Source organism: Alligator mississippiensis, chromosome 4, assembly GCF_030867095.1.
Source record: "Alligator mississippiensis isolate rAllMis1 chromosome 4, rAllMis1, whole genome shotgun sequence".
Taxonomy (NCBI): Eukaryota; Metazoa; Chordata; order Crocodylia; family Alligatoridae; genus Alligator; species Alligator mississippiensis.
In genome coordinates, this window is record NC_081827.1 from 4,102,271 (window position 1) to 4,173,466 (window position 71,196).

General features: G+C 50.2%; 1 protein-coding gene and 1 non-coding gene across 4 annotated transcripts; one reads left to right on the plus strand and one right to left on the minus strand.

Annotated features, from left to right (window-relative positions):
* Positions 1-371: 371 nt before the first annotated feature.
* LOC102567599 (uncharacterized) lies at positions 372-38,147 on the minus strand. 3 transcript variants are annotated; one of them, XM_059725694.1, is made up of 9 exons: positions 37,738-38,147; positions 34,119-34,208; positions 25,127-25,471; positions 23,957-24,100; positions 23,302-23,334; positions 18,556-20,269; positions 15,727-15,813; positions 7,491-7,658; positions 372-5,885 (listed from the first exon to the last, which is right to left on the minus strand). In XM_059725694.1, the coding sequence occupies exons 1-9, from the start codon at positions 37,742-37,744 to the stop codon at positions 5,546-5,548; spliced, it is 2,928 nt and encodes a 975-aa protein (XP_059581677.1). In that variant the 5' UTR covers positions 37,745-38,147; the 3' UTR covers positions 372-5,545. The 3 variants fall into 3 exon arrangements, with proteins under 3 accessions (XP_059581677.1, XP_059581678.1, XP_059581679.1); XM_059725695.1 differs by lacking the exon at positions 37,738-38,147 and adding an exon at positions 33,168-33,323 and having other exon boundaries at positions 34,119-34,206; XM_059725696.1 differs by lacking the exons at positions 34,119-34,208; positions 37,738-38,147 and adding an exon at positions 32,988-33,137.
* Positions 38,148-66,025: 27,878 nt separating this feature from the next.
* Positions 66,026-68,531, plus strand: LOC109284620 (uncharacterized). Its single transcript, XR_009461456.1, has 3 exons — positions 66,026-66,221; positions 67,225-67,262; positions 67,771-68,531. It is a non-coding gene; the product is annotated as an uncharacterized LOC109284620 (transcript).
* The last annotated feature ends 2,665 nt before the right edge of the window (positions 68,532-71,196 follow it).

The following is a 71,196-nucleotide window of genomic DNA, read 5'->3' on the forward strand; positions in this document are numbered from 1 at the left end:
TGCATGAAGAGTTCTGGTCTTCATTTTACCAATCCTGAGTAGGTGAGCTGCTTTATTCGCTGGCACAAACGTCTGAGCAGGGTGCTCTGCACTGCCACAGTGCCGAGCTCGAGCCCTGGCCTGGCTGTCCTGTCCCACCAGCCGACGTGGCCACTGTTAGCGTGGCTGAGCACGGTGATACCAAGTAGACAGACAGGAGGATGTGAAGTGGTGGGAAGGGAATGACACCGATTCAATGAAAAGCATCAGCTTGTTCATGTCTGGAGCCAGTCACTGCTGATGTGCAAGTTGCTGCCATGCAGGTGTAAATGGCACAAGCAAGTTCATAAGTGAAATTAGAGACTGTTGCAATGAGGTACACACACCCAGTGTCTGGTGAAAAGAACATTCACCTTTATTGGAACTGGACATAGTCCACAGACAAATACAAGTTAGCTTAACTCACCCCTAAATGGCAAGGAGAGAATGTTTTGCATTACTCCAACTCTATGAATTTGCCCTGATGACAGCCACTGGCAACCAGTCATCACTATCTCTATTACTGAAATGGCAGGTGGGGGCCAGCCAAGGCCATGCAGGCCCGGTCTTGGTGCATGGAGTCTGATCCACACTTGCTCTGCGTATCCGGTGCATGGGGCCAAAAGGTTGAGTGCCACTGCTCTAATCAAGTTTAACATTGTTTTAGACTAACTAAGGTGCAGAGTGAGTGCCAGGTAAGTCTTGTAGTGATAGCTATAAATCCCTGTTGTAGAAATGGCAAAATTGGCTACGGTCAGTGATGGCTGAATGCATGACAAATCCCCGATGAAGAATCAGTATGATGCTATTAGTCAGTGATGTAGCCAAGTAATTTTTGTTTATAACATTGCCTATATAATAATAATACTTATTATAATGCTTATACTAATGAAATACTTATGTTGTTCACTTACTGACTCTCCCATTTAAAGCACAAAAACACTATTATGTTTGGGACCAATTTTCTATTTAACCTCCATCCCCTACCCTTCCACAGTCTCCCTTTTTAAAGGGAATAAATCCTCCCAGAGATTGTTTCTCAAATGCACATGAGGCCCCAACACAAATGGGATTGTCAGTATTTTAACAAGAATATATATGACTGATATTAGTTCATATGACTGAATTTAGCTTCTAAAATATCTGTCAGCAAATATCATTATTGAATGAAGCCTTCTACTGGCGTCTGTGCAGTATTCAATGCTCTAGCTTGAAGGAGGAACATTGCAGGAGGCTATAAATGTACAGGGTTATGATGGAAGTGCCAGCAAGGCTATATATGTTCACTGCCATAAATGCTCTAATATACCGCAGCGCTTCACGCAAGCTTGACTTTGCCTACTGCGTGCCCAGTGTTGCTTTTCAAAGAGCATTAAGAATGAAGGCAAAAAATACTAACACAAAATAGCCATACCCCTGGGCTGAGACCAGATGCTGCTCTTGGTCTCCCTGCTGTGCATGGGGGCTGTAATGCCCTATAACAGCATTTGAGCCACTCTGTGCTTCTCAGTTAAAATGACTAGCGTCCAAATTCCTGCAGAAACAGACAAACACGTTTTACTTATTTATTCTCTCTCCTCCTTTTACTCTCCCCTATATCCAACACTCTCATTTCAGAGCCAGGACTTCAACACGCAAATGCTCAAGGCCAATTTTCCCAGGCCCTCAAACAGCTTAGACACTCCCTTGCCAGCCCCATGAGCACTCTGAATGACAGTTTCCCACTTCAGGCATACATGATGGCTAAAAAGCCTGCATCTGCTGCTTTATAGTGGCCTACCACACTTGCTTTTTTTCTCTAGACAGACAATATGCAAAACTGATGGCCACCTATAATTTTATCAGGGGTGCTCAGCAGGATCTGGGGGAACATCTGTTCACCAGAGCGCCCCAAGGGATGACACGGTCGAATGGTCACAAACTCCACCGCGACCGTTTCAGGCTGGACATAAGGAAGAACTTCTTTACTGTCTGAGCCCTCAAGGTCTGGAACAGCCTGCCACCGGAGGCGGTTCAAGCACCCACTTTGAATGCCTTCAAGATACATTTGGATGCTTATCTTGCTGGGATCCTATGATCCCTGCTGACTTCCTGCCCCGGGGGCAGGGGGCTGGACTTGATGACCCTCCAGGGTCCCTTCCAGCCCAAATGTCTATGAAATCTATGAAAACCTAGGGCAAATCAAGCATCCACATGCAAATCCCTGTTTCAGTTCCCTTCCTATCCCTGAGCAGTCTTAGGGTCTGTGACCTTTCAGGGTACCTGAACACTTCTATCGGTCTCTGCTTCTTCTCCAAACGTGCAGTCTCTTTTCTGACCCCGGTGGCCAAGCTCTCCTTGTCAGTTTTGACTGGTCCTACAGTCAAGAGGTTCCCTCTTCCTCCTAGAAGTTTAGCTCTCCCTGGTAGTCAGTCATGCACGTTCAGGCACTACCCGCCTGGTCTTCAGCACACGGAGTATGAGACGAGAATACGGCAAGGATAATCACGAGCAGTTAAATACGCTGTGTTCAGAGTCTCCTAAACTATATCATAATTGGGATTGCAATCAGAACGTACATAATTCCCTGGATTTTCCAAACTATGGGATAATCAGATAGAAAGTTTGACACAGTTTCTCACTGTTTAAAGATATGGGCAACAGTTGCCTACAAAACCCATTCTCCCATTTTCCCTGCTACAGAAGTGCTCCTGGATCGGACCTGTGGCTGGGTGGCCGGGACAGCAGCCCCAGGCAGTGACTTCCAGGAGGGGCACTGCTGCTCTGCTACACCTCCGACCCCTGGCTTGCTCTCCTCATTGCCAGGGGTAGCCCTCCACATAGCAGAACCAGCACAGAGGCAGAAACATCAGCCAGATGCTCCTGACCTTGCAAGCTCAGGTAGGCCAAAGTGGGGAAAAACTCCTGCTCAGGCCTTTGCTTGCTGGTTATCTGGCTGGGAATGTAGCCCTTGAATTCTGCTACTCGACTGGTGGTTAGAAATTTTCCACTAACGCAGGTGGTAAGCGGTACATCTACAGAGGTTGTCTTAAGTGATATGAATGCATGGTCCCACTAGGGGGAATGCCATACTGGATCTGGTATTGGCAACGGGGGATGACATGATAGGGGACCTCCAGATCGGTAGCCATCTCGGGGACAGTGATCACCTAATAATAGAATTCACCATAAGACGTCGAGTGGGTAAGGTAACTAGTAGGGTGAAAGTGCTAGACTTTAGGAAAGCTGATCTCATTGCACTCAGGCGATTAGTCAAGGACGCACTGCAGAGTAGGAGTTTTGAAGGGATGGGAGCCCAAGAAGGGTGGCTGTGCCTAAAGGAAACGATCCTTTGGGCACAAAGCAAGACGATCCCCGAGCGAGGCAAAAGAGGGAAAGGGGCCAGGAGGCTTCCATGGCTGACCAGAGAAATCCAGGGCAGCCTAAGGGCCAAAAGGGGAGCACATAAAAAGTGGAAACAGGGTGAGATCACTAAAGATGAATATACCTCCTCTGCTCGTGCTTGTAGGGAGGGAGGCAGTTAGACGGGCCAAAGCTACCATGGAGCTGAGGATGGCATCCCAAGTAAAGGACAACAAGAAATTGTTTTTTAGATATATTGGGAGTAAAAGGAAGGCCCAGGGAGGAATAGGACCGCTGCTAAATGGGCAGAAGCAATTGGTGACAGATAGGGGGGACAAGGCTGAACTCCTCAACGAGGTCTTTGCCTCAGTGTTCCTAAGCGAGGGGCACGACAAGTCTCTCACTGGGGTTGCAGAGAGGCAGCAGCAAGGCGCCAGACTGCCATGCGTAGACCCTGAGGTGGTGCAGAGTCACTTGGAAGAACTGGATGCCTTTAAGTCGGCAGGCCCGGATGGGCTCCATCCGAGGGTGCTGAAGGCACTGGCCGACGTCATTGCAGAGCCACTGGCGGGAATATTCGAACGCTCGTGGCGCACGGGCCAAGTCCCGGAGGACTGGAAAAGGGCTAACGTGGTCCCCATTTTCAAAAAGGGGAGGAAGGAGGACCCGGGCAACTATAGGCCGGTCAGTCTCACCTCCATCCTTGGTAAAGTATTTGAAAAAATTATCAAGGCTCACATTTGTGAGAGCCCGGCAGGACAAATTATGCTGAGGGGAAACCAGCACGGGTTTGTGGCTGGCAGATCGTGCCTGACCAACCTAGTCTCTTTTTATGACCAGGTTACGAAACGCCTGGACACAGGAGGAGGGGTGGATGTCGTATACCTGGACTTCAGGAAGGCCTTCGATACGGTATCCCACCCCATACTGGTGAACAAGTTAAGAGGCTGTGATGTGGATGACTGCACAGTCCGGTGGGTGGCGAATTGGCTAGAGGGTCGCACCCAGAGAGTCGTGGTAGATGGGTCGGTCTCGACCTGGAAGGGTGTAGGCAGTGGGGTCCCGCAGGGTTCGGTCCTTGGACCGATACTCTTTAATGTCTTCATCAGCGACTTGGATGAGGGAGTGAAATGTACTCTGTCCAAGTTTGCAGATGACACAAAACTGTGGGGAGAAGTGGACACGCCGGAGGGCAGGGAACAGCTGCAGGCAGACCTGGATAGGCTGGACAAGTGGGCAGAAAACAACAGGATGCAGTTCAACAAGGAGAAATGCAAAGTGCTGCACCTAGGGAGGAAAAATGTCCAGCACACCTACAGCCTAGGGAATGACCTGCTGGGTGGCACGGAGGTGGAAAGGGATCTCGGAGTCCTAGTGGACTCCAAGATGAACATGAGCCGGCAGTGTGACGAAGCCATCAGAAAAGCCAATGGCACTTTATCGTGCATCAGCAGATGCATGATGAATAGGTCCAGGGAGGTGATACTTCCCCTCTATCGGGCGCTGCTCAGACCGCAGTTGGAGTACTGCGTGCAATTCTGGGCGCCGCAATTCAAGAGGGATGCGGATAACCTGGAGAGGGTACAGAGAAGGGCCACTCGTACAGTCAGGGGCCTGCAGACCAAGCCCTATGAGGAGAGACTAGAGAAACTGGACCTTTTCAGCCTCCGCAAGAGAAGGTTGAGAGGCGACCTTGTGGCTGCCTATAAGTTCATCACGGGGGCACAGAAGGGAATTGGTGAGGTTTTATTCACCAAGGTGCCCCCAGGGGTTACAAGAAACAATGGTCACAAGCTAGCAGAGAGCAGATTTAGACTGGACATTAGGAAGAACTTCTTCACAGTTCGAGTGGCCAAGGTCTGGAACGGGCTCCCAAGGGAGGTGGTGCTCTCCCCTACCCTGGGGGTCTTCAAGAGGAGGTTAGACGAGTATCTAGCTGGGGTCATCTAGACCCAGCACTCTTTCCTGCCTATGCAGGGGGTCAGACTCGATGATCTATTGAGGTCCCTTCTGACCCTAACATCTATGAATCTATGAATCTATGCATCTAGGCTTCTCACTGGGTGCAAAGATTTCAAGTATGAAATGCACATCTTCTAAGGGCTGAAATAATTCAAAGCGCATTCTAGCACTAAAACTGCAGCACTTTTCTGCTTTGGAAGAATTTGCCTTTTTAGCCTACCTTCTAAGTAAACTTGAGTTTACAGTCTTTCCCAGGCTCTTGTGCTTGGAACTGGTCTTCAACCTTTCTCAACAACTTTTTTAGCTTTATTACTTTTCCTCTCACAGGCTCCCTCAGATTCCCGTCATCATAAAGATCTTTCTTGGCAGTCTGAATAGTTTTTAGGAGCCACTTTTTGTCAAATGCGTGCTGTTCGCTGAATACCTCCTCCACCATTTCTATCACTTCATCAAGCAGCTCTTTGCTTTCTGTCATCTTCAATACAACCTGCAAGTCAGGGCGGTGCCTTTTCACTTCCTCAATGTTTTGGATTCCTGCATTTCCAAACTTATTTGCACACAAGCTGGAAAGACAGAGATAAAACACAGGTAAAGCTTGTTGGAGAGGTTCATTTCGGAGGCAGAAAACACCACTTTATACCAAATGGGCAGCATTTTCAGTCTGTGCTACAGAAGAGACCCCCAGAATCCACTATACATTTCTCAGACTGTCTTCTCATGCTATTTTAGGATTTTATGTTGCCTCCAAAACCTGGAAAAAATCTGGAAGCTAGGCTCAAAATACTTATTAAGGAATGCACCAAAGGCTGGCAGGATTCATGTTAAAGCTTTCCAGCCAATGCAACTTAATTTCTTTGTTGAAAGGACTTATCTCCTTACTTTTACAAGTCATTTTATTGAGGAGGAAAAAAGGAATTAATAGCCATCTTTCAGCACCGGCTCTCTGGGACATAATGTATCATATCAGATTAAAGCTAAAATTTCCAGGAAGTTGCTACTTAAAATATTGGTTGTTACGATCCACAGTTTGCTGTGCAGGTGTTGACCATCCTAGTGATGTTTTTATGCAGTAATCACCACCACGGCAGAGTTTTGTTGTCAATATTATCAATCAAACTATATCAGTATTGTTATCAAACAAATCCCCTACTTCTTTGGTACGGTGTTGAGTAAACCATGGGGAAATGAAACTCAGTCTTTTCAAAATATAGGGGATGTTCTGTAGTATAAAAATAAGAAGAATATTGTTTGCTAAGAAGTAGAGCTGTGCGAAATTTCGACGAGTGTTACGTTTCGAAGCAGTTTTGCCGCATTTCGAGCTTGAAGCAGCGAACTCAAAATGAAACAAAAGGCTTCAAAGCTAAATGAGGGCACTTGAAATTTTCGAAAGTTTCAAAATGTTTTGCGTGTCGAAGCCGGGCTTGCAGCTAAACAGAAACTAAGGAGAGGGAGGAAGGACTGCTCTGATAATGAGATCTAGCTCCCGGTTCAATTCCCTGGCTCTCTGATCACTTCCCCCAGCTCTTCCCAGGGGTGCAGCCCCCAATCTGCATGCGAGGTTTCAGGCAGGCTGCTCCTGCCAGCTGGGGCCAGCGGCAGCTGCTTGACACAGCCCACACCAAGTGCCGGGAAGGCTGCCGTGCTGCCGCTGGCCCCAGCCTGCAGCGTCGCCCTGCTGAAACCTGGCACGTCGAACCAGGGGCCTGCATCCCCCAGAAAGAGCTGGGGGACTGGTCAGAGAGCTGGGGAATCGAACCGGGAGCTCTGGCTGACACGTGGATCTGCCCCAGCTCCGGAACAGCGTGCGGCACCCTGCCAAGCTGTGCTGCACCTGTGCGATGGTGCAGCTGCTGTGCAGGTGCCAGGTGGAGGTGGGGGGGTGATTCCCATTGCCCCCCCACTGCCCCCTGCTGCATGGGGGGAGCTCTGCCACAAGCCCTCAGAGGCCTGAATTGCCGCTGCCAGAGCCAGTGAGTGCGGGGCTTTTTTTATTTATTTATTTGTTCATTTGTTTATTTTTAAAGCTCCACACACCAGCTGCAGAGCATGTGATTTACTACTTCTTGTTCAGCCTCTTTTATTGAGTTGTTTCTGGCCCCATCAGTTATACAATACTATTTCTACAAGCCTAATTATTTTTATGCAAAGTCTCAGTTTGACCAACTTACTTTAACAACTGGAGAGAGCAGTTCTTCCATAAGCTTTGAGCCAGATTTTCTACACCTTCATCTTTGATGCTGTTACCGTACAAGTGAAGTATCTTCAAGCTCCTGTTCGTCTCCAGTGCCGTCCACAGGTGCTTAGCTCCGTTGGAACCCAATTTATTGACAAGTACCCTAAAGCAGAGAGAGAGTTTGTAAGTCACTTGGAATATTGTGGCCCGTCAAAATAACATGTTTTTAGCCTCGCGGTTCAAACAGTCTCAACACTATTTGCTTTATAATGACCTGCATCTTACTGTACCAGGCATGCTAGCAAGAAGTAGAGTAAATTTTGCCTAGTGGTCTCCAACCTAGTTATTCATAACTAGGTCACGTTTTATACCTGGGCATTTTTTAAAATTGGGCTAGACACCTGACTGCAATGGTTCAGACAGGGATGATTCTGCCTTGGGGAGGGGGTTGGACTAGACTAGATGAGCTCCTGAGGTCACTTCCAACCTCCCTATTCGATGATCTTTTGGGCTGAGGCCTTCCAGGCCTGGCTCTGCCCAAGACTTGGCAGAAATAATACAATAAAAACAATTTGATTTTGCTAATATCATTCTCCTGCCTTTAACCGTTTGGTCACTGCGGTGGGCAAGATCAGAACATTTTAATTTAATAACAAGTTCATTCGTGGGTCAGAGAGATTTTGTTCCAGCGTTCTGGTCAAAATCAGGCGTTGATCTGGTTGCATTAAGAGTTAATAAATCTTAAAACTTGAGTATTTTTAATCCTATTGTTGGATGAAAGACCAATGTACAGGTTCAGCAACCAAGATCTTTACTGAGTGACACACACAGATAAAGTGGGGAAAAGCAATGCTTCTTCTAAAACCATTCATACTCACACACATACACACAGGCCAATCCACAGGTGCTCAGGTTCAGTCACGATGGCCACTCACGATGCCTCTGGACATGATGATCTTATGGGAGGGACGTCAGTAATTTTCTTCCGGGTTGATGTGGATGGCATAGGACGTCGTCGGGGCTACAACATCCTGAGACAGGGGAGACAAGGTGTCTGCCTGCTTCTTATCTTCTTGTAGATGGTTTGTTTATTCTTCTCGAGGCTGCTTTCTCAGTAGATGGGGTATGCTCCATACCATTGTAGCCCGGGTGTACATGGGTTTGTACTTCCCTCTCCAATTGCGGGAATTACTGGCAGGGCAGTGTGCTGCGGAGAGACACAACAGCCCAGCGGCCACCTCCATCCCCTATAGAGTCGGGTCCAGTTAATCAAGTATTTATATATACATGTGTACAAATTTACAAAACAATAAACCCTTATTATATATATATTTTATATATATATATATATATATATATATATACACACACACACACACACACACACACACACACACACACACACATATATATGTGTGTGTATGTATATAAATGTGTATGTGTGTATATGTGTGCACGTGTATATGTGTGTGTGTGTGTGCGCACAAACGTGCACGCACACACACACACACACACACACACACACAGTTATTTAAAATACAGATGAACAACAGAACAAACCAGAATACTGATTGGACAACCTTATAACACTATTCATATACAAACTATTACTTCAAATTATTCACATAAACTATAAGGCACTGTCCACAAATACAGTCAGCAGTCCTTAGACTACCTGGGTGCCCTCCAGGGCAGAGGCCCCACTCCCAAGGTAGCACTACAGGAAAGGAGATGGGGCAAAGAAAAAGGAGAGGAAGACCCCCAAAACTCCTGAGCTCCCCCGCTATCACCCAGGAGCGGCCCACGTGGTGCCCCTTTGCTACCTCTCCAGGGTAACTTACTACTCCGTGGTCCCGGAGGATTGCCTCTTGTTCTCCAGGTCGAGCTCTGGTTTTCCTGCTGCCTGACTCTGCTGCCACCATCCTGGCTTAGGGCCACATGCACCGCTGGGTGTAGTGGGCACTTCGCCTTGTGCTCAGGGTTGGAGGCCTGGACAGCCTTGTGCAGCACCGGGGCTCGGTCTGTTCCCAGACCCTCTGGGCTGTGTCGTCTGCACTGAGCTGCTGCCCCGTGTCAGCAGCCGTAGACCCGAGCCAGCCCAAGCGGCTCCCAGGGTCTCTCACCCTCCGTGCAGCACCTCCTGCACCGAGCTCCCAGCCTCATTCTGGGGGCTGAGGACCCGAGTCGCCCCAGGGGCTCCAAAGATCCTGCTCCATGCACCAGCCTGTGCACCGTGTCTCTGGCCGCATGTCCGAGCCACCTCACACAGCTCCCAGGGTCTGTGCGCCGTGCTGCATGACAAGAGCCTAGCTGCTGGAGCCATCTGCCGTTCCCCGCTAAGGGAAGCCTTTGGGGGCTCTTCCTGGGCTACTGCTTCACCCCGCTGCGCAGCTCTCCTCAGCTCGGCTAAGCCCCGCTCTTCTCTGTCCCAGACACATCTGCCCCCACCCGGGCTGGGCGCGCCGCTCCTTTTACACGCTCCAGGCTCCGCCCCCAAAGTCTTCCCGACCTGATAGTTTGCGGTCTTCAATCAGGTCCAGCAGAGCTCTTCTCCCCCTCCCCTCAGGAAAGGGGCGTGACTTTATTTCCCTTGCTGCCTCCTGATTGGTGGATGGATGGGCTCCACCAATCAAAACAGCAGGATCTCAAGCCTGGGACTCAACGCGAGCTCTGAAAGGTGAGCCTGCTTCACCATATTCATTCACTCGCTCATGCATTCATCTAAAATGACTTTTCCACAATATTCTCAGCCTTCTCAACCCTATCATTTAGGGTATCACATATTTAGCATGTGATGTCACTCTTTAGTTGCTGTAATTTTTATATGCAATATAAAATAATTATTATTAAGGTTACTAATATGAATGTGATATACAAAATGATTACTGAATATAACATTAATTTGAATATCTCATTGCCTGATAGTGCCCACCTGAACAGGGCTTTCCCACCAGTTGTGATATCTTATTTTCTTTGCCTTGGTTATGTGTTTGGAGTTGGCTTGCACTATGATGTAGGTTTGTATAGCTTTTCCCTGCATGGCATTTATGGCATGCACTAATTTCGGATGTTGTGTCATGTGACAGAGAACCTCTGCTGAGATTTCTAAGTGCATTGGGTGTAAATCTACTTTTTCCAAATAATTCATAATTGATGGTAAAGCTCTGGTTTACTCTCCCTTTTTTATAATTAGTGTCATATAAAACATTATACAAATAAACATTGACAGCTACATCGGTTACGTTAAGATAACACTATTGGTTAATATAGAACTACAAGCACCATTTTTTAAATAAGCATATCTATATCCTACACCTATTATCAGTGACTTCTTATAAAGATTATTATACAACAGATAGTTACATACTATAAAATCACGATCAAAACACAAATCATTGGGTTGTAACATATATTCTTCACATAACTGACCTTAACTTTGCTTCCTAGGGTATAAATCAGAAACACCTTTTGTTTAAGTGTGGCTGGTAGGGCTGACACTTCTACCTCAATGTGCAGTGTATTGGGATTGAACGGAAGTTGAGAAGTTGATTATAAGGGTGAAGCCATTCTTCTGGACTACAAAGCAGCTGCTGCAATTCAACGGGAACCTGCCCATTTACATCCCATCTATACCCTGCATTATAATCCCCTTAATTCCAGCTAAGTACCACATTTGAGCTTAAATATGCATGAGGGCTATAGATGCATTGCCTTGCATAGTTAGAAGAGCCTTAGCCAAATCATTCTCAATTTTTCCCTGAACTCTTAATAGGTGAAACACTTAACTTAGCCAACATTTCAAAATTTTCTTTTGTAGGCTGATCTAACTAACACAAGAGTTTGCCCAGAGTAGAATTGCAGGGGATGTCAATACTAAGATGTCCCATTTTATTTTCCAACTTGAGGGTGTTAAGCGAACACATCTAGAATACAAGGCTTTGGAAATGAACCTAAATTATTTTGAAATAATAGACCCTGGTTCAGGCCTGAACACACTTAGAGTGATTTTTGGTAGCATTCATTTTTATGATTAATTTTAATAACAGTTAGCGGTTCTTTTAATTCTGTTATCTTTGTGCCTTTGCTCGAGCTTAAAATCCTAAAACAAATCATAAATGTTGGCACTCATGACAACAAACAAAAGCAAGCAAGCCATGCAAAATGAAGCAAAAAACCCCCCAAAACAAAAAAAAAAGCAAAAGCAAGCCATGCAAATTATGATTAAGAGTCCTTCTGATTCTTCTGACAGGCTCTATTGCTTTCTGGATACTCCTGCAGCGTCAGTGCCTGTTCCTGTAGAATAATAATCAAACTCCACCTGCCCAATTAAGGCAGTGTAAATATTCACTAGAAGCTAAAATAAAATTATAACTCATAATAAATAGTTTAAATCAGGGAGTGATCGTACAAATGCTTAGGGTGTGTAAGTCCCTGATTTGGGATTTGGTCTATTCTGAAAACAAAGGGAAAAACCTAAAATCGAACAATAAACTTCAGAGCTTTGAATGCAGTAACAACCGTTGTAGCTCCTGGTACAGCAAAACACTCTGAAACTCCAGCACCTATAGCAGGAGGAGTAAAATAATTTTTAGTATTAACTTTGGCTAATGTCGGGGTATTTTTGCTTATTTCCTTGGCACAGAGGTGCTGGTATAATTTGAAATTTATATTCATGAGAACAATAAAATGGTTTTATCCAAACATCTTTAAAAAAATTACAGTCTCCCACAAAAAAAATGTAGAAAAAGTTTAAGTAAAATTTTGAGGGAGAAACTGTCCCTCTAAAAGAAAAAACTCATTTTTGAAATAATAATTTGGTTAAATTACAACAAGGGTATTGGCACCCCTTGATCACACATGTAACAAAAAAAAATTGTAAGGAACCCAATTCCAATTGCCAAAATAGTGCAAGACCATTAAAAACAATAAAATAAATGTGGGATGATCCTTGCCATTTAATATGTACATAAAAAAAACACACCCCAAGAACTGCAATGATGTATGCATTGCCACTGTAATATTTTACTGCAAGGAATTTTGTTGGGCAGGTTTGTGTGCATTTGTTTTTCTTTTGCAGAAGCTGTAGTGTAAAATTCAATCTGGGAATACAGGTGACTGATAGATCGCAGATGTCACTACCATCATAGACTCCTAGAAGTCGGGTTGGAAGGGACCTTGTATATCTTCAAGTCCGACCCCCTCCCCGGGCAGGAAGAAAACTGGGCTCAAGTGACCCCAGCCAGGTAGGCATGGAGCCGCTTCTTAAAGCCCCCCAGGGTAGGAGCCAGCACCACTTCCCTTGGAAGCCGGTTCCAGATCCTAGCCGCCCTGACTGTGAAGTAGTTCCTACGGATGTCTAATCTGAACCTACTCTCCAACATCTTGTGGCCGTTATTCCTTGTTATCCCGGGGGGCGCTGGGGGAATCAAGGTCAACCCCAAACCCTTCTGGTCCCCCCTAGTGAGTTTATAGACGGTCACCAGGTCCCCCCTCAACCTTCTTTTGTGGAGGCTGAACAGGTTCAGGTCCTGTAGCCTCTCGTTGTAGGGTCTGCCCTGTTGTCCCCGGATCAAGAGGGTGGCCTCCTCTGGACCCTCTCTATGTTGTCCACATCCCTCTTGAAGTGGGGTGCCCAGAACTGGACACAGTACTCCAGCTGTGGTCTGACCAGTGACGCGTGGAGGGGGAGGATCACCTCCTTGGCCCTACTTGAGACGCACCTGTGGATGCACGACAGGGTCCGGTTAGCCCTGCCAACCGTGACCTCGCATTGTCGGCCCATGTTCATCTTGGAGTCAGTAATGACTCCAAGATCCCTTTCTGCCTCCATGCTCTCAAGAAGGGAGTTTCCCATCTTATAAGTGTGCTGCCGGTTACTACTGCCTAAATGCAACACCCTGCACTTGTCCGTATTGAAACGCATCCTGTTTTTGTTAGCCCACCCCTGCAACCTATCCAGGTCTTTCTGCACTCTCTCCCCCCCTGCTAGCGTGCCCACCTCACCCCAGATTTTGGTATCATCAGTCAATTTGAACAGGTTGCTTTTCACCTCGTCGTCCAAATCACTGATAAGGAAATTGAACAGTGCGGGTCCAAGGACCGAGCCCTGGGGGACCCCACTGCCCACTTCCCCCCAGGTTGAATATGACCTGTCCACCACCACCCTCTGAGTACGACCCTTCAGCCAATTCACAATCCATCTGACCATGTAGGCATCGATGCCACAGTCGCCTAGTTTTTTAATGAGGATGGGGTGGTCGACAGTGTCAAAAGCCTTGCTGAAGTCCAGAAAGACTACATCCACGGCGACACCTGCTTCCAATGCTTTTGTGACCTGATCGTAAAAGGCAATCAGGTTGGTCTGACATGACCTGCCCCTCATGAAACCATGTTGGTTGCCCTTGAGCATCATCCCCAATGCTGGCCCATCACAGATGTGCTCCTTCATGACCTTCTCAAAGAGTTTCCCCAGGATTGAGGTAAGATCAACAGCATCTTCTTTACCCAAGCCATGGCTTTTACTATAATAATAATCATTTTGTCTGTTTTATGTTGTCTTGTTATGTAGTTTTTGTTTGTTTGTTTAGTTTGTTTCAAATTGTCAAACGTTTAGAGGCATATAACTATCATAAAGATGTGTTAAAATTATTGGGACTACACCATTTGAAAATTAAAGTTGTCTGTGGATGCCAGACCTGGACACGTCCGTTCAGCCTGGACTGGAAGGATGTCCCAGTTCTTGGAATATAAGGTGAACCTGAAACAAACTCACTCCAAAGGCACATGCCTTTGAATCTAAGTGGACAGGACCATATCTTATTATCAACAAAACTAGTCCAATGGTGGTCCAAATTGATAAGGAAGAAAAGGGTAAGTGGGCACATACTTCCCAATTTAAAAATGGTAAATTGAGAATAATACAATAACATTACTGATTATGTTATAATGGGTGGGGTTTGATTCTTCATTCAAGACACATGCTTGTATCTTTTCCTCTTTTTGGCTGTGTGGCAGGCCAGTAGGGGGTGCTCCTGTGTTGAGCCACCCACCTCACTGCACCTGACCACTTCCTAGGCTCCGAGTGCCTCCCCGGGGGGCGCCCCACATTTGGCCGACCCCCTTGCTGGAGCACACCCGCTAGCCTGGGGGTAGAGCTGCCACCACCCAGGCCTGGTCCCTCAGGAATGTCTCCAGCTCAGGTTACCTAAAGAGACAGGGTAAAGTGTGCATCCTCTGCTGGGCCCATCTTAACCAAATTGTCAGAGCCGAGTTTTTGGGGAGAAACAGAGGTGGCCTTCTGCCACAGTCTGCACCTGAAGAAGTGCCTTTATCTGCTTGTCCTGATTAACACTAGCAATTACAGCAAGAGCCTTAATAGCTGACACTGAGTTTTCACAAACACCTTTTTTTTCTTGCCTTAACAAGCTGTTAACACTTTCCCTTCTAGGACTTCCATATTATTCCTAGTAGCAAGAACATTTCTTACCTTTCCTTTCCCACTCCCTCTTACCAATGAGGGTGCCCACACTTACACTTTCAACAGCCCTCTCTACCTTGCACACAGAACAAACCACACTGCTCACACCCTCTGTGTTGCACCAACACCTGAACAATCTTTGTAAAGCTGCTCTCTCATTGGGCTCCTTAGGCTCTACTCCTGTACATTTGCACAGTTTTTAGCACAGGGGTTAATTTTCTCTGCTACTGACTTCTTATTGGACCAGCAATAAAAGTTATTGCACTTAACCTAAACAAACCACAGCGTGACCTCAGGCACTCTGAGATCAGGTTACAACTTTTTCTTAGAACAGGTTTTCCTTAAGTTTTACTCTTACTCTTTCCTCCTGCCCTTTCTTGCATCCAAACGGTTAATCCTTTCCTTGCCTCTCTTCCTAAGCATTTTCCACATTTCCCTCTTATAACAAATGCCTTATAGCTTCCACTTTCCTCTTTTATGAAACAGCACTTCTCTTCCACAGCCTGCCATAAAAGCCACACTGCAGCCCCGTGCTGCTTTTGCACAGATGGGTGGTCACCTAAGCTGTACTTTTCAAACTGGCTATTAAGATGAGAGAGAGTGAAGGGGAGGGGGGCACACATCTTTCCTCCAAGGGGATGGTCCTCCCTTCAAAAGGTGTCAGCAAAACTTTTACATGCTATGCATGTGTAAACTCTGCTTAATATTAAAATAGGAGCTCCTCTCTCCTCCCCAGGGGCAAGGAAATACTCACGAGAGGTATTGCACCCTGCAGTTGGGGTATTCAAGGACTCTTTGCAGGATTCTTCCAGATTTTTCAGTCAGCTTATTGTAACTTATCCTTTCAAGAAAAAGAGAAAGAAAAAAGAAAACGAAGGAAAAGAAGAAGACAGACATCATTACATTTGTTCACCAGAGCGCCCCAAGAGATGACAAGGTCGAACGGTCACAAGCTCCTCCAGGACTGTTTCAGACTGGACATAAGGAAGAACTTCTTTACTGTCCAAGCCCCCAAGGTCTGGAATAGCCTGCTGCTGGAGGTGATTCAAGCACCTAATCTGAACACCTTCAAGAGAAATTTGGATGTTTATCTTGCTGGGATCCTATGACCCCTGCTAACTTCCTGCCTCTGGGGCAGGGGGCTAGACTTGATGATCTTCCGAGATCCCTTCCAGCCCTAATGTCTGTGAAATCTATGAAAATTAATCTGAAAAGACACTGATCAAAATGGCAGATAAATGTGAAAACTGCTATAGAAGTGTTGGAAAGCAGGGCTGGAAGGGACCTCAACAGTTCATCTAGCCCAGCTGCCTGCTCCAGGTAGGATCATCCCTGCTTCACCCACTCCTCTCCCCACAGCCACAGAGCCTGTCACCTTATCACAGGAGGAAATCAAGTTGGTCGGGCTTCACTTACTCTTGTTGAATCCACATTGACTATTCCTGATCATCTTTTCCTCCAGGGGCTTCGAAAGAGAGTCCTTGATGGCCTGCTCCATGATCTTTCCAGGTATCAAGGTCAGTCTGGCTGCACTGCAATTCCCTAGATCAAGGGTGTCAAACTCATCTGGCCACACGGGCTGGGTGACAGGTTCAGGTCCCAGGGTGTCTGTGATGCCCCTTGGTGGCCACACAATTCCTGCCCTGGCTCAAACTCCAGGTGCCCCCACCTCCTTTACTTTCCTGCCATGCCTTTTATGTTTGTTAAGAGGCTGTCTGAGGGACTTAGAGTGAGGCTGCAATTGCTTCATGCATTGGACTTTGGCCTTCCTGACCTCCACCCTTTTTCTCTAGCTGAGCCCTCTAGGTCCAGTCCACTGACCACACCAAGCTTTGGGGTTCCCAGCTGCTTATCTAGCCTTTGTCTCTGCCCTCTCATGGGCTGCTGAGCCTCCCTTGGCTCTTTCTGCCATTCTTTAGGCCCCTGGCCATGCCTCTGCCTTGCTCTAGGCACTAGGCCCTCTGGCCCCAAGCTCTGCCATTCTATGCCCATGCTGTCTCCCTCAGGCTACTCAGGGTACTACCATATCCTCTCCTGCCATGTCTTTGGTGGAAAATAAAGATGCTAACTTGGGAGGCTGACCTTGTCCACCAGGATGACTCCTTTGGTGCTTTTCCCTCACCATCTGCACACCATCTCTGAGACTGGTTAACCCTCAACATAGTTGAGCCTTCAGTCCAGTAGTGCAGTCCACACCCTCTCTCTGGCTGTCTTTAGTGATCTCCTGCCTCCCCTTCAGCTACTCCATGCCTTATGGCTCAAACAACATAAACCAAAAGGAAATATAAACCACTGAGCTATCATATGATGCTCTGCAGAGCTTCCTTCTCTTCCCGGTCTGCAAAGCTCCTCCTCTGAGTCTAGCAGGAGCCACTCTGAGGCTCTATCCTAGGAGCCAGGCTTATATGGCCTTTTGCTCCTCCTCCTCCGGTCACCTGACCTATCAGTTTCACAGCAAGCTGCAGGAGTTTGCCTTTGGTCTCAAGAGCAGCAGTTCCCTCTGTTCTGCTTTACTTATTATTCATTTAGCTGTCTGCTAATTCCCACCTGACCTCCTGCAGCTGCCTGGCCTCGAGTCCGCAGCAGGGGTTGGGGGCCCTTGTTAGACAAGGTAAAAAAGTCACCAAATACTTCAGCCTTCTCGGCATAGTCTGTAACTGGATTGAATTGTGCATTCAGTGAATCTCTCCCTGCATACTGTAGTTTTCTCCACTGCCTAGGTCTGCTCTAAGGAGGCAGAAGGCATGTAGAAGTGCCGTGTTGTTGGTATTTATTATTTGTTTAATTATGGTCCCTACGTTTCTACAAGCACTTTAGGAAAGGGACTGTATGCAGCTATTTCATTGAGATGTGTTTAGATGTCACTGTTTTCTTACCCAGTGCTCAGAGACGAGGTTTGTAATACATTGCGCTGACATTGTCTATCCCAGTCCCGTGCACTCTCTTTCTTCTTGAAGACTCCATAGAAACAAGTCATATCATTCCCGAAGCATCGCATCTGATCATTGTATTGAAATCTGATATATTTGGATGGGTCCAGAAATTTGCTTTTGACATTTTAAACTACACTGCAACCAGGTTACTTACTCTGGTGCCCTAGACAAGTCAGCTTTGGTTTCAGGTTCTCAGACAATTTTATTCTACACTGAACTACCAATAAATGGAACAAACAAAGCAAAACCCTCTGTCCTCCTCCACCAGGAGAGGGGCAATTTTAGATCTGGGCTTCCCCCAGCCCTCTCCTCTTCTGGGATTCCCTCCTAGAGTTTTCTGTCTTGGTGGCTTCACTCCCATTAGCTGGTTATCACGTCCAGCTGGCTCCCCGCCAGGCCTGCTAGCCTGTGCTGACTGCTTGGGGCTGAGTACTACCCTACGTGTAGCACTTTGCACTTGTCCTTTACTGAACTTCATCCCTTTTACTTCAGACCATTTTGCCAATTTATCAAGATCATCTGGAATCCCAATCTTGTCCCCCGAGGTGCCTGCAACTCCACTCAGCTTGTCGACATCCACAGAGGGGACAAGGCATCGGCGTCTCAGACATACTTCCCCACTAAAAGACAGTTAACAAGGAATAACTCACCAGACTTGTGTACAGCTCTTCATTACAGAGTCCAGTTGCTCCAAGTTTTCATCCTGGAGGTCGCACAGCCTTAAGTCTAACACTTGCAGCGTGGACTTCTCCAGGCTGTATTTCATAGCTCCAATGTCTGCAGGGCTGAGGGGAATGTGGTGCAAAGTGATGTGCGTAAAGCAACATGACACATCCTGGGTCAGAGAGGTGTCGTGCAGCTCAAACACACAATGGAAAAGGTTGAGCAAATGCATTTTGTCAAGGCCTTGAGCAATCCAGGCCTCAAACCACTTCCGCAGAGGTCTTCTTAGAGCACCACTGAGTAGACGTGGGCCCCATAAGAAGTCTTTGGTGTTTTTGTAAGGCAAGAGAGCCATGAAAAACCTGATGAAATGTTGCCTTTCTGCTGGACAACTGAAGGGGACAACCTTTAGGAGGCTTTTGCTTTTTCCTTGTGCAGGGAGATACCCAGAAACCCAGGTATCCAGGCACTCCTTCAGCTCTTCTGCATCCTGGATCTGCCGGACACAGTGCAAGGCAGCAAACATGCTCCTTACACCAGGATGCTGAGTCACAAAAAATGTATTCTCTTTTCTACTTAAAAAGAAATGGGGAAAATGCTTTGTGAGAAGGTCAGGATCAACACGATACCTCTCAAGTTCCTCTCTCTGTATCTCCTGTGCATCGGAGACCAGACAGTCATAACACATCTTTGCCAGACGAAAGGTAATTTCTTTAATATCTTCTAGAAATTTGGAGTCTACATTCAGCACTGGGGCAGGAGGTGTTGTATCAGTGCCACCTGCTTCCAGGGTCCTTGAACTGAGCTGCGAAGAAGAAGACACCCTCTCATCAGGTGTAAGTTGCTCATTTCTGATATCCAGGTTTTTGGAAACAGTCATCAATGCATCACACAAAAGATCAATTTGGAGAGGAACAGCTACCAAAGGCAACAGCTCCTGCTTTGTCACGGCACCAAAGTTACAATGAAATATTTCTTTTCTTTGAAGACCTATGTCAAAATATTGCTTAATCTGATCAGAAGTGAAGTCAAAGATTACAAATATGTCCTCAAAATGCTTCCCGATTTCACTCACTGTAGTTAGCTGGGCAGTTACCAGAACATCTGTTTCTGGGAGAAGATCCTTGGTGATGACTTTCCAGACCAGAGCGCTGATGACTAAAGGGGTATCGATATCCAGACTCCCAGAGGACTGCGTGTCACTCAGATCATCCTTGAACTCCTCTAGTCCATCGAGAATAACGAGCACTGTTCCGGTACTGAGAAGATCAGGCAGAACGGGGGCTAGCTCTTTGCACTGCTGTTCCAGCAGCTCTCTCACACTCATTGGCCTCTCACTAGATTTCAGCTCCCTGCATGGTATATAGGTCACACACCCGTAGACCACCTTGTTTTCCTCTGAAGCCCACTTCTGTTGCAGCCTCTTACAGGTACGGCTGATTATCTTGGCAGTATTTCCCACCAGTAACATCCGTGTGGCATTTGGTTTCTTAGTGGTGAACAGCTCTTCGGGCTGTATGCTAGCCACTTTCTCCTGACTTCGATATATATAATTGGTTATTTCACTGGCTGCGCGTAGCTTTTTCCCGCTTATCATGTATAGTTTCCTGTCTAAGGTGTTATCTGATTCTTTCTCTGAAAACAGTTTGTAGCAGGGTGCAGATCTCTCGCAAACCGCCCGTCTGAAACGTTCCAGGACTTCTATAAAATAAAAGCAACAGCAGAGGAGAAAATTCACAGGCAAAATAAAATCCCATGCATCTCTTTTTTTCTTTTTTTAATGTATTCTTGTTTCATTGCATTGGTACATTGAAGTCCCCACTCTGTGGGTGCATCTACATGTGCACAGTTACTGTGCAGTAATTTATGTTGCTGCACAGTAACCGAAAACCACTGTGCAGTACACGTGCACATCTACATGTGCACACCTAGACTGTGCAGTAACTATGGTGACTTCTGCTGAATTGGGTGAAAATTTGCTACTTGCTTGATGTAGGTAGCAAATTTACTCCTGATTAGTTACTGCACAGTAAGGCACGTGTACACGCCTTACAAACAAGTCCATCCGCACACAGTGTTAGTGCACTGTAAGGCCTGCCTGTGTAGACGCTGGCCTAAAAACCGCTCGCTGCACAGGAAATGCACGTGTAGACATGCCCTATGCAAATTCTCGTTAAACAAACCTGCGTCACCATACGCAAAAGGACTAGCCCAGTCTAGTTGTAGGTTCAATTTCTTATGAGTGACGTTACAGCTGTCAAGCAGAACCTGTACAAAATACCATTTGGTCTCGAACCCTTGAAGACACAACTGGGAGGATATTCCCTTTGGGGTCTGGTTCAGTCCACAAGGGATGAACTGACTGAGAACGTGAGTGAGGTCGGAAAGGTAAGAAGTGGTCACAATGGCAGACTTTATGATGCTGAGGAGAAGAAGATGTGAGAACAGCAGAACATGTGCACCGACAGATTTCAAACAGGCAGAATTTAATCAACTTGGAGAAACAGGAGGCAAATTCCCACAGATGGACAAAGTAACAGGCAAAGAGGCCTAGGGAGGTCCTCAGGGGTGAGAGCTGGAGATTCACCATCAAACTAGTCGGTAACCAATAGGTTGAATGCACAGGAAAGAGAAGATTAACTGTCCATTCACCATGGAAAAATGTGGGAAAACTCAGATTTTCTCATGGGGCTGTGGGCCAGGAGTGAGGAGCACTGGCACGGGCAGGGCACTGGCATAGCAGGGCTGCTCAGCACCACAAGGCAGTGGGGTTGGGGGGGACACAGCCGCAGCTGGTGAGTGAAGGAGGCAGGGGGAGCTCTGATTTTCCCATGATAAAAAACCCAAATCAAATGCCAAAATGTATCGGTATTTAGAGTGTATTTTATTATAGTGATTGAGGCACTGGTAGGTTTCCAAATTGCTTTAAGATTATAAATATATCAATAAAACCTTGTGTTCAACTGATGCTCATGTATATAGAGTGGTGTTTCATTTTAATTGTGGAAAAAAGTGGATTTGGGTAAATCAGAGAATTGGGGGGGCAGTGAGGGGAAATCATTTAAAGAGCGAATTTGCAAATTGTAACCAGAGAAACCCAGGGCCCCAGGGCACGAGGCAGTGGCTTGCCCCTGGTCACACGCAGTCCTCCGCAGAGTGCATTTACAACAGCTCTTCGGGGAATCTTCCTTCTGGGAAGACCCGTGACACGGCGGAGCAGGCTGCCCGGGGAAGTGGTGCGGTGGAGGCTCTCGAGAAGAGACTGACTCCGCATCCCCTGGGCTGGTCTAGGAACAGGGAGTCTGGTCGGGGACAGGCCTAGATGTCCTCGGAGGCCCCCGCCACCCTTGCAGGGATGCTGTTCTAGCACGCAGGGTGCAGTCCCCTTCCCCCAGCGCCGGGGGGGAGGGGCGGCCCTTTGGCGGGTGCAGTACCCCCGTGTGCCAGCAGGGGGGCGGGCACCGCAACACGGGGGCTGCAGGCACACGAGCAGCACTTCCCGACCTGTGCTGACTCAGGGCCCTGCTCAGCAAGCGCCACCTGTTTGCTTGCACTCGTTTTTGGACTATGGAAAACTAGTAGAGAAAGTCCTTTCTTGCAAACAATTGAGAAGGACAGCAGAGCAGGACGTTTGTGACACTGGATTCCTGTTTGAAATCTCTGGGTCTATCTCAGGGAACAAAGAATCACAGAAAATGTGGGTTGGAAGGGAGCTCAGGAGGTCACACCTAGGCAATCCCCTGCTCACAGCAGGCCCAGCCTCAGCTCCATCATCCCAGCCAAGGCTTTGTCTACCCGGGTCTTCAAAACCTCCAAGGAAGGGGAGCCCACCAACTCTCTGGGTAACCTGTTCCAGTGCTTTCCTACCCTCCCAGGGAGAAAGTTTTCCAAATACAGATTGTAAGGCTGGAAGGGACCTTGGAAGATCATCGGGTCCAGCCCCCTGCACCAGGCAGGAAAGATAACTGGGGTCAGGTGAGCCCAGCGAGGAGACTGTCCCGTCTCCTCTTGAAGAGTTCCAGGGTAGGCGACTGCACCACCTCTCGGGGAGCTTATTCCACAGGGAGACTGTGTGAGACTGTGAGAAAGTTTTTCCTAGTGTTAAGCCTGAAACGGGAGTACTGCGTCCAGTTCTGGGCACCGCACTTTAACAAGGATGTGGACAAGCTTGAGAGAGTCCAGAGAAGAGTCACCCGAATGACCAGAGTCTTAAAAGACAAGCCATCCGAGGACAGGCCGAGGGACCTGGGCCTCTTCAGCCTGAGGAAGAGAAGGCTGAGAGGGGACCTGGTAGCAGCTTACCGCTACCCGACGGGAGCACATCAAGGGCTCGGTGAGCAACTGTTCCCCAGGGCGCCCGGGGGGAAACCAGGAGTAATGGCTACCAACTCCTGGAAGACCATTTCAGGCTCAACAGTAGGAAAAACTCCTTCCCATCCAGGGTGTCCAGACTGTGGAATAAGCTCCCCCAAGAGGTGGTGCAGTTGCCTACCCTGGAAATCTTCAAGAGGAGACGGGACGGTCACCTTGCTGGGCTCACCTGACTCCATTTGTCTTTCCTGCCTGGTGCAGGGGCTGGACACGGCAATCTTCCAAGGTCCCTTCCAGCCCCTGCCATCTATGAATCTAGGGAGAAACATCCTTGGCTGTTCTCTGCCACCTTCTTGCTCTTCAAACCAAACCTTAGCAGAAGGTTTCAGCACCCATTAAAGCCAATGAAGTGTCAAACTCACCTGCATTCCTGTCCTCAATCAGCTTCTCTGCATCTGTCACATAAGAAGGTGGTCAGTACACAACGAAGCGACAGGGCCAGGTGTAGAAGCTGGCTGTGCATTACGCTGAGGCTGCCCTTAGCAATACGGCTGAGATGACAGCTGCTAGCAGCGAAGGGGAACCCTGCCTAGTCCCCCACTCCATGCAGGCTGCTGGGTCTTGAGCCAGTCCTCTTCTTGCAAGGCCTAGGGGCAGTGTGGCTGCTCCAGAAAGTCCCAGCTCGGGGCCACAGACTGCTCTCCCCTACCCGGGTGAACACCCAAGCCAGGTTGACCGAGGTCAGTGAAGGTATTTGGGATTTACGCAGGGGCATCTGGGGGCAGGCTGAACTGGACAAGACCTGCCAGCAGCCCGTTCCCTTTAGCTGCCTCGCTGCGGTCTGGGGGGGGCTTGTGTGATGGCCACAACTGGAACCTTCTGCCTTACTGCTGGGGATGACGCTGCTCCCCAATGCAAGATCTCTTTTCAGATAACAAGTCTTTTGTCTTTCCCTGTTCATTGTGACACGTGAAGGCTCTGTGGACTTCAAGGGCCCCCATGCATAACACACCAAAACCCAGCCTGCCCAAAACAACTGAGTTCAAACAATATTTACGTTCTCTCCATGGCACCTACCTTCTGCGCTGCATGAATCAGACTTTTTACACTTCTTTTTAATGAGGAAAGTAACCACCACTAGGAGAACTAGGAGTAAAATGGCCATAAAGGCAAAGAGAAAAAGGAGCCGGTTGTTTCCTTGTTTTATTGGGACTTCTTCCTCTGCAAAGGGGTAGAGATGAAATGAGATGCAATTATTTCCAGCATATCAGATAGTACAAACACTCAAAATAGTGCCTTTCACGTGTAATGCCTACCTGCCTCCTTCCTGCATGCTCTTAGCCTCCTGCCACCAATTATACTTAAGGCATGATTAACCAGTTCATCCCATCTTAAATTGTAACCTAGCCACGCGTTCAGTCAATGAATGGTGTGATAAAGAATAAGCCACCAAGTTAGTCCACAAAAAGTATGTCATAACTTTGGGGCTGGTTCCTATCATGCCATTAATTGGCCTGGCCCCAAATACGGTGATCTGTCTGACCCGAAGCACACCGGCAAGACCCTCTAGCCAGGGACATCTGGCTTTGGTCCTAGAAGGAGCACATTTCTTCTGGCCTCTTGCACAAAAACGTTTGTCTCCGGGGGCTGCGATTTTGACAGAAAGTTAAAACCTTTTATGGAAAATTGATGCTTCCTGATCACACCCTGGCAGGTTGGGGGCTGATGTCTAGTGTTATGTCAGGGTGGACGGCAGTTTTACAAAGAGTTTAGATGATGGATTTGTGTAGGATGGTTTGGACAGAGCTGATCCTGAACAAGTCTACTTGTGGTGTGACAGCGGTGGGGGACAGGGACACACAAGCAGATTGACAGGCAGGTTTTTGTTTTTTAAACAGCTGAACTAGTTTCTATTTTTGGAAATAATTTGGGTCGTGGTCTTGGAGTCCTGTCCCCAGAAAGATGTAGCTGAAATGGAGGGCTGGCAGCGCATAGCCCCCACCTTAACCACCTATTAACCAGAGCTGTAGCTGGACTGGAGTAATGACATTAAAGCCAGGCTAGCTACCTGTCACATCTGCATGACTGGGCAGATATAAAATCCCAAAGCGTGGTCAAAATTACTATTATAACTAGGTTTGCGCTTTATCTCAAACCTGACTCCTCGCAGGGCAAGTTTCATTTCAAAACGTCATCCTTCAAAGGGCATTTCTAGGCACACGCAAACAGGGAGAATTACTGACCCACCTAGGACGTGAAGCTGGAGGTTGTGCTCAGTAGAAGGAGCTGCATCATATACAACAGCGTGACAGGTATAATTCCCTGCATCCTGGATGGATAATCTTCTCAACAACAGGGACGCGTTGCCGTTGGGGAACTCCTGGGGAAAGAGCTGGGTTCTTCCCCGCAGCCTTTCCGCTTGGTGCTCTGGATGGTCCTTGCCGTGGTAGAAGCTGTGCATGATTTCCCGATTGTCTGAACTCTGCCAATTAACCACAACCTCTTCCAGGTGGAAGGGGCCCTTTTGTTCAGCTATGCAGGGCAGCAGCACATCCTCATTGATGAACCCTTTAATTATGGGACGTTCACAGCCTGGCGAAGGAAGAAGGACAACTTTGTATTAACAGAGCCTGAAAGTTTCACTGCCCCGGGGTGAGTCGGAAGCTCTCGGGGGAGACGCAGAATTGCAGCTCCATTTCAAGGAAGAGAGTATCTAGAGCTTACGATAGTGCAAGACAACTTCCCAGTGAGAAATGAGTGTGAACTCATCCAGCACTGAGCACATAGGGACACACATGTCCTAAGGTGAAGCACTAGGATACCTGTTTTGGTCGTGTTAGTCTATTCAGGTGTGTGTGAATCAGTGTTGTAATAGGTATTCACATGTATCAGAGCCTTACATAGACGCATGGAAAAATAAGGCCGGGCTGGAAGTCACCGGGTCACATGTAGTCCCCTTCCCTGCTCAAGGAAGGATCCTGCCTGTCTAAACCAGCTCAGCCAGATGTCCAGCCTGCACTGCAAACTTCCAGCGACAAGAGCGTCCACAAGCTCTCCAGGGAACCGGTCCCACACCGAGTTAAGAGGTTCTTCCTGGTGTCCCCCCGTATCTCTCTTGCTGCAATTTAAGCCCTTTATCATCCCCTGTGAACATGGGGGTGCTGAAAATCCATTAAGCCCAGTACTGTCCCCTGTGAACACGGAAAACAGCTGAGCACCACACTCTTTATTACAATCCCTTCCATATTTAAAGACTGTTATTGTCCAAGCCTGCCTTGTAAGCCACGTTTTCTTGACATCTTATTTTTGTTCAGCTCCTTTGGACTCGATCCAATTTTTTTCTGGACTACATTGTCCCAAACTGAACATAACACCTGACTTACGCTGAATTGTATGACCATAACGTGTAATGCAGAAGTGCTGTGTGTGCCTGTTACACTTCATTGTGAAAATGTCTTGGTAGTAGAAATGTAACCTCCCAGAGATATACCATAAAGACAGAAGTCATGACCTTGTTAATAAAGTTTTTAGCACTAGAGATGACCTTGTGGCTTGCATAACTCTGGATGCGCCCAAGGAAAGATAGCAGCTTCCTTTCTCATCCTTACTTTCCTTTTTTTTTTTTTAATATGCCACGACCATCACCTAGGACAGAATAAGACTCTTCCTTCTCACGAACGTCTCTTCCTCCAGTCAGGAAGTGGCAGCACTTCGGCGCACGCTCTCTTCTCACCTCTTTACCTCTAGTCCAGAAGCAGAGCTGCACACATGCAATCCTCCTGCCTGCACCTGCTGGACGGTACCAAGGGCCAGCTCCGTCTCTAGGGCTCTTACTAATAACTGAAGCAAGAGTTCAAGCCCCAATCCACAAACCTGGGACAACTACATTACGCCTCCCGATTGCTCAGAAAGCCAAACCTGCCCCGCTTGCAACCTCTGCACTAACCCAGCAAGCCTTGACGAAGGGGGAAGTGGGGATATTGTGAACCACCCAACCTCCCAGAGCTAGGAGTGGCTGACAGCCCCGAGCCGGGACCCCTCTCTCTCCACGTGGTGTGCTCCATTCACCGCTTGTAGTCCCAGCTCGAAGAAGTCAAGGCTTCAAAGTGGGTCCATCAGGAGCTGAAGCAAGTGCTGCTCGGCAGAGAGGCGCTAACTAGAACCCGTCTAACCCCAGCGGTGCCACTGCCACTGCCGCCCTGCTTTCCACCACTGGAGCACCACGGCAGGTCTTCTTTGCTCGTCTTCCCCACCCTTGGGCCCCACTCCTGCCTTCGCTGCCACCCTCAGCTGGTCACGCACAAGCAGCCTTTGCAGCATTGCCCATCTGTAGCAGTGTTTCAGGCTGCCTCAAAGAGCCTCCGGGACTACACGCTTTTGGAAAGGGATCCGTGCTCTACCTGGGCCAAGGGAGTCTTTGATCCCCTCAAAAGACACTCCTAAATAACAGTCTTCTTTCCTTTCCCTTCCCTTCCCTTCCCGAAGGCGGCCTCAGTGCCAACTCGCTTCCTCCAGCAGAGAGAGACTCCTGGGTAAAGCCTGTTTGCTCTCGTCTCCGCTGACCGTAGCCCAGACCTCTTCACCCCACCGCGGCAGGCTGCAACGGGGCCGGGCTCGGACACGATGCTCCATTGTGGCCCCTTTCGACTCTACCGTCCACGAGTCTATGAAACAGCGCTTCGGGTGACTTCTGTCTGTGAGCACATAAAGCCTGATGCTACACCCCCTATTATGCATCTAAGTGGACCTAAGTGCTGAAATGTGAGTCTGGTTCACCCTTTCAAAGATGTTGAAAATCCATGAATACATCTATTTTTGTACGGCCATAATTATTTTTTTATACAGCTGTAAATGTTGTACAGCTGTAAAGAGCAGAAAGCTGTAGTAAGATGAAAGTCTCCTATTGTCTAGGGTTCACCCTTGCCACTGGGTCCTGATGTCCAGCTTGTCAAGACTGTGTGCTTATTGTTTCCATGGAGCAGCTTCCTCGTGTTAAATGAAGTCACATGCAGGCTTCTACCACAGCGGGGAAAAAAAACTCTGCTGTACCAACCAAATCAGCAGATGCATGACGAATAGATCCAAGGAGGTGATGCTTCCCCTCTATGCGGCGTGGGTCAGACCGCAGTTGGAGTACTGCATCCAGTTTTGGGCACCGTACCTCAAGAAGGATGTTGATAGACTTGAGAGGGTCCAGAGGAGACCGCTCGTATGGTCAGGGGCTTACAGGACAAGCCCTAGGGGGAGAGACTGAGGGACCTGGACCTCTTCAGCCTCCACACGAGAAGGCCGAAAGGTGACCTTGTGGTTGCCTACAAGTTCATTATGGGGACGCAGCAAGGGATCGGAGATGCTCTGTTCACCAGGGTGCCTAACAAGGAGCAATGGTCTCAAACTGACAAAGAGCAGATTTAGGCTGGATATCAGGAAAAACTTCTACATGGTGAGGGTGGCTAAAATTTGGACTAGGCTTCCAAGAGAGGTGGTGCTCTCCCCTGCCTTGGGGGGCTTTAGAGAAGGCTGGAAGGCATCTGGCTGGGGTCATCTGACCCCAGTGCTCTCTCCTGCCTAGGCAGGGGGTCAGTCGATGGTCTGTTGAGGTCCTTCAGACCCTACATCTATGAATCTATGAACCTTTAAAAGCCCTGTGGCGATGGACCAGTGGTGATGGAGACAGGACCAGTGAATCCAGAAGCTTCCAGTGAGAAATTTGCAAGCAGGTGACAGTAACCTGATGGTCGTCTTGCATCTGGTTGAGATAGCGGTGCAATTTGGCAGCTGCTACTGTGACTAATCAGTCCTATTCTGGATCACCTCTGCTCACTCCACAGGGGGAGGGGGCTAGAAAAGGGAGACCTAAATCTAGATGGTCTTATCTACTCCCAGTTGGGTGACTGAATCCAGTGGGAACACTCTCTCTGCAGTTGAAAACATCATAAAAAGGCACTGATTTGTGCAGCATGGGATGTTTGCACCTTGATGGACAACCGAGATAACGAACAACTGGAAAGAAGAATTACTGTCATCTCCGAGGAACTAGCAAGAGACAACATGAACAAGGCAGCTCTGAGTAAGACAAGACAACCAGATGAGGGTTAGCTGAGGGAAGAGGGTGGAGGCTACACTTGCTTCTGGAAGGGAAACTGGCTCAGGACAGATGTGTTCATGGTGTTGGCTTTGCCATCAAGAATCAGCTCCTTAGCCAGTTTGCAGAGTTGCCCAAGAGCATCAATGAATGCCTTATGACCCTTTGTCTTTAGATTAGCAACAACCAGTATGCCACTGTCATGTGTGCGTGCACGCCCATGCTTGCTGCTGACAATGATGTCAAAGAACAATTGTACTCCAACCTTGACCATGTTTTGATTAATACTCCCAAGGAAGACAAGATCATTCTTGTCAGTGACTTCAGTGCCACAGTTGGCCATGGCCTGAAACTCTGGAGTAGCACCACCGGGAAAGAAGGAGTAGGGAAAGCCAACTCCAGTGGCATCCTTCTCCTGAGCAAATGCACACAGCATGATCTTGTCATCATAAACACCATCTTCAGACAGAGTGACAAATACAAGACCACCTGGAGACACCCTTGCTCTAAGCGATGGCACCTCCTCCACTATGTTCTTGTTAGAGACATCCATTTGATCACGGGCTGTATCACATGAGCCACGTGAGGAACTGATGACTGCTGGGCAGATGATTATCAGCTCTGTTGTGAATATCCGGCTTGCTCCAGAGCACTGAAAACAACCAGAAGCAATGTGAAGGTCTCTCAATGCCAGATCTCTTCAAGACCTAAAGGTCTGCAAGGATCTCCAACAGTGTCATCATGAAAAGCTTTCTGCCCTGCCCACAACTGAAGGCAATATGGAGGAACTCTGGAAGGGGTTTAAAGCTATAGTCCATATGGCCTGTGCTTAATCCATTGGCGATACTACCCGTTGATACCAAAACTAGTTTGATGACAATGACGCTGAGATCCAAGCCCTCCTTGAAGGAGGCAAGATGACACCTCATCTCAGCAGAAAAAGGAGACATATCAGCTTCTCAAAGCTGAAGCTCAAAGGAAGATCCAGGAAATCATAAATCAGTGGTGGCAAGGTCAAGCCAAGGAGATTCAGCTCTAACATGACATGCATAGTTTCTTCCAGGCAATGGAAGCAATCTACAGTCCGACCTCCCCTATTCCTGCTTCCCTGCAATTCCTGGCCTTGACACTCCTCCAAGACAATCTGTCCAAGCTAGACGGAAAGAGCACTTTGAGGCACTACTGGATTGTGAGTTTGACTGTGATGGATGCTACCATTGAGTTCCTCCCCAAACAACTGGAAAGGGGATCCTTTGCCGACTCTCCTATCTGAGAAGTCTGGCCTGCCATCAAGGAAACCAAGAAGAGCAAGGATACTGGACTCAATGGCATTCCTGCTGAAATCTTCAAGGCTGGTGGTGAGGAACTGGCACTGAGACTCCACAAATGGATCCTTTGCAGTTGGAACAACGAGGAGATCCTGGGGATGTGAGGAACGCTAACATTGTGACTATTGTCAAGAATGGAGATAAGTCTGTGTGCAGGCACTATCAAGGCATCACCCTCCTTCCTGCAGCAAACAAAATCCTCTTCCATATTGTCCTGAACCATCTTCTATCTCTTACTGAGGAAGTCCTGCCAGAATTTCAGTGTGATTTCAGACCACCTTGTGAGACAATTGATGTGAACATTGGTGCTCATTAGATCCAAAGTGTTAGGAATAACATCAGGACCTGTATATGGCCTTCATTGACCTTATTGGGTCTTTGTCTCTGTCAGTCATGAAGCCTTGTGGAAAGTACTGGCCAGATTTGGTTGCCCTGAAAAATACATCAAAGTCCTGAGGCTTCTCCATGACCAGATGACTGACTGTTCTTTATAGCAGATCAGAGACGGATCCATTTGTCATTCAAACGGGGGTCAAGTAAGGATGTGTCACTGCCCCAACTCCATTTTTTTACTGTTGTCCTGGTTCTTGTTAAGAACCACCTCCCTTCTGGAATTGACGCCGAGTACCAAAAGGATGGAGGGTTTTTCAATCTGGGACATCTTTTGCTCAAAGACCAAAGTACTCAAAACAAGCATCCTTGACCTGCAATATGCTGATGACTGCCATCATTCCTGGGAAAATGCTGGAGAAAATAATCAAAGAACACATTTGTGCAGGCCCAGCAGGGGAAACGATGCTGAGGGGAAACCAGCACGGGTTTGTCACAGGTAGATCCTGCCTGACAAACCTTGTAGCCTTCTATGACCAGGTCACGCACTGCCTGGACACAGGAGCGGAGGCCGATGTCATCTTCCTGGACTTTAGGAAGGCCTTTGACACAGTTTCACACCCTATCCTCATTGGGAAGCCAGCAGACCGTGGAGTGGACGCCTACACGGTCAGGTGGGTGGCCAACTGGCTTAGGGACCACACCAGAGAGTGGTGGTGGATGGTTCCTTCTCGGCCTGGAGGGAGGTGAGCAGTGGGGTCCCGCAGGGTTCGGTCCTTGAACCGGTATTATTCAATATCTTCATCAGCAATTTGGACGAGGGTGTGGAGAGCACCCTCTCCAAGTTCGCTGATGACACCAAGTTATGGGGCAAAGTTAGTACACTGGAGGGCAGGGAGCAGATTCAGGCTGACCAGGACAGGTTGGATCAATGAGCAGAGAGAAATAGGATGCAATTTAATAAAGATAAATATAAGGTACTCCAGCTGGGAAGGAGGAACCCCCAGCACACCTATAGGGTGGCGAGTGTCCTTCTCAACAGCTCGAAGACAGAGGGATCTTGGAGTCATAATTGACTCCAAAATGAACATGAGCCGGCAGTGTAGCGAGGCCATCAACAAGGCCAGTCACACCTTGTCGTGCATTAGCAGGTGCATGACTAATAGATCAAAGGAGGTGATGCCCCCCCTCTATGTGGCACTGGTCAGGCCACAGCTGGAGTACTGTGTCTAGTTTTGGGCACCGCACTTCAAGAGGGACGCAGGGAATCTGGAGAGGGGCCAGAGGAGGCCAGTCGCATGATTAGTGGCCTTCGTGATAGACCCTATGGGGGGAGGTTGGGAGAGCTGAATCTCTTCAGCCTTCACAAGAGATGGCTGAGGGGAGATCTTGTAGCCGCCTATAAATTTATTAGGGGAGGCCAACGGGGAATAAGGGACGCGTTGTTTACTAAGGTGCCCCAGGGAGTGACTAGGAATGACGGGAGTAAACTAGTTGAGAGTGGATTTAGGTTAGATATTAGGAAGAAATTTTTCACAGTAAGGGTGGCCATGGTTTTGGAATGGGCCTCCAAGAGAGGTGGTGCTATCACCTAGCTTGGAGGTCTTCAAGAGGAGGCTAGATAGTCACCTGGCTGGGGTCATCTGACCTCAGTCCTCTTTCCTGCCAGGAGCAGGGGGTCGGCCACGATGATCCATTGTGGTCCCTTCCAACTCGACGATCTATGAATCTATGAATAGCACACGCTGAAGAAAACATCCAAACCATGTTGGATCTCTTCACAGAGGCCTATTGACCTCTAGCTACTGGCCTCTCTCAATACTGAAAAGACTACAGTGTTCTATCAGCCTACTCTAGGCCATAAATGGGACCCCCCCCTCCCCAAATTACCATTGAAAGAGAGACCTTGGAGGTAGTTGAGCACTTCCCTTACCTCAGTAGCCACCTCTCACAGTGAGTCAACATTAATGAGGATCTTGTATGCAAACTCCTCCTTTGGGAAATTGCTTTGGTGTGTTTTCATTGATCACAGTCTTCAGAAAGACATCAAGATCCAGGTGTACAACACAGTCATCATTCCCACTCTTCTCTACAGATGTGAAACGTGGGTGTACCACTGTCATCTCAAGAGTCTGCACCACCAATGATTTCTCAAAAAAATCCTCCATTCAAGGGGAGATTGCTGCACAATCACCAACATCCTTACTAAAGCCAATGTAACCAGCATTGAGTCAGTGATCCTCAAGGAGCAATGTCACTGGACTGGTCATTGCATGTGGATGCCTGACTCTCGACTCCCAGCTTAGTTGCAGCCTGAGCTCTTGCAGCAGCCAGAGGAAACACTACAAAAATATTGAAGACATACCTCAGGATCATGGATGCTGACATCAAGAGCTGGGAGAAGCTGGCTGCTGACCATCTCCAATGGCGCTGCAACACCAAGCAAGTGGCAGCCTGCTTCATGGTAACGTGTCTTGCCTTTGAAGCAGAAAAGAGAAAGCGCAGGAAGGAAAAGGGGAGAAATCCTGGCCTATGGCCTACTCACCCCTGCGGAAAGGCCTGCAACTTCTGTGGGTGGATCTGTGGCTCAAGAGCTGTGATCTCAAGTCACCTCCAGATCCATCGATGAGCCATGGTAGAGCTCACCCTCAAATCCATGGATTGCCGCCGATTATATTTTTGTACCACATTGTCATCTGTTCTTTAAGATGGAGTCACAAACAAATCAGCATCTTTTGTATTAACTGCTTTTCAGAGTGAAACAGATCCACACATACCTCCAATTACGTGTTTAACAGGCAAAACAGAATCTGGCCCGTTGCTCACATTGTCCATCCCTTTTCTGTTGTGCTACATTTCGTTAAGAGGTAGGGTGAATGCTAGTGAAGTGATCGGTGAGACTAGTCCAGTCTCAAATCTTAATTTACTGAACAAAGCAATACCAATATTTAAGCAAGGCTTTAAAGACAACATCTAACTTCTAAGCAAGTCAACAGAAGTATTCTTACGTGAGCCTTCTGATGGATTTTATAGCTGTGTCATAAATATCCACCAATCAGCTCTCATAGTGGTTGTTTTTCATGTCAGGCTGCTATCTATATCCTGCTGTTCTGGACTGCTAAACCACTTGTAACTTTTTTCTGACATGATGAGTTGTAAAAAGGTCCCCTAAATCGTGACCTGCTGGCTTTGCTCTTACTTAGTGGCATTAGTTATACCAAGGCATAAAATGGGGTTGCTTATGCTAAGCATTTTGCTAAGGCGGCTTTTAGCCCTACATTCCCACTATGATTAATAGTGCTTCAGTCACACCAGATTTTCTATCATAATAGAAAAGTGATATAAATATTTTAGAAATAGATATTTTAACCTAACAATCCCAAGATGCTTCCCCACAGATAGGAAACTAAGAAATAGTCATGCTAACCACCAGATATGCAAGTAGCACAGAGAAGAGGCATGCACCGCCTGTTAGGAAGTAGGTAAATCAGCTTACCTGCCCGGACGATGATGGCAGCGGTCACCCAGCCAACATACAGAAGGTTTGCCAGGGTGGCCATGTTTTTTCTTGAAGTCTCATTCCACACTGCGTATAAAAAGAAGGGAGAAGCTTGTGAGGGTTGGGGATTTCCCTCCTTGCATATCTAGCACTTTGCAATCCTTATCAAACCTGGCCATCCACGTGAGAGTCCTCACAGAACGGCATCTGAGGATCAAGGAGCCCGGTGACAAAAGGCAGGCACGCCCCTCCCGGAGGTGACATTACTTCCAACTCTTTCCTCTATATCCTAGATGTGTATCTGGCCGTCATTACTCTGGTATCTGGAGCTCACAGTCCTCAGCGGACTTATCCCCACAAGCCCCCTGAAGGGTAGGGCAAGGGCTACGATCCCCATGTTACAGATGGGAAAGTGGGGGAATGAGGACAGGTGTTTGAAGCTACACCGGCACCAAGGATGCAAATAGGCATCTAATGATGCCTAATCCACTTAAGCACCATCAGCATTTAATCCACTTAAGCACCATCTCCAGGAGCCCTCACCACACTCATAAACCCAGGCCCGAGTGGCTTGCCCAGGGTCCTGCAGGGAACCTGCGGTGAAGCAGGGAACTGAAATCAGGTGTCCTAAGGACCAGGCTGGCACTGCTCCGACTGAACCATCCATCCTCCCTCGTTGGGCCTTTTGGCTGGGAAGCAAACCACACGTGCACTGGGCATGTAACACGATCAGAGCATGTCTATCCTGCCTCATAGGCCCACAAATGCCTCCAGGAAACAACCCGACCCCCTGACTTCTGCTCCGTGATTGCCAGCTCCCCAAAATGAAGATGTAAAGAGGCCCTGGATAGGTGCCAAGAGGTGCCCTGAGGTTGTCTAGGGCATGCTTTGAGCTCTCCGCAGGGTCACTGTTGGGCAGCAATGCTGCCTCATGCCCAGGAGCGGGTCTGCACAGGGGGGACGGGGCATGTTTCATCACAGTGCTCCCAGGCACAGCACAGACACAGTGACAGCAAGCCGTCGCCCGTGCAAGCCCAGGGGGCTGTTTTGCTGGGCACTGCATGGACACACCGAAGGACGCTGCCCTGCTCCCATGATTTTACAGTGTGGGGTCACATGCAACCCCCAAGTCTGAGGGAAGCGCAGAAGGGCTGAGATTAAAGCTAGAATATCGAAGTCGTATGATCAAATAAGTCACAATGTGCATGCGGTGGCTCTGAGTCACTTCACAGTACCAGGCATTCACTTGTTTTGTCTTAATGTAAACACTATGTTAATAGAGTATTTATTCACCAATAAATGAATTGTAACCCGGGGGTTACAAGAAATAATGGCCACAAGCTAGCAGAGAGCAGATTTAGACTGGACATTAGGAAGAACTTCTTCACAGTTCGAGTGGCCAAGGTCTGGAACGGGCTCCCAAGGGAGGTGGTGCTCTCCCCTACCCTGGGGGTCTTCAAGAGGAGGTTAGATGAGCATCTAGCTGGGGTCATCTAGACCCAGCACTCTTTCCTGCTTATGCAGGGGGTCGGACTCGATGATCTATTGAGGTCCCTTCCGACCCTAACATCTATGAATCTATGAATCTAGAGTCGTGGAGAAGTAGGGCTGGAAGGGAGCTCCAGGGGTCACATCCAGTCCAACCCCCTGCCTGCGGCACGATCAGCCCTGTCCAAACCATCCTATCCAAATCCATAATGTAAACTCTACACAAGACTACCATCAGCCTTGACACACCACAGACATCACATCCTAGCCTGCCCAGGGGGAACAGGGCAGCCAGCATCCTGCTTCTAGGAAATGTCAATACACACGCAAGAGATCCCCGGTGCTTCCCGCTAGAGAGGAAAGCACCGATCCCCACAGCCTGCTACCAATATGACTTTGGTGTAAAATCCGTCCTGACTCTAAATACCATTCAATCAGCAATATATGGTTATCCCAGCTGTCCCTCCCCCTGGTCATCTCCAGCCAGCTCATTTCAGATTTGGAAATTTTGGTATTCACTGGAGAAGGTCTCAGGGAAGGATTTAAAGTAGTAGATGGAAGTGGCCTCATGCATGAGTTCAGAGACAAGGATGGCAAGAACTTCTCAGGCAACTTTCCCCTCTTTGCAAAGACCGAGTGGAGGAGAATTGGCAAGCCTGTCATCAGCAAGAGATGTTAGTCGAGTCTGAGCAACTACTGCTGCTTCAACATGTCCTGGGGACTTGCTGTACCAAAGTAAAGCATCACCAACCTGCACCGATAATGGACCCAGTAACAGAAACTGGTCCAAGAGTGGCCTCCACCGTTGAACAATTCTCAATGAGAGAGAGCCCGGGTCCCTCTCACATGGCTCACACATGATGAGCAAACAGGGCCTAAACACCCCCCATTGCCCCAGAGCCTTAATTGCAAAGGCCACTGGTCTGGACACAAGTGACGTTAGGAGCAAAGCTGATAGACAAGGACACTGGATAGCATTTGGGGAAGGCTGCCCCACGGGACTCGACTGCACTGACTGGGACTCTGAAGACAATTTAATGGACAAGCATCTGCCCTGGGGTCTCCCACGGTCCCAGCGCAGGGTCCTGGTCTGTTTTCTGCCCTTGGACAGCCACGGAGGAAAATTAAATGGATGATGCCAGCTCGGGGCAGTCAAATTCAGTGCGATTCCCACCTGGCGCTAGACCGCCTCCACCTCAGCACATACAGCTGCCTAGCAAGGAACATTAGGGATATGCTTGTGCTTTTAACCTTAGGGGGGCACCATCAACTTAAACATTACTGTTTTGTCCAGTGGCCTTTTCAGCTCCTGATGTTATAAATATCATCAAAATGTGCTCGGTTTACGACTGCTGAGACCAGGAATGCTGCCTTTCACGGCTGTATGAGGCCTGACAGAGTAAAGGAAGCAAATTAAAAAGTAGCAGTCCTATTAATGACTAATAATTAATACTAAGAATGAAAAACAATGCAGAAAGTAAATTATTTTTTCAGCTGGATCATTTTGCTTAACAGCCACCTTCCCTGGCTCCTCCGGCCGGTCATTTCAGCTCGGAGTTTGCACAGACTGCACGTAGAAGCAGGGGACTGGCTCGTGTGCCTTTTGCTTGCTACAGGGAGCAATGCTGAGCGAGGGGGAAGTAGGACTGAAGAGACACGGCCCAAGCACACAGTGTCTTGTGGTCTTTCCTCCTGCAAGGAAACCCACAGGCCAAGAGCACACTTCCTCTTTCTGTACTAGAGCAGAGGTTGAGTTCTTGGATTAGGGAGCTCATCTGAGCCTGCCTTCCCTTCCTTACAACCAGGTTCAATTATTGCACTGGTGATTCACAGCACTATTATCTTCCTCGCCGGTCACAATGGTAAGTGCTGGAGCAGCACCTAGACCTGACGGGACTAGTACATCTCTAATGCTGTACGGCACCGTCACACGACAGCTTTCCGAATCAGGACGCGAAGATGAATATTGAAAAGAGGAGGGTAACATTCACACCGGTAAGGCAAGGAGGGGAGGGGACAGGCTGGCCCGTACATCACTGTAACGCTGTAGTGCTGGATCACGGACATGATGGCAGAACAACAGGAACAGATGAACCCCTCCGCCAACAATAAGGAGAGGCACTTGTACCTGGCATGCCGGCAGAACGAGGAGCGCTTGTGTTTGCAGAATTGCTGCCCCGGCTCAGAGAAGTGGGTCTCAACCTTTCTGAGACTCCAGTCACCCCCGGACAGACTCATGTCCCTCCCTGCACAGAAAATGCCACGTCTTAATTTTGGTCATTTTCGACTACTGAAAAATAACAGAGCAGTTTCACTTTTGCAAAGAGCTCAGAAAAACCAGGACTGGATTTCAGCTTCACGTTTCCGGGTTTGTCTTAGGACTTCTGTTTGCACACAGTCGCTGCTAACACTGACGCTGGGAATCGCTGACTCGGGTCCTTGCTTGACGTTCCCTATATTATGCATTTCACACAAAAAATTTAGACTGCCCACAAGTGCCAAGTCATTATCTCACAATTCATCGGTGAACTGCGCAATAAGTTTGCACTCACTACGGGTGCCAAATAATGATCACACTGGACAAATGTCCGTCCAGCTGCAAAAAGAGCCCCCCAGCTCTAGCTACCTCCGATCCAGCTTTGACCTGGATACGGCGCAGGGCCCTGAGAGCAACAAAGATCACGGCAGTGTCAATCCAGCAGCCACTGCCCCCATTCCTGTTTACAGTTTGTCTCCGAGAACGGTTTCACTCTCCAGGCAGCCAAGAGGAACTGGTGACATTAGCACTAGCTCTCAGACCACACAAACCACAGCAGGGCTGAAAAGGCAAATGAGACAAAATCCGAGGCTGCTGCAGCCGGAGACGGCAGAGGAAGAGAAGGCAGCAAAAGACAGAGCAGCGGAGACAACGCAGCAGCAGCTGCCTGGAGCTCACGGGCCATCCTCCCTGCCTCGTCCTTGGTCACCTTCATCGTTAGCACCCAGGCAGCTCCTCCCCATGCACCGACGGGCAGCAACGCGGCCTGGGGCTGCCCCGCTCCCCCTGGGTCCAACCTCCTGCCTCGCCCCTTGCTCTGGGGCTGAAAACCAGGGCAGGCCAGGAGCAGGGAGGGGTGGCCAGGGGCAGGTCCTACCCAGTCACCCTGCGGACCCTGCTCCCTGCGGTAAAGGGTGACTCACCAGGAGCCAGGTCCGCGCTGGCGCTGGCTATGGGCCCAGTCGGGTCCTGGGCTGTTATTGTTTTCAACTGGTGGCACACCCAGCTTGCAGAAGGACACTTCGGATAGGTGGAACAGTTCCACCAATCGGGTAACAGCTGGGCGGGGCTTGCCCCACCCCTGCTCAGAGAGTGGGGAGCGAGGAGCCACTGGACCTGGTTGAAGACTGCACTTTGCAGGTGCGGCAGACTCCAGGGGCGGGGCCTCCGGGGTAGATAAAAGCCCAGCGTGCCCAGCTGAAGGGAGCAGATAGGTTATAACGAGCCACGACGTGAATTGTCTCCCTCCCGGCTGCCTGATGGAAAAGTTTGGTTTTAAGCTTTGGGTGGAGCAGGACTCGACCGGGGGAGTGACCATCTGTCCCTAACTGGGCAGGAGCATTGGGGAATAGGAACATCAAGTCCCAATCCTGGGCTGCACGACTCCAGGGCAGAATTTGTCCCGGGTTTGCAGTGTCGTGCAGGGATCAGGAAACCGTGGGTTTCCCCTTGCAGGCAGGCAGCGTCCCAGCCTGCAAGGGGCTGCCCAGAATGCAGGGGCGCCACGTGCACATACTTGCCACACACGTGCCCGTGGCCGGGAATACAGCCAGGCAGCTCACTGTGGGATAGCGGAGTGGATAGCAACTGCCTATGGAGGGGAGGGGCAGAGGGAGGGGCAGATCAAGGCCCCCACAGTGAAGCCAGGCACTGCATGGGGTCTGAGGCAAGGAGTGGGACGAAACCACCGGCAGCTTGTCCAGACAGACAGCACACAATTTTTACATAGCTCTTAATACTTCTTGTTACTGAAGCAAACAATCAAAGAAGAGTCCAGTGCACGCACGCAATACAGACGGAATAAAACACACAACACAAAAGAAGTGACACACACACACACACACCCCTTTTGCAGCACAGGAAAGATTAATATGAAGCATGCTGGAAAAGCAGGTGCCAGGCCTTCTGGCAGGGGAGGGAGAGGGTTTAGGGGGACAGCTAGAGCTGCAACCCCCCCACCCCCGTCCCAAACACAGACACACTCTCTTCCCGAGCACCCATGACATTTGTGCTGCCGGTGCAAGCCAGGAGGTGGGAGCAGCGTCTGCACCTGCACCACCTCTGCTCAGTGCAGAAGTGGGCACCAGCAGTGCAATCACTGTCTCCTCCACCCCAACGTCATCTCCCAGCATGAGCCTGCCACTGCCAGACGAGGAGCTGGAGCTGGAACCAGGGATGCTGAGCGCGCTGGCTCAAGCAATTCTGGGGACTGAGGGGGAATCAGAGTTTGTGCTCCACACCCCTCACGTTTCCCTTAGACCCAGGTCCTCTCCGGAAAGCAGCACCTCGGAGGAGGCTGAGCTTGTGGAGGCTCGTGGCTCAGCTGAGGCAGCTCCTCCTGCTGATGAGCCTCAGCCTGCCGAGAAGGAGGAAAAGGCAGGATCCTCGCCCTCAACCCAGAAGCGGGGGAATAGTGTAGTGCAGGATCACTTTGAGGTGGCAGATGGTCCCAGGTTTGCCTTCTGCCAGCACTGCCGAAGGCACATGAGCCGTGGCAAGGATGTGAGACACTTCTCCACCACGGCCATGCTGCTGCATCTGTAGAGGCAGAACCCCCTTGCCCTTCTTCCTGCTGCTCAGCCTGGCACCAGAGTGAGCGTGCCAAAGGGGAAGTCCCCCACTTGATCCACAGCAGAGGCAGGCCACCCTGGACCAGTGGGGGAAAGGTGGACAGAAAGGGGGCGCGTTCCCAAGGCGAGCGAGATCACCCAGAGCACTGGGGAGATGCTTGCTCTGGATAGCCAGCCCTTCTCCCTAGTTGAGCAGCCAGGGTTCAGGTGGTTCGTAGCACTTTTGGCCCCATTTTACAAAGTGCCCACACACACTCATTTAGCAGAGCGGTGGTGCACTCCCTGTATGAGGCATGCAGGAAGTACTTGAGGGAGGAGCTCCGCAAAGCAGGGCCACAGGTAGCTTTGCACTTCACCTCCGACATCTGGAGTAGCTGGGGTGGTGATCACACCTACCTCTCCCTCACAGGGCACTGGTGCGATCAGTCAGGCTGCCAGTGGGCTCTACTGCAAGCCGCAATGCTGGATGAGTCCCACACTGCAAGGGAGATCGTGGGGGCCATGAACCACATGTTGCAGGGGTGGCTCACTGGGCAGGCTGAGCTCGCCCGCGGGTTCATGGTCACCGACAATGGGGTCAATATGGTGAAGGCTGTCCGTGATGCCACCTTTGTTGGCATCTGCTGAGTGGCACACAGGCTGCGCCTCATAGTTAGGGACGGGGCCTCAGTTGGGGCTAGGAGTGGAGAGGAGGGAGCTGGACACACGTGCATCTCCACACACACGTGTGCCCCCTTACCTGACTGGCAGTGTAGCAGCGGAGGCAGCAGAGGCAGCGGTGGGGGCAGCAGCAGCTGATTCCCCTAAGGAAAGTGGGGCAGAGGGAACTGGTGGCTCCCTTTTAACTGAGCAGGCAGGGAGCCATGCTCCCAAGCACCATGTGAGCAGTGCGCACAGACAGGTGCGCTCTGTAAGGGCACACCGGCATTTGTGCTGGTGTTTTCACAAGGCAGGCACGCAGCATTAGCCAGGAAGGAGTCTGCAGCAAGAGAGAGGAAGACTCACAGCTCCACAGACCTGGTAAGAACATGGGGAGCGGCTGCTAGGGACCGCGACCTGGTGGCCAGGACCAGGAGGGTGGCCAGTAGGGATCCCACCCCAGTGGTGCCACCTACCCTGCTCCCCTCTGAGGTCTTCACCCAGACGGAGCCCATGGTGGTGCTGGCGGCTCCTCCTCCCAGTCTGTGGGGGCTGCCTGGTGGGGACCCGGAGGCCGCGGGTGGGAGAGGGGTCTGGAGGCTCCCTTGACTGTCCCTCTTGTACCTTGGCCCCCGGAGGAGCAGGTGAGGGAGCTCTATATCCTGAGGGGAATAGAGGGTCCCATCTGCCGATCCGACCCCATGGCATGTGAGGTCTGCTGCCTGCCTGGGGCTCGGATTCAGCATGTTACAGGCATGATCCCGAAACTCATTCGACCCTCAGACCAGCACCCCATGGTCCTAATTCATGTGGGAACAAATGACGCGGTGGGGAGCAGCCCAGACCGCATCATGAAGGACTACAAGGCCCTGAGAGCCTTGGAGACGGGGGCACAGGTGGTATTCTCCTCTATTCTCCCAGTAAGCAGACGTGGGCACCACCACGAGGCCAGCATCCGTGAGGTCAACCAGCGGCTTCAGAGTTGGTGCTACCAGGCAGGTCTCGGGTTCCTTGATAACAACCCACATTTTCACACGGGGGCATGCTCCAATGAGATGGGCTACACCTCGCCCCTAAAGGCAAGCGTGTCTTTTCTTCTAGGTTGGCTGATCTCGTACGGCATACTTTAAACTAGCTTAGCTGGGGGATGGTGCCACAGGGGAAATGACAACACTTCCCAGCCAAGACAGGTGACGAGCACGAGAAGTACCCAGGTAAGTGGCAGGGGTCCAGATGGTCCTGGGAGCAGGGGGGTGGTGCATACACCCACAGCAGGCCTTAAATGCCTCTACACTAATATTCGTAGTATGGGGAACAAGCAGGAGGAACTTGCCCTCCTGCTAGCTAACACAAACCTGGACATAGTGGGGCTCACAGAAACGTGGTGGGATTCAACCCATGACTGGGTGGTAAACATCAAGGGCTGTAGGATGTACAGGAGTGACAGAAGAGGGAGGAAAGGCGGGGGTGTGGGGCTCTACATCCAAGAGCAATACACGTCCTCAACAAACAGCACTGGGTCAGAGGAGGGGCAGACTGAAGGGCTCTGGGTCAGAATACAAGGGGCTCGGGGGGAAGGGACTTAACGGTGGGGTCTCCTACAGACCACCCAACCAGGGGGAAGAGCTGGACCAGGAATTCTCAGGTCAGCTCATGGAGGCAGTTAAGTCAAGGAACGTGGTCATCACGGGTGACCTAAACTATCCGGACTTCTGCTGGGAGGAGCAGTCAGCCAGGTCTGACCGCTCACAAAGGTTCCTTGCCGAGATACAGGAACTCCACCTAACTCAGGAGGTGCACAGTCCCACCAGGGGAAATGCCGGCTGGACCTGGTCCTGGCCACGGGCGATGACCTGGTGAATGGACTGCAGATTCTCAACCACCTGGGTGATAGCGATCATCGCCTACAGGAATTCACCATCCAGCACAGGGTGTCAAAGGCCTGTAGCAAGGCAGGAGCCCTTGACTTCAGGAGAGCTGATTTCAAAGAGCTAAAGAGATTAGTCGGGAGGCACTGAGGTCCCGGAGGGGAGGGGAGTTGGGTGCCCAAGATGAGTGGTCGTTCCTTAAGGAGACGATCCTCCGAGCCCAAGGGGTGACAGTCCCAAATGAATCAAAGGGGGCAAGAGTGCTCAAAAGCCCCCATAGCTCACCAAAGGCATTCAGGAATGTCTGAAAGCTAAAAAGGAGGCGTACACCCGATGGAAGGGAGGGGCCATCACCAAGGGGGATTATACCTCCGTTGCTCGAGATTGTAGCGGGGCTGTTAGGGAGGCTAAGGTGGAGACAGAACTAAGACTAGCGACCTGGATCAAAGATGACAAGAAGTCCTTGTTTAAATACATAGGGAGCAAAAAGAAGGCACAGGAATAATGTGGGGCCGCTGCAGGACACGCTTGGAAATCTGGTGGTTGCACCAGACAATAAAGCTGACCTCTTTAACAAATTTTTTGCCTCCATATTTCTGAGCAGGGACTGGGACATCCCCCCCACTGGGATCTTGGATGAATGCAGAAGAGGCACAGCCGGGCCCAGGGTCAGAGAGGACCTAGTCAGGGAACTTCTGGTGGGACTGGACAAGTTCAAATCAGCAGGTCCAGATGATCTCCACCCAAGGGTGCTGAGGGAATTGGCAGAGGCCATTGTGGGACCCCTGGCATGGCTTTATGAGCACCCGTGGTGCTCTGGCAAGGTGCAGAAGGATTGGAAAAGAGCCAATGTGGTTCCCATTTTCAAAAAAGGAAGGAAGGAGGACCAAGGAAACTATAGGCCTGTTAGTCTTACCTCTGTCTTGGGGAAGCTCTTTGAGAAAATTATCCAAGAACACACCTATGAGGAACCAGCAGAGGATATTATGCTTAGGGGCAACCAACATGGGTTCATTAGAGGCAGGTCCTGTCAGACCAACCTGGTGGCCTTCTACAACCAGGTCACAAAATCTTTGGATGCAGGTGTCGCGGTGGATGTAGTCTTCTGGACTTTTGGAAGGCCTTCAACACTGTCTCTCATCCCATTCTCATTAAGAAATTAGGCGACTGTGGTGTCAATGCCTACACAGTCAGATGGGTCACAAATTGGCTGGAGGGCCGCACCCAGAGAGCGGTGGTGGACGGGTCATTTTCATCGTAGAGGGATGTGGGCAGTGGGTCCCCCAGGGCTCGGTCCTTGGGCCCGCGCTGTTCAACATCTTCATCAGCGACTTGGACGAGGGAGTGAAAAGCACCTTGTTCAAATTCATGGATGACACTAAGATGTGGGGAGAAGTGGGCATATTAGAAGGAAGGGACAGGATACAACTAGATCTGGACAGGTTACAGGGGTGGGCGGATGAGAACAGGATGGGATTCAACACTGACAAGTGCAAAGTGCTGCACCTGGGGAGGAAGCATCAGCAGCATACCAACAGGCTGGGGAACTCCCTTCTTATCAGCGCAGAGGCAGAAAAGGATCTTGGAGTCATTATTGATTCCAAGATGAACATGGGCTGCCCATATGAGGATGCAGTCAATAAAGCTAACTGCACCTTGTCATGCATCCACAGATGCATCATGAGCAGGTCCAGAGAGGTGATCCTCCCCTTTTATGTGGCACTGGTCAGGCCGCAGTTGGAGTACTACGTCCAATTCTGGGCGCCGCACTTCAGGAGGGATATGGCCAGCATGGAGAGGGTCCAGGGGAGGCCACTCACATGGTCAAGGGAAACAGGGCAGACCCTATGAGGAGAGGCTACAGGACCTGAACCTGTTCAGCCTCCACAAGACAAGGCTGAGAGGGGATCTGGTGGCCATCTATAAACTCACCGGGGGGACTGGCGGGGAATGGGAGAGACCCTGTTCCCCCGAGCACTACCGGGAGTAACTAGGAATAACGGCCATAAATTCATTGAGAGTAGATTCAGACTAGACATCAGGAGGTGCTACTTCACAGTCAGGGCAGCTAGGATCTGGAGCCAACTTCCAAGAGAAGTGGTGCTGGCTCCTACCCTGGGGGTCTTTAAGAGGAGGCTAGATGAACACCTTGCTGGGGTCGTTTGACCCCAGTGCTCTTTCCTGCCATGGCAGGGGGTCAGACTTGATGATCTGCTCAGGTCCCTTCTGACCCTACCAACTATGAAACTATGAAATTATGCCTTGGACAGGGGTGCCAGTGACAATGCCGCCACCACTTCTGCTACAAGCCAAGTGATTTTGAAATGCAGGAAGGTGGTGGGCTACTTCCACTGCAGCATCAAGCGGGAAAAGATGGTGTGGGAAAAACAGGCAGAGCTGAGCATCCCGCAGCACAAAATCATGCAGGATATGGAGACTCGGTGGAACTCCATATACCTGATGTTTGAAAGGTTGGTGGAGCAACAGAAGGCCATCCATGAGATGGTCTTGCTTGGGGAGATCGGGATCAGTGGCCCCCTGAACAGAGTTGAGTGGGGTATCATCTCCCAGATCTTGGTGGTCCTCAAGCCCTTCCTCGAGGCCACCGAGACCCTTAGCTCTGGCAATGCTCTCCTCAGCCAGGTGATCCCGCTAGTGAGGGAACTGGAGAACCAAATGGAGACGTTCCAGGGGATCAGTGTTCCTGGCTGGGGCAAGCCACTGTCACCAGATGTGCAGGCACTGTTAAGGTGGCTAAAGGAGGGCATCAGGAGAAGTCTGGATCCCGTGTGGTCCAGTATGGTCCACACCATGGCGGGCATGTGCAACCCGAGGATGAAGGGGAGCATGTGCACTGCCAGCACCAAAACCCTCGATCACGGATGCAGGTGCTGGCCAACAAAGTCAGGGAGGCCAAAGTGTAGAGGCGAGGGGATGTGGAAGAGGGGGATCCACTTTCCCATGCCAGCACTCCAAGCACCAGCACCAGCCAGTCTCCTCCATGCCAGCCACTGCCAATGTCGGCATGACTTCAATGCTGGGGTCCAAATGCACCAGACCCCAGCCTCAGGCAGGTAGCACCTGTGACAGAAGGCCACCTCTGTTTCTCCCCAAAAACTCTGCTCTGTGACAGTTTGGTTAAGATGGGCCCTGCAGGAGGTACTCACCTTACCCTATCTCTTTAGGTAACCTGAGCTGGATACATTCCTGAGGGAGGGGGGAAACCTGCTCCCTCTGCCTACGTGACTGGCATCACATACCTGGGTGAGGGGCTTGGGCACCCTGGGGAGCTAGGAACTGCCAGTCTGCCCAGCAAATAGTGATGCATTTCAAATTGGTTGGCTGACAGCCAACAGGTGCTAGCCTCTATTGGACCAGGTAAATGAGGTCATAAGGGCTATATAAGTTAAGGACTGCCCAGGAGGAGGGGGCAGCAGCCATGAGGAAGACTCAGAGAGAGAAGAGATGAACCATCTGAAACTTGCTCTCTCTCGCAAACTCATGATCAAGGAACTGCCTGCCTCCAGAGGGAATCTCCACCTGCCTCTGCATGATACTTGTGAGTAAGCTAACTGAGGTCCAAATAGATATGCATCTTGCAGTAATTCAGATGCGAGATCAAAGGCTACCCAGCCACCCTGTTTGCTGTATGGGATTTCTCTAATACTACTCAACTCTGCACCCTATTCCAACTCTACTCCTTGTAACCAATACAGTTCTCCTTTGTACCTAGTGTGGGAGACTTATTGGGAGTGGGCCTAGATTATGCCTTGGTGTCCCCTTGGTTTGGCTGACTAAGGGAGACCACTACTTGTGCTTCCGACTGAGGGAAGCACCCCCAAGTGCTTGAAGTGAGTCAAGTGCCCTTGAGGGCTACTAGACCTGTGTTTCCCAGGGGGTGCAGAGCCGGATTCAAGCCCATCCCTGGGTGGTGGCAGCTCTACCCCCAGGCTAGCAGGTGTGCTCCTGGAAGGGGGTCAGGCAGATGTGAGGTGCCCCCAGGGAGGCACTTGGAGCCTGGGAGGTGGTCAGGTGCAGTGAGGTGGGTGGCTCAGCTCAGGAGTACCCCCTACTTGCCTGCCACAGCACCAAGGCTTTGGTGGCTACCTATCTTGCTGAGGATGCGGAGCCACTGGACTGCAACCCCTTGGCCTACTGGGCAAGCCGCAGCCAGATGTGTCAGGATCTGGCCACAGTTGCCTGGCAACACCTGTTCTGTCTACCAACCAGTGCTCCAGGAAAACGGGTGTTCAGCGTCGCTGGGGATGTTGTCACACCCTACCGCACCTGCTTGGATCCTGCTTTGGTGGAGCAGCTGGTGTTCTTAAAGGTGAACCTCCCGCTGCTGGGATTCCCAAAGCTCCACCTGCGGACGGACTGAGTGCCACCCGCCTCACTTTGTCTGCACCAATTTCCTTTTTTGAGGTTTTTGAAAAGCCAAGTAATGCCGCACTCTCAGCTGGAGGGAGCACTCACTGCATCACCAGCCAGCAGGGGAAGAACATGTCCCTGCTGAGCTCATTCCCCTGCCAGGATGAACTTGGAGGTATGGGATTGGGGCTGTGGGGAAGGAAGAGGCCCCAGGTCCTGGGTGTGACCACTAAAACTGCACCCTGCCAGGGTAGGGAGGCCTGGTGGGACTGCTGGTAGCGTGGTAGCCCCGTAAATGCCAGGACCAACGATGCCCTGGTGAAAGGCAGGAAGGAGGTGCCATAACCTCCAGCTAACACAAGCATGCACAAAGTCCTGGCTAGGGAACACCCAGACCTGTCACATCTTTGACAGGCCTGATGCTTGCTGGTTGTAGTGCAGTGGTGAGGCTCCTGGTGAGCTCAGCTTAGCTGCCCGGGATGCCAGCTTTTGGGTTGAAAACCCCTTTGTCAGGCTGAGTAAGTACCTGCAGTTGGTCCTGGATGGAAGGAATAGTAAAGAAGCCAGAGGCTGGCCTGGCCTACAATGCAGGCAAGAAAGCCAGTCAGTGAAAATGGAAATGGAGGCGTTGGGGGGGACGGACAGGCTGGGGTGGGGGGTGGGAGGCAAGGGGGATGTAGCAGCGCAGGTAAATGTGCAGAGGTGCCTGGGGTGTCATGCTTTCAGTGGGAGGATGGATGGGGAGAGGAGGGCATAAGTCCTGTCTTTCCGTTTTGAAAAAGTGGTAACCCCCAATCAATGAGGGATGCAAGTGCACCAGTGCGGCCTCCCCAGATCCACCCCTGATCCCACCATCAAAGTTACGGCTCTATGGCTTCCTCTGACCTTGGTGCTTCATAATGCAATCCCTGAGTGACTCAGGGTGAGCGTTCAAATGACTTTCATGTGCTCACAGAGCTCTGTCATTGGTATTTTGTCTTCATTCCCCGGGTGCTACAGAGAAGTTGTGGTTGGAAAGTTCACACTAACTCCTTTTTGTTGTTACAGGACTCTGGGGTTGTACAAGAATGAGAGCTAACACTTTGCCATTTAGCATATAACGACCAGTTTTTCTTTGACTTCCCCATATAAATAAGACAAACATGTCCAAACTCAAAGGCTAGGGACAGAAGTTACACATAAACTGGTTTAGTGATCAGAAACTGCTTTAAACCTGTAACAAAAGACATTCAGTGCACATAAACCAGTTTCAAAATGGCTGAAACCGGTTTGAGATAAACCTGGTTGAATGTAGTATCAGACTTAACGGATTGAGCTCAAACCGGTTTATGCAATGTCTGTCCCAAACCTTTTCCAGGTTTAAGTTAAACCAGAGTCTCCCAGTATCCCAGCATGCTCTCTGGGCTGGGCAGGGCTCTCTGTTCCAGCCGAGCAGGGCTGGCTCCCCAGCTGGAGCAGGGACAGGCAGAGGTGGGGGCCTGGCTGCACCCTGGCTCCAGGAAGGGGGAAGGGAAGAGATTTATTCCCCTCTCCCCCCTCCACCCCCTCTGCCCCCAGTGGCCCTGCAGTTGGGGTCTTCCAGACCTGACTGCCCCTGCCGCCGATTGCTCCCTGTGTGGCATGAGTGATGGCATAAGCCTCCTCCTGCTCCCGCACCTAAGGGGGCCATACCGGCTGGCCTCTGGCTGCACTTCCGCCCCTGCTGCTGGAAAGGCGAGGGGGCAGCAACCCTGATGGGAGCAGCACCCCCTGTCATGGTGTCCCGAAGCCCAAACTTCTTCCTGGTGGGGGGAAGGAGGGGGGGCAGGGCTGTTCTGCAGGCGGGGCACGGCAGTCAGAGCTGCCACAGACTGTGCAGGGTGAGCAGCAGCAGCGCTGGGAGGGGTTTATGGGGCTATGGCCACCCCTCCGAGCCCTGGTGCTGCAGCTCACCCCCCGCAGTCCACAGCAGCCCTGACCCTCCACTCCCACCCCGACCTGCAGCATGGCCCCCCACCAGGAAGAGGCTCATGCTCCAGGACACCATGAGAGGAGGTGCTGCCCTCCTAACAGTTGCTCCCCCCTCGCCGCTCCAGCAGCAGAGGTGGGGGTGCGGCCAGAAGCCGGCTGGCCCCTTAGGCAAAGCTCGCTTGCCTCCCCCTGCTCCCCCAGCACAGCTTCCCTGCAACCGAGGGCTGCTCTAGCGGCCCCCAGCTTCTGGCCTGAGCCACTGCAGGCATGTGCCTGCATTTCCGGAGTTAACAGTGAATGTCTGTTCACTTGCAAATTGGTTCAATCTAGGCAGATTTGACTAACCTGCAAAGACTGAATCCATTCAGGGTCTGGCTTTTTGAATGTCTGTCCCTAGCCCAAACCATTGACAAAATGGTTACGGAGAAGAACAGCACAAGCACTGGAAATGATGATCTGATAGGAAGATCACGACTGTTGCAAAGGAAAATCATCTCTTTTAGAATTCTTTGAACACATCAGTAAAGCGATGGATAGAGGAGAAGCGGGTGATATGATTGTTTTTGATTTCTCGAAAGGCTTTCCACAAGCTCCCACACAAGAGGCTCCAAAGAAGCCAAGAAGTAAGACGTAACGTATTGTTATGCATCAAAAACTAGCTGGGAGACATAAAGCAGGTAGGCTTAAATGATCAACTTCTCTCATAGCAAAAGGTGAACAGCAAGGCCTCGGCATTCCCTATAAGGTCCCCATTCTTTCAAATATCTGTTAATAATCTGCAAAGGGGGTGATTAGTGATTTAGTAGAATTTGCAGATGCCATACAGTTATTTGGAGGTCAGGACCCGAGAGGACGGTGAGGAACCTGGCAGAGATAGAAAAAAGCCCGACTGGCAATACGAAGGCAAACATGGTTCAGTGTAAAATGCAAGTACATGCACGGGGAGGGAATAGTCTACAACGCTTGTGCAGCTCACAGGTTTCTAAATGACCTGTGTCAGTCCAGGAAAAGGATGAGTTTCACTGTCGACCGTTCAATCAAAACCACTGCCCAGCGCAGCCACTAAACCAAAATCAAAGAATGAGAGATTATTGTAGGGGAAATGTATTAGAATATGCTATCTGTCGTTCAAAGAGCATTGCACATCTGACACTTCATAGCATTTCTCTGAAAATGGTTATTATCTACCTTCATCTCATTCTACTTACTTCTGATGATGTGGCTGACTCGAGATGTTCTTGTAGCTGACCTCGCTGCTCAAGATGACCACAAGAAATGTGAGAAAGAAGAAAATTCAGGGCCCTGAGCTGGATTTTATTTCTGCCAGGCAAAGCTGGTATTTTTAAGTTCAGTGCTTCACTAGGTTTCAAGGGTCTGCAGTGAGCACAGGCGGCAGTGTGGTTGCCATCTAGCTTTGTGACGCAGCCACAAGCAGGTCACAATTTCAGCTGAAACATGGCACAGCTCCTCTTCTTCATCTGTGTGCTGGGGATGGCTCTGCACGGAGGTAAGGTTTATCTATAACATTTGGGTGTTTCTCTCGGGTCAAATAGTAAATCTGATCATCTGTAGACAAGTGTTTGCATCTTCTGTGCTAGCTAGTGCAAACTGGAGACAATCGACATTGAGCTGTTGAATCAAATGGCGAAAGCAAAGCGAAGTCTCACCAGACCACAAGGCATCTCTATTGCATCTAGAAAATCTGTGTTGTGCTGCTAGTGTCTCAAAACAGAATTTGCTCGAATGAAAGTGCCAAACTGTTTATTTCAAAACAGCAAATAAGTGTGCGATTATACAAAGCTTGAAATGCCGTCCTGTATTTTTGGAGGTTAAAGTTTCACAAATGACTCATGCATACTGTGGGTGAAGTCTTGGATCCACTGAGGTGAAGAGCAAAACTCCCCTTAAATACGTCAGGACTTTATCCTTGTGTGTGTGTTCTATCTACACACGCTGTATGGTATGAAACAGGCTGTACAACTACTAAAAGACACGTGCATGTACAATGCAGTAAACTGTGGCATATAAGATACTGATAGGGTGGCATCGGGCAGAAATAATAGTATTTGCAATAAGTGAATTTGTTATCTGTGTTCTGCACTTAGTGAATCAAGCTTTAGTATGTGCCTCCGGTGTAAGATGGCTGCCTTGGGGCGTAGTGCACGGCTGAAAGAGAAACCACTGGTTTTGTTCTCCTGACATTATAATATGTAGTGTGAGGCTCACTTCAGTGGTGGTGATGGTAAAACCCCCAGGTGTAAAACTGGTGAGAGAAGCATCAGGACTGACCTCTGGTCCAAGCATTCATCAAAGACATCCTAGGACGTGTCCAGCCGGAAATAGCTGATCATCTTTCTGTCTTGGGTTCATCCCAGAAACCCTGGGTTTCTTTCCTTTGATGTTCTTTGGCAGCTTTGTCTTTTAAATATGCAAGATCAACATTTGCAGTCGTGCTTTCTTCTTTACCGGCCATTTCTACAGACTTGTTTAGCTTCTGGGGTAGCAAAGGCATCAGTTCATCTTGCAAGCCTCATGGACACCTTTTGCAAAGGGCCCAATCCTGCAACTCTTACTCCGGGGGGGAGGGACTCTCGTGCACGCAGTGCTGGTGCAGTGCTCACGACACGGTTTCAGCATTAGACCTTTTAGTAACATCAGTGGAGGCAAGAACACTAACCTGAAGTCCAGGGTTTCACTAGTCCGAGCTGTGGTTTGTGGTAAGACTTTTACAAATATCAGGTGAAAAAGGAAACTAAAAGCCGGGTCTGTCACGGTGCTTAGGTACTAAAGATGCAAGTAGTGCCATGTGGGATTTCCAGCAGTGCTGTGTTCCCTTCGAATCCGTGGGAATTAAGGTGCTGGGCACTTCTGAAACTCCCACCTGGCTGCTCTCTGTCTCTTCAGGAACCTAAATACCTCTGCACATCTGGCCCGTGGGTCTGTAACCAGACGTCTCATTCGAGGCAGTTCCTATTGATCCAAGCCCAAACCCAGGCCACAAAAGGAGCAGGGCAGCCCTCTACCTCTGGAGCCCTTCCGCGGGGCGCTGCTGCATGGCCAGGGAGAGCAACAGCCTGGCAGGCTTGTCCCTGGACGACTGGCCATGAACTTGAATAAGCCCTGGTTAATTTGAGAGGAATGCAGCATTAGCACACAGGCAAACTAGTAGGGCCCCAAGTGAAGAAGGGGCCCAGTTGTGCTTATTTTACACGCTATAATTATTGAGTGAAAAAGTAATATAATTATACAGTATCAAGTAGGCGCCCCCGAGTTTGCTTGTCTAGGGCCACGAAAGGGTTCATCCCGTCCTGGGGAAGTGTTAGCGTATCTCACCGCACGTGTTTCACAGGTACGTGAAGTGGGACAACGGGCTGTTATCTCTGTAGGATCCGGGAGAAATGCTACCTGTGTTTTTACACCCTGACACAGGGTTCGGCAACCTGTGATCTGCAGGCTGGATCGGGCCGTGGAGCCAGTGGATCCAGGCAATGAACATGGGCGTTCAGGGCTGTTTGGTGTTGGGCGACTTTGCTTGTGTGAGCACTTTCCCCGTGCCAACATGGGGCCAAGTGGTGGCTGCAGGTGGTCCCAGCGCCCACGTGCCTCTGACCCAAGGCAGGTCCTTCCGACCCATAGGCAGAAAAGGTTGCTGACCTCTGCCCAAGCAATTCCAGTGAGATGGAGGCTCCTGGGTCACAGATGTGCCTTTGGCAATGTTACCCTTTGTCTCCAAGGGCCCTGCTGCATGTTCAAGTAAAAGCTGGATAGAAACCAGCTATAGAGCTGTTACACATTTTCAGGCACTATTTGAATAGTCAGGTGGCTCTTTTTATAGCTGGATTGTCGTGTTTATCCTGTATTAATTACTCTGCATGTGGGGCTGGTCTAAATTTATTGCGATTCACCAGTTAATTGTGTGCTCGTTACTTTGCCCTTGTGGCTGGTTTTGCTTTGCAAGTGTGGCCCGTCTACATTTATTGCATGATTTACCAGTTAATTGCGTAATATATGTAACGTGTAGCAGGACCCTACAGTATTGAATCTTGTCCTTCAGCGTGGTGCAAACCAGACAGCGGCTTAGACCGGCCCCCGGTTGTGAGAGGAGCCAGAGGCGATTCTGTGACTCTGCCGTGTGCCTGTGGGAGCTGCGACTTCCCCGATTTCCGGTCCGAATGGGTCTACAATGGCAGACATGGCTCGGGGGCATCAAAGCAAATTGCAGTGAAATCTTCCAGCAAACCGCCCAAGCCAGACCCGGAGTCCAAGTTTTCTGTGACCCATCAGCTGAACCCGCAGTCTTCCTTACTCATCAGAAACCTTCAGCTGAACGACTCTGGAGTCTACACCTGCAAGTTAATGAAACGCCTGCCTCCTCCTTCACTGGCCTGGACAGGACCTGCAACTCGGCTGGAAGTGTACGGTAAGGACCTTATCGTTGAGTGTCCTTCTTTCATATCCTACAAGCCCAGGGCATTCAGAAGTCATGGGAGTGCACTTATGTTTAGGGATCTACTTAAATCATGGGTTTGCAATTTTTGCAGAAAGGGTGAAAGCCAGCAATCTCTGCCATTGCCACGAAAAATGGCATTGGCTGTAATTTCCCACCGACTCAACCCAAATAAAAATGCTTACTGGAAAATAAAGATTTAGGTTTACATTTAATTATAATAATATGTTAATTTATATATTTCTGTGGAATTAGCTATTTACTTATGCAATTTTTGCCCCTCAGCCAATCAGTGGCGAGGGGTGGGGCTGCCGAGACCCTTCCACCAATCAGTGGCAAGGAGTGCAGCCTCCAGGGACACTGCCAATTAGCGGTGAGGGGTGGGACCACTCCCTAATGCCCACAAAATTAGCTCTGCAGGCCATGAAAAACCCTTTGTCTCACCATGATTTAAGTAGGTCCCTACTTACGTGGTTTAACGTGTCTCAGACTCAGTGGGCATGTCTACACATGCATTTATGCTGGCTCAAATTTACTGTGCAGTAAGTTACTGTGCAGTAAGTGGGAATAGGCCAGTGTCTACACATGCAACGTTAAAGCACATTACGCTGTGTGTTGTCTGACTTGGGACTAAAGTTAGTCCCAAGTCAGTCTGCACACACAGTGTTACTGCGCAGTAAGGTGTCTATACATTAGGGCTGTGTGAGGCTTTGGACAGAGCTTCAGACCTGGAGAAGTTTTGGACGCTTTGGGGTCCGAAGCAGCACATCTGGGTCAAAGCGCTGGCCTCGTTCGGCTTCCCAAAGCGGTTCGGAGCTTCCGAAGAGCTTCGGAGCCGCCTTGGAGATCCGGCCATAGGGTATAATGGGGAAACAAGAGAATATCTAGAACTTTGTTGTTTTTTGTCTGATTTGGATGTAATTTTCAGAGGTGGTAGTCTGACTCTGCAGAGAGGATGAAGCCTGCCAAGTTTCAAGAAGATCGGTGCAGGGGTTTGGAGGAAACGGCACCCCAAATTCTTGAAAGCAAAACTCTTGTCACATCTAGGCGTTGCAACAGTGGGGTGAAAACGGCAGGGGTGGTAGCTCTTACTGAGGCCACAAAGCCTGCCAGGTTTGAATAGTAATGAATCAGGCATAAATTTGATGCCTGCATGAGGCAGATGTCAAATTTACACTCAAGTCAGCATAAGTTGCTCTATTTTCTGTGCAGTATGAGTATGTCCATGTAGACGCACACCTGTACTGCGCAGTAATTTCGGTCATGCGCCCAGGCTGTCTCATGACTGAACTGGAACTCCTTCATCTGCATCTGTTTCATTGCATGTCCCCACTAATTCAGGAGAATAAGGGTGTTTGCTGCAAACCCCATTCAGTACTGAAAATGCACCTCTCTTTTAAAAAACCCCAAACTTCTGCAGATTGCCACAACTACCGGTAGTAACCTGCTAGATGAACCAGTCTCAGGGGCCCAAGCTACACACCCTTTCTCCCTGATGTATCCCCAGCATTAGTGCATAATGCAGTAGCCACAGGCCATGGGCAAATTCCCTCTAGGTTGAAAAAATCCTCATGGTTTCTGTGAATCAAGAATGAGTTTGCTTTACACAGGCGCATACGACACTTCTGGGACCCCTAGGTCAGGCCCCACTATATTAGCTACTTGGACTATATTTCATACCTAATTGGATGTATCGCTGAACTCCTGTGGGCATGGCCACACCTTCCAGGTGCATAAGCCTGCAGTCACTCGCAAGTTCTGCTGTTTAAGGAACAAAATTATTTACGGGTCAAGAAGTGAACCTGGCCTTGGGCACTGAGTCTGATGAGAGGACCACATCGTCTGAGCGCAGGAAGGAGGGGACGGGAGCGCCTGGATCTGAATCCCAGCAGTGGTTCTGATTCCTTCTGGGGCTGAGACACATTGCTAAGCCGCTCTGTGCCTCACTTTCCGCACTCATTAAATGGCAATGGGCAGATTTCCTTGCAGAGGGATGTGGCCATATTTACCTATGGGTGTAAAATGCTGCCAGTCACCAAGCAGCTACTGACATTTCCCACCTTCACACCCCTGTCACCTAAGCAGCATCTTGTCCCTAGAGCTGGGATCTCTAAACTGCCCTGCCCGTGGAGTCTGACTGCAGGATTATCCCCTCCATCTCCACAGTTTCACCCCACGTCTCCCTGTCTGCTTCTGCCACTGAGGCTGCTCTGAACTCAACCTTGGTGATATGTTTGGTGAGCGACTTCTACCCAGAGGCTCTTCATGTCACGCTGAACACCACGTGTGGGGGACGCATGATGCTGGATCACAACACAGCATCCATAACGGTGGCCCCCAGCGGGACTTTCACCGGGACCTACAGAGCGCTGGTGGATACCGCGGGTTGTCCCAACGGGACGGAGGTGACCTGCTCGGTTAGGCAGTTTGCAGCAGAGACACGCAGCACGATCTGGGTCCCCGGGATGAGAAATGAAGGTAAGGACTGCTGTTGCTAGACCGACTGTTCAGTACTGGGCTCAGCTGGGCCTGTTTGTGAAGGGCCTAATAAATTAACCATCTCCTGTAAAAGGTTAACTGTGTCTCCTGGGAAAGAAGTTCTCAGCGACTCAGCGATAGGAGGGGTGGGAAAAGCACTGGAAAAAATTGTAAACTTGAGCTGTGTGCTCCCCAATATGTCTGGGACCAACACAGTGAGATCTGGCCAGGGAAGAGGAGGGGAAGGAGAGACCATCTCCAAAGCCCAGTCCTCTCCCGGGGCACTTGCTAGGTCACGTGTGGGTGGGAAGCTGGTTACTATCCGCCAGGTCCCCCTTGCTTTTCCTTTACCAAAGCCAGAGGGCTCAGCCAAGGTGAGGCCCTGCAGCCAGGTTCTCCATCACATTCACCACTTCCCTTTCAGCTGGGAAGCCCCGTGCCCACGAGGGGTGGGATGGGAACATCAAAATAGGACTGTGCTGGATCCTAGCAGGGAGGCTAGAAAGGGGGAGTCCCGAGCAGTATTTTAAAGGCATGGCGAGGGATGCCAGAGGGCATCAGGGCAGGCGTTTGGAGCCTGGTGCGGGGAGCAAGGGGCAGAGCTACCCGCGTGAGAAAGCAGAAAAGGGAGAATAAGGGCAAGCTGCGCTGGCAGTGCAAGCGATGTAGAAAATGGGGCTGATTCTCAGCTGCCTTCGCCCTCAGGCAGGTGTGAGTGCGAGCACCCGGGTTGCACAGGCGGGCTCAGTGCCTGCACCTACAGACTAGACGCCCGGTTCCACTCGCACGGCTTTTCCAAAACTCAGACCCATAAAGGAGCCCCAGGTCACGGGGGGGGTCATGAACGATTGTACCAGCAGGTCCCGGAGACCCTGGCAGATGTACGGCTGTAAAAGGACATGCAGGTTGTTCTGTATGAAAGCCCCTTCTTCCACCGGAGCGCTTTTCTGCACAACCTGAACCTCTCGGCCTTTTATTGTGCTTGCAACTCTGCCCATACAAACACGAGGGAACTGGATAGCACAGCTGAGGTCGTGCTAGGTGGGTCAGCAGCCTTGAGAGCTGCCGCTCTGGGGTCTGACAGCACGCCCAGGTGAGGCTCCGAGCGGGTGCCCAATAAAGGTACTAACCCCCACAGCTAAATTTGCATTGAAGATGCATGTCCATGGATCACTGAAGAACGAGTCGTCTGCACCATGGCTTGGGAAATCAAAATAACATTAGCTGTCCAGTTTCTCCAACAGCAGCCTCTTCGGTTTTGTCAAAAGGAGGGAGTTTTATTTTTAAGTCTGGACAACTTTTTGCAGTCCAAATAGCTTTTGTAACACTTGTAATGATTGTACCTAGTACAATACTTGACACTTACATTAATTTGTCTCTTTAATTAGCTTATAACAACTACACACACACCCACGCACACACAGTTTCATAGATGCTAGGGTCAGAAGGGACCTATTAGGGTCAGAAGGGACTAATCCCTTCAGGGGATGGTCCTTTTCTGGGCCTGCAGGATTAGTCCCTTGAGCAACGCCCACCCTTCCTGGACTCCTGTCTCTCCAAGGCTTTTACCAGTCAGCCCCTCCCTAACTAATCTCCGGAGCTTGTTGAAGTTGGCCTTCCTGAAGTCTAGCACTTCCGCCCTCCTAGTTGTCTTCCCCACCTTCCTCCGGATAGTGAACCCTACCAATGGGTGGTCGCTCCCCCAGGTCACCTGGCACCTGCAGACCCCCACCAAGTCGTCCCCCGTGGCCAGCACCAAGTCTAGTAAGGCACTTCCCCTGGTGGGAACGCGTACCTCCTGCGACAGGTGAAGGCCCTGTAAGGAGGTGAGAAACCTTTGTGAACGGGCTGAGCTGGCTGCCTGTTTCTCCCAGCCAACGTCTGGGAAGTTGAAGTCACCCGTGATGACCAAGTCCTTTGAGCGCGCTGTCTCTGAGAGCTGTCTCGAGAAGTGTAGGCCTAACGCATCCCCCTGGTGTGGGGGTCTGTAGTAGACCCCCACTATCAAGTCCCTTTCATCCCGACCCCCTGTACCCTGACCCACAGTACTTCAATCTGTCCTTCTTCCTGGCCCAAATTAACTATGGAAGATGTATATTGCTCCTTAACATAGAGAGCAATGCTCCCCACTGCCTTTCTCCCCACTCTGTCCGGTCTGTACAGCCTGTAGCCCTCGATGCCCACTGCCCAGTCGTGGGTAGGATCCCACCAAGTTTCTGTTAGCCCAACCAGGTCGACTTCTTTATCTGCAAGCAGGAGTGCAAGTTCCTCCTGCTTGTTCCCCATGCTCCTAGGAGTGCATGTCTAAAACAACTATACACCCTACATACACACACACACACACAACAGATGACTAGATAGATAGAGTTGTTTTATACATGCACGCACATAGTTCATAGATATAAATATAACTATGTAATAACTCTAACTATATACAACAGACAACTACACACATATATTTGTATGTAGTTGTCCGTTATATATGCTTATAGCTGTTACATATTTATGTTTATGAACTGTGTGTGTGTATAAATTAACTATATATATATACACACACACAACAGATGACTAGATATAGTTGTTATATACATGCACACACATAGTATGTGTGTGTATATATATATATATATATATATATATGAACTCTGTGTATGTGTGTGCTTGCCCATATCTAAGTCCTGTACACACACACACACACACACACACACCTCTCTGTGTCTCTTCCCCTCCAGTCTTCTCCTGTCTCCCCATACAGCACACCCTAATACCTTTGGTTTCCACCCCAAAGCCCCTACTATCATTACATCTTTTTTATCATTGGGCTTTTCTTTAGCTCATAAAGCTTTTTTCAGTTTATTCTGGCACCCAGACTTCCCCCCCTTAGGGGCGTTGTCAAAGTTTGATTTGCTGCATCAAGCGTTATCATTGCCTGGTTGCTGCAGGTACTCACATCTGTGGTTAATGTTGCATTGTTTTATTTCCGTGCTCCCAGTGTTGCTATTACTGCATCTACACTTTCTAGTTTAAGCACCAGTTTCGACACAGGATAACACTTCTGATGATAGTTTCTGACCTGCCGCCCATAACTACGTTATTTTTCTTTTGTTTCTCTGTAATTCCCGATATATTTGTTGCAGCCTTGCACAGGCATGGACAAAGCTCATAGGAACTGTACGTACATAAGGCTCGAATTCAGAAGTGGTCTCCAATTCTGCATTGGCAAAACGATGGGGGCACATTTTTTCAGCACAAGTGTTTGTGAGTTCATTGTGTAGCACTTAGACACGTCAGTAGGAGATGGGACGTGCCAGTCAGGTGCACAGCTATCTGTGCACCCCCAGCCACGCACAGGAACAAAACTGGATGCTGAGTTGATGCCCTTTAAAAAAACATGACCTAATCTATGGAAGTGAAAAAGGAGGGAAGAAGCTGGTTTCTAAGTTGTGTGTAAGGAATATAAGAACATACGCAATGCCAGCCGGGGTCAGACCAATGACCCATCTAGCCTGGTATCCCGTGCAACAGGGAAAGCATGGAACTGAATATCCCTGGAGCCATTATCCCTTATTCAATACTTTCCCTGGCATTATTGGCTTTGAGATGCCAGCGGAAATATCTCCAACCATTTTGCTCAATAGCTCTGAATAGATGTGTCCTCCATGAATGCATCCAGTCCCTCGTTGACCCTGGCTCTGCTCTCTGCCTCCACCACCTCCTGGGACAACGACTGCCACAACTTCATGGCAGGTTGCGTAAAAAAGTTTTAACACTGTCTCCTGCTCATTTCAGGAAAAGGTACTTTGTGAATAAAAGAATCAAACCAGTTAGGAGTTGGCTCTTTTAAATGAGCTTGACCTCATGATAGCTTACGCTCTCTGTATATCTTATTTAATTAGCCGATTAGGTGCACACCTACCTTACCTTGTGCCGGATGTCAGACTAACGTAACAAAGTCCCTTTCTTTTACTGCTTCCATTTGCCATGGCCAGTGGAGTTGGTTTTACACCAGACAATCCATTTTCACACTGTTTTCCTTCCTTTGACTTTGCTTGTAGGCTAGAATAGGTCCCGGGGACCCTGGGCAGTGCCAGAAGATGCCCCAGGAGCCTTTCTTACATGGGGATTGAGGCAATCCAGGGAGGGGGCTGGTCGGCCTGAGCATCTTCTTTCCTATCTCAACCTCCACCCTCACCTGGAGCTACTTCATCTGGGTGGCCCTGGCCCTTCCCTGACAACAACGGCCCCGGTCCTGGGTTGTGCCTGACGGTGCTGGGTGCTGCTCAGGGGTCTCTGCAGTGGTAACCCTAAGTTACTCCATGCTTCCCTGCTCCTGTCAACTGGTCCTGGGGCTGCTCTAACTTGTCCCACTGCCCCCAGAGCTGTTCTGGCCGCCGGACATTACGAGGTGTGCAGATGGCCCAGGTTCACCTCCGTTCTCTCCAAGTCACATCCACGGCACCATCGGGGGGAAGTGTGATGGGTACAAGCCCTCCTCGGAAAATAATCCTCCAAGGTCTGCTGGGTTTATTTCTGCCTTGCACCATGGAAAGTACATGGACATAATGTGCTGGATAGCTGGGGCCAGGTGGTGACTACTGAAAGTTGGAAAGTTCACAGTCATCGAGTAGTGGGGCTGGAAGGGACCCCAGAGGTCATCTGGTCCAACCCCCGCCTGAGGCGGGATCATCCCCATCCAAACCTAGGTGAGTATGACCGCCTGACTGCTCTGTGGGGAGTCACGGTGGGCAGGAGCAGAGGCACAGGTAAAAGCACTACAATAACCAGGAGTTAGGGAGTCTGAAAAGGAGCATCTCTAGCTTCACTGCCCCTTGCCCAGAGGAGGCTGGAGCATGATGTACTGTGCCAAGGGTGATGTGGAAACCAGCATTTAGCCATTTAATATTACATTAATATTGAATTTTACCTGCCCTGTGTTGTAAGTACAGAAGAGCAGGACTGCACGTGTGGGTGCAGAGAGCAGTAGGCATGGGCACTGAGTTGCCTCCCGTGCTGGAAAACGTGCAGCGCTGGGCTGGCTCTTTAGGGCACCCTGCCTCACTCATGGCTTTCTTGGTAACTCTGCAGGTAGCCGGCTAAACGGTGCAGCAGCTAGCAAGACTTCCTGTGTCACCTCTACCACTGGCTGAGCGATTTGGGTCAGGAGGAAGCTGACCCGTGTCTGTGGTTAAGGACTCAATCACCCACCTCTCATGGCCTATGTTTCTACTGTTGTGGCACCTGTGGCTAATGAGTTTTACTTGCGAGTCAAAAAGAAACTCAATAGCAGGGAGATATCACCCTGTGAAAGGATGTCACCGTGTGTGGGCTGGGATATATTCCAAGATGCCTGAACTGTAGTCACCCAAGCTGGTGCAGAGTAGCACAGAGTCCCTTGCAAGCTAGCTTCCCTGTGAAGAAGCAGGATAAATGAGCCAGTGTCAGCTCTGTGCTGCTGTAGCTGGGCTGCTTCAGGAATGGTTTGAATCAGATCTGGATCTCTCTTGGTAAAACCAGGCCTGTTACACATCACTGAGCACATCTACGTGTGCACCATTACTGTTCAGTAACTTATAACTAGGCCAGCTCAGGAGTACATTTGCTACCTGCATAATGCAAGTAGCAAATCTGCTCCTGAGTAGCTGCTGCATGTGTCGACACCTTACTGCGCACTAACGATGTGTGTATGCACCAACTTCAGAGTTACTTTACTCCCAAGTTGGAGGGCACACAGCGTTATGGTGCAGTGACGCCTACACGTGTAGATACTGGTCTAACAACCACTTACTGCATAGTAAGTTACTGCACAGTAAATGCACATGTAGACACGTCCACTGAGCACTCTTAAGAAGAAAGGGGTGGAGAGGGCCAGCGCAGACAAGTCCTGTTTCCGGGTGATGACATTTTGGAAATGAGGCTCCTGCGTGGAATGAAAATTACTGCTGAATCCGAGCACTTAGGAAATCTCTCCTGACCTGCTGCCATTTCTGAGGGTTTTCAAGGGTGACAGTTTTTAGGAGCTATATTGCAGATGATTTACAGGTGTGTTGTGAGGGGGTCACTCACTCAGCTCCTTCATCAAGGCCAGTCTGCTCTGAGTTCAGGTTTCCCCCCAGCAAACAACTTAAGCAAATGTGCAAATACCAAACCAAACCTGTGGTCTTTTCTCAGAGCTGGAGAAAAGCAACTCAGGCTGTGTGCTTGTCCTGCCGTGCACCAACCTCCCCTCTTCCCTTGCACTCTGCTCCGGGGCCTTTTAACCCTCGTTGTGGCTGCACCCTCATTTATTCATTACCAGTTGCAGTGTCTCCTAGCCTCCCAGCCAGGCAGCCTATAAACTGGTAGTATCACAGGCAAGGAGGGCTGGAAGGGAGCTCAGGAGTCACATCTAGTCCAACCCCTGATCCAAGCAGGACCAGCCCCAACTACATCATCCCAGCCAAGGCTTGTCTAGCTGGGTCTTCAACACCTCCAAGGAGGAGAGTCCACAACTTTTCTGGGTAACCTGTTCCAGTGTTTTACCACCGTCCGAGTGAGAAAATTTTTCCTAATATCCAACCTCAACTTCCCTTGCTGCAATTTGAGCCCATTGCTCCTTGTCCTGTCATTTGCCCCCACCAAGAACAGCCCAGCTCCATCCTCTTTGCAGCCCCTTGCAGGGAGTTGAAGGCTGCTATTAAATGGTTGCAAACCTGCAGTTGAGACTTCAGGCCCTGAAGGTGGTAGAGGTACAATGAGGGTAACAAGTGTAAATGAACAAGGGTACAGATCTTTGCAGTGCCATGAGCACTTTGGAGAGCCAGCACACTTGTCCTGCTTAAGTGGTGGAGGTGACATCTCGCCAGAAATATTGCATTCGTTCTTGTTGTTTTCCAGCTCCAACACAGCAGCTGCCTGCCTATTTTCTGCTGATACCCATCACTGCAGCTGTTCTGGTTCTTGGGCTTATTTTCTTCGTAGTCCTCTTCAAGATATGTAAGTACCATGCTTGGAAAACGGAGCCAACTGATGGTGATTAATGTAGTGGCTTTATAGTCTTAGTTTTTCCATGGTTGGCGGATGTCTTCTGTGTGAATCAAGCAGGCTGACAAGGCTTAAGATACTTCAGCCCCTTTCCAGGAATGATATAGTGTTTAATTGGAAGTTTTTTTGGTGTAGGATGCTGGGAACGTGATGACAGCTTTCAGTCAGATACCAACCTGGTGAAGACGGACATGGCTCTATTGACTTTGTTCTGGGTCCAAGGTCCAAGGCCCTACTGACTTTGGCCACTGGGTCCAAGGTCACTGGAGAATGGTGACCACCACTACCTGCAGGTTCATAGAAATCCTAGGAAAGTAGGGCTGAATTATCCCAAGCCCTGGATCATTTTTGCTGCTTTGTGCTGGGCTCTTTCCAAACTGTTCATATCCTTCCTGAATGGGGGGTGCAAAACTGGACACAGGACTCCAGGGAAGGCTTCCGCACTGCTGACTAGAGCAGCAGAATCACTGCCCTTGATCTGCAGGTGATGCTCCTCTTCATACAACCCAGAATGCTCTTGGCTTTATTTGCAACAAGACCGCACCGTTGGCTCATATTCGGCACTGTAACCCCGCAGGTCCTTCTCTGCAATACTGCAGCCCAGCCAGTCATTCCTCAGTCTATATTTGCGCGTGCTCTGTCCCAAGTGCAGGACTTTGCACTTGTCCCTCCTGAATCTCATCTGACTGATCACGGACCATTTCTCCCATCTATCCAGGTCATTCTGGATCCTAGCCCTGCCCTCCAGAGTGTCCATATCTCCAGCCAGCTTGGTGTCATCCACAAATTTGCTAAGCAGGCACTCGGTGCCGTCATCATACAATCATAGACGATGAGGGTTGGAAGGGATCAGGAGGTCGCATCTAGTCCGATCCCTTGCTCCAAGCATTAACAAAGATTTGGTTGTTTGGTGTTGCTCATGCCTGGGGTTCCTCGAGTCCTTTTTTGAATGGCTTAGCAGCAAAATCAAGACACAAGTGGATATGACTCCGTTTCTCCGCTGGAGGAGGCATTTCCTGAACAGAGCAGGAGCAGCCTTGCAAGGGGAGAAGAAAGTGGCACTGCCCTGTGTGACCTGAGTCTGATAGGCAGGTTGATGAGCTCAGGCAGCAGAGCTGTCACGTCTACATCATCCGTCCGCATTCAGATCTTGTTGCTTCTGATACTAAAGGAATAGGGCTTTGCTGGTGCTAATTTAAATGGCTTTCTCTGAGCTTGAAGATGATTCAGGGAATGCCACAGTGCATGGAAAACTATCTTGGGTTTATCATGGAAGAGACATGCTAGCTAATTATCTCATTTCTCTTTGCAGATAAGGTGTGGTGTGGAAACAAGAGGTAAGTTGTTTGCTACATAAAATACTCAAATGTGCAGAAGCAGCAACAGGGAGCATAGATCTTGCTCCTAGGCTTCCCCTCACTGGCTTCCCTTCAGTGGGGCCCAGTTACCTCTGAGCTCATCTCCTCTATCCTGTTGGGGCTGTCGGCCAGACTGGGGAGAGAGGAAATGGGGTGCCCTTCCATGTGCTCTGACAGCAGCCTGCGCAGATCCCCATCCTATGACCTCCCCTTCCCTTTCCTACATGTCATGAGCAGCACTGAGGTAGGTAATGCAATACTCTCTGTGCGGACATTCAGCGATCATCACAGCACATCATATTAACACCCTAATGCAGGGGTAGGCAATGCTTTTTGTCCGGAGTGCCAAAAAACCCACAATGTCTACCTTGGAAGGTGCTGGAGTCCCGACTTGCCGGAGCCCGGAGCAGCTGTTTGCAGCCTCCTGGCTGCAGCCGGCCCGCATAGCAGGGCTTGCAGCTGCCCAGCCGCCTGCTGGGCGCAGCCTGGGCTCCGTGGCTGGCAGCAGCTGCTGAGAGCCCGGGCTGGCGGCGGTGTACCGAGCAAAATGGCCTTGTGTGCCGTGCTCGGCACACGTGCCGGGGGTTGCTGACCCCTGCCCTAATGTCACAGCAGCTCACACCTGCCCATGCAGCCACCTTGCACGTACTGGTAGCGTGCATCGAGAGTTTCCGCACAGATGAGGTGCAGAGTACCTAGTGCACAGTAAATTCACACCTTGGCTCACTGCACATTAGCTTTCCTGTCTCATGGCTGGTTCTGTGTCAAGGAGAGAGGACACGGACATGCAGAGAGATGGGAACTTCGGCATAGTTCGGACAGGACCGGCGGCTAGCTCTGGGAGAAGCCTGGAGAGGGGTGTTGGGGTCTGGGCGCTGGCTGAAGGAGCATCAGGGCTCTGCATAAGAAAACTGCCCCTTGTGTTTGATTTCTCCAGTGTCCAAAACCTCAAGGTTTTGTGCAATTTTGTGAATGAACCAAGTCTCACCAGATAGCACCTTCTTCGTCGGTCTCTGCCCTTTACTGGATAAGGTATGAGATCCCCAGTTGGATCCAAAGGACTAACAATGTATTTTATAAAGCAGGCAGAGCTTAATCCCTGATCTGGGGGAAACCCCCAAATTACAACTCATTCTGCTTTAATTTCATTTTTAAGTCACTCCATTTAAAAAACAATTATCTCTAGATCACCGTCTTCCCTTGAAGATAGGACAGATTCTCAAACTGTGGGACACGCCATGGGCAGAGTACAAAATGAAATTTCCTTCACCTCACTTCCCAGAAGTATTTGAGAGGGGATTATCAGCTAGCTGGGTTGGGGCAGTATGTTAATATTAAAGTAGCTGGTGCAGGTGCTGCTTTTGTCGCTAGATGGCAATGGCAGACAAGGCTCTTTGGGTAGACGTGCTGCCTTTTATTAAAGAAATGCAAAACTAGCCCTGCTGTTCGCCTCCCCATCTGGGAGACCCTGGCTCTGGCCGGCTGCAGCTTCCAACTCTCCAGCATCTTGCTCGCGGCTTTTCTGCAGGGTTATGCTTGGGGCAGTGTATGTCCTGCTCGTCCAGCGATGAGAGGTTGTCGTGATCTAACAGGTCTTTGCTTCCCAGGGAGACGGGATCGGCAGCAGCCCCAGGCCACAGAAGATGCACACAAGGTAAGAGCGCAGCGGGAAAGCTTGTTCCTGCCATCTCCGGACCTCCCTGCTCGGGGTCTGCCGGCCTTTGTGGCTCTGTCCGCTATTTCCCCGAGCAGCCTCTGTATTGCCGGGCCTCACCATAAGTGTAAATCTTTCAATTTACAGTACTGAAATGCAGGGCTCGAGGGACTGCCCTGAGGCAGAGGCTACCAGTGATGTGCTGAGCTCCTGCATAGGGACGGGGGTCAGTGCAATCATGAGTGTCGTGGAAAAGGGGGTGAACAGTGAGGTGTGGAAAAGACACCTGTGACACCGTCTGTTGAGACCGGGGAAGGATTTGCAGACCCACCTGACCAAAGCAGGGCAGCGAGCACCATGCAGGGGTGAAATCACGTGTCGGCCCACACACAGCGACACACCGGGGGAGATGCTGTGTGAACTAGTTAGATGCACTGAGGGGTTCGAAGTGACACGTAACCATCCTGGAGAAAAGCCTCAGCCTCCTCGTGAAAGGATCCGTGCAAGTCTCTGCTCACCGGTGAAATGGCAAACAAGACTGGGGTCGTCTGACCCCAGCGGTCTTTCCTGCCTGGGGCAGGGGGTCGGCCTCGATCTGCTGAGGTCCCTTCTGACCCTAATACCTATGGAGATGTTAGAAGGGAGAAACGATGGAGTTTTGCTCAGAGGTTGAACAATGGGTTTGTCTGGGATGGTTTGGCTGGGGTTGGACTGGATGTGACCTCTGGAGCGTCCTGCCAGCCCCACTTCTCCATGACTACAGTATGCAAGGAAGGGAATAGAAAATACCCCAACTCTTATCTTGTTCTTGTATAAGTACTGTCATTTGGGCTGTTCGGGATCCTATTCAGCTGGATGTTTGGAGTGAATTACTGCAGCCAAGAATTTTTCCTTGCTCCATTTTTGTGGACCCATGTTCACAAACATTATTCCCCGCTCTAGTGAAAGTGCCCTTTTCTTCCACGTGCCCAGAGCTGTGAATGCTTTGTTCTCTCTATTACAGAGCAAGCCGCCGGGTCCGAGCTCAGCCAGGAGCCGGGGGTGAGTACGGACTTGGCCAAGGGGAGTCAATGCCTTGGCTCCCCCACAGAGATGGGGCCTTGGTGACTGGTGGCAAAAATATCTGAGCCCGGCTTGTCTGCGGTGGAGCTGGCTGGGTGAGAGCCAGTCCCCAGTGCTGCTGCTGGAGGGGGAAAGACCCAAATTCCTTTACAGAGATTAAGCAACCACGGGCAGCCTGGTTTTGTAACGGGCCTTTCCGCAAAGGAAATGGGCTTTCTTCGTCCCTAGTCCCCAGAGAGAAGAGAAGAGCCCATTGGCTCGGCGCTGATCACGCTGGCTCCCGGAGCCCACGGTGTTTGGGTGCTTTTCACCTGCATTTTCCTGTAATTGGTCGCTGATCAGTGATGACGGGCTCCAGCGTTTGCTCAGCCTGTTTCATGGAGTTACAGTCGGGTCCTTACAGCTCAGGTCGTTAAGGAAGGAAGAGCTTGGTCCCGCTGTTATGCCTGCTCTGCCTGGGGATGGTGACCATGCATCTCTTTTGCAGGTCTATCCTGACATTGCCTATGCAGACCTCTACTTCGGTAGCACAAGGACACAGACAAGACGACCCCCAGCAGCCCACGAACATGCAGAATACGGCACTGTTTCCACCCGCTGAGTCCTGCCGGGGAAGGACACCAGCATGCCGGGGGCACCTGACTGGGAGACCCGGCGCCCTGCCTGGGCTCCCCTGCTTCTCGCAAACCTGCAGCCCCCCCATTTCTGACCCCGGGGTCTCCAGGTCGCACTGTTGGGAGGCAGGTTTCTCACTGGGGCCTTGCCTCAATTACCAGGGTAGCCCCCTCCTGGCGCTGTGGGACGGGACCGCTGTAGTGTAGATGAGGCTCCGTGACTTCCAGCGTTGTCAGATGCATCGATCAAATCCATACCTGCCCTCCATGGGCTCCTGCAGGCGCTGAGGTTCAGTGGTACCCGCTGCTTAGCGAGTGTTTTCCTCTGTGTTGCTGCTGAGAGTACACGGGTCTGCTATCATTTCACCCGCGGAAACTCAGCTTGTAGCCTTGGGAGTCCCTTTTCCATCCGCAACAGGTGCTGAGATGCCCCGTCACATCAGCACCTCTGCACTGGGGCTACTTCTATTTTGGACATCTACTTATGGAGGAAGCAACATCGACAGTTGAAGACGTTGGCATTAGGAGTCCCAGCTCTTGCCTTTCCTCTTGAACAGAAGCTCTCCTTAGACCACCTTGGAAAGGCCACGGAGAAAATGGGTCAAGTTTTTAATAAAAAAGGGCTTCTTTCCCAGCTGCTTGTTGGGCGCTGCAGTGAAATGAGTACTGACACAGCAAATGAGATGCTTTTGGGCAGGGGGAAAACCCGTGGCACGGGTCCCATGAGGGCACGGGTAGCCTCTGTGTGTGATGCAGCAGATTGGAGGGCTGGGGGCAAGCGGTGCAGTGGCAGCTAGGGCAGGGAGCAGAAAGCAGAGCAGCAGATTGGGAAAGGAGCAGAGAGAAGAAGGCAGAGCAGCAGATCAGAATAATGATGGGATAAAGTTAACACACTGGTGGGCAGGGAACGAATCCAGGCAGATCTGGACAGGTTAGAAAAGTGGGAAGACCAGAATAGGACGCAGTTCGACAAGGACAAGTGCAAGGCGCTGCCCCGAGGACGAAGGGATCGCCAACACACGTCCAGGCTGGGGGACGAGCTGCTCAGCAGCACGGCACTGGAAAGGGATCTCGGAGTCGCTGTTGACCCCAAGATGGACACGAGTCGTCAGTGTGACCAAGCGATCAGTAAAGTTAACCGCGCTTTATCCTGCATTAGCAGGTCCAAGGAGGGGATACTTCCCCTCTATGCGGCACTGGTCAGGCCGCACTTGGAGTACGCAGTTTTGGGCACCGCACTTCAGGAGGGATGTGGACAACCTCGAGAGGGTCCAGAGGAGGCCTCTCGTATGGTTAGGGGCCTGCGGCCAATGCCCTATGAGGACAGACTGAGGGACCTGGATCCCTTCGCGAGAAAAGGCTGAGAGATGATCGGGGGCAGCAAGGGCTCGGAGATGCTCTGTTCACCAGGGCACCCCTCGGACTAACTAGGAACAACGGCCACAAACTGACGGAGAGCAGATTTAGGTTAGACATCAGGAAGAACGTCTTTATGGTAGTGGTTGCCAGAGTCTGGAACGGGCGCCAAGGGAGGTGGTGCTCTCCCCTACCCTGGGGGTCTTCAAGAGGACCCTGGCTGGGGTCATCTCACCCCAATGCTCTTTCTTGCCCAGGGGAGGGGGTCGGACTCGGTTATCTGCTGAGGTCCCTTCCGACCCTACATCTATGAGTCTATGAATCAGGCCGGGCGAGGGGATCGGAGTGGCACTCGGGGAGGGTGCGGGGCAATTTGTGGCAGGCCTGCCACAAAGGCTGCTCTCGAGAGTCTGAAGAGACATCTGCTCCTTTCAAGGTTCCCCGGTTTTACTTCCTCCGCATCTGTGACTAAGTGACCTTTTTCTACTGAAGCTTTTACTGTGAAAAATCTCAACGAGTCCAGAGTTTGCATTTTGACATGGTTTTAAATGAAAACACATGGGCTTTCCTCACCAAAGTGGCTTTGCATTTTGAAAATTCCTTTAAAGGTATTAACTCAAAAAGTAAAAGTAAGCTTGGAATCAAAATACTGGTATTTCAAACATACAAACAAGCGAGCCATGTCATCTGATCTGAAACCATTTTCTGTTCACGTTTTGACTCGACAGCTCAACCCACAATAAAGGTCTGTTGAAAAACAAGGAGCAGAAAGCACTTCCCTTTCTAATGAAAGCACCCATTTCTCAGCCCAATGTTGTGAACTATCAAGGCCGAGCACTGTCAAGGAAAAATTCTGTTTTTTCTAGGAAAATCAGCTTATCTGCAGTTCATTTAAAATCCAACAACTGTTAGATCATCGCTAGCAGAGCAAGAATATCGTTATCAGCTGCGAAACCACGTTTCATGTGGTTTTGAAAGTAAAGTCTTTCTTACTCAGAATTGCTCTGTAATACAGGACTGGTTCAGGACGCCGGCTTCCCCCCGCGCACTGCTTTGCTGTGACTGAGATGCACCTGGATCTGTCTGCTCTCCGAATGCAGCTGGGGGGCTGTACAGGCTCGCTCCCAGCTTCCTGCTGCATGGGGAATCCTAGAAAATGAGGGTGTGAAGGGACCTCGGGAGGTCACATCTAGTCCAACCCCTGCTCCAAGCAGGACCAGCCCCGACTACATCATCCCAGACAAGGCTTTGTCTACCCGGGTCTTAAACACCTCCAAGGGTGGAGATCCCACAACCTCTCTAGGTAACTTGTTCCAGTGCTTCACCACCCTCCTTGTGAGAAAGGTCTTCCTAATATCCAGCCTCAACTTTCCTTGCTGCAGCTTGAGCCCATTGCTCCTTGTCCTGTCATCTGCCCCCACTGAGATCAGCCCGGCTCCATCCTCTTTGCAGCCCCTCTGCAGGGAGCTGAAGGCTGCGATTAGAAGTTGGAAGCTGCTATTAAAAGGACGACTGCGGGAATGGCTGAGGGGTGCGGGATGCCTGACTTGCCTCCATCCCTTCGGGCCCTCAAGAAGTCCTGGGGCCCAGGCTGCTTCCCCCAGGAGCGATCAGCTCTTTGCTCAGTTTTCCTTCTGCAACTCAACAGACATAGGGGGACGGCGTCACTGCTTGTATGTACCCCGGGTGCCAGGGGCTTGGAGGAGGCAGGCCAGCCTGGGCCAAGGGCTCAGCAGCCTCCCTGCACTCAGCCTCAGCCAAGGAATTGCCCCAGCTTAGCAACAGTGAAGCCTGGATGGGCTGCTGGGCACTGCTTCTCCATCCGGCACCAGCTGGGTCCTGGGTTTGCAGCAGCCCCCAGCGCGCACCCTGTTCTGCGGGGACAGGCCCCTGCTTCCTGCACTCTGGGTTTCCTGGTCCCTGACCCTGGTTTTGGCTGCGTC

Bases quoted from the DNA above. Each gene is read 5' to 3' on its own strand.
- LOC102567599 (XM_059725694.1), bottom strand. The intron at 15,814-18,555 runs GTGAGTTATTCC...TTTTCTTGAAAG, and splicing joins AAGAGCTGTACACAAGTCTG to GATAAGTTACAATAAGCTGA. The intron at 7,659-15,726 runs GTGAGTATTTCC...TCTCTGCTTTAG, and splicing joins TGCAGGGTGCAATACCTCTC to GGTACTTGTCAATAAATTGG.